Here is a 72,089-nt window from a genome sequence, read left to right on the forward strand (position 1 = left end):
TAATGACTTGGATTGTAGATATTAATATTCCAGAGTATTAATATTTAAATTATCAATGAGACATCCAAGACGATATAAAATATGTTTTTGATTAGTAAGCTCCTAGTGAATATTCAGTACAATTTATTGCTGTTAAATATTGTCTGGTTTGTCTAAAATAAAAATCACAGTTCTAAATAAAAACAATGGATTTATTTTAAACTGGCAAAATTAATAAGTTCAACGTTTCAGAATTGTCATCACTCTATTTTCCAAAAAGAATTGACAAACCGTTTAGTACATTAAAAAGTTCCTTTGGCAAGAAATAAAAATATTAATCAAATATATCAAATTAAAAATCAGAGCTCTATTCTAAAATAAAATAATAAAGTTTTAAAATAAAAATCAAATACCACTTTGAAATAACTAAAATAAAAATGTTCACTTCTAAGTTTACTCAAAATTCAAAATAAAAATTTAAACTTCTCTTTCCACTAGTTGAACCTTAATTTTCAAGTCTCTGCAATTCAGATTACAACTCTCTCAAACAATTATTAAAGTTCAATTAATTAACAATTCACTATAAAACAGTTCCAATTAAATATTAATAAATTACCAAATCTAAATTGAAGTTATTAACAAAGTTAAATTTTAATTCACTTTTCTTGCAAGTATGAACCAAATGTAACTTGTATGATTCTATTATGCTCTATTGTTCTTCGAGAATTAATTATGCAGATTGCTCTGTAGTTTCTATAAATTTAATTTTTTCGTATAAAAAGACAAAAAAATTAATTTAATATCAGATCAGGAAGACTAGTTAAATAAAACGTACAATAAATTTGGTGCTTACCTTAAAATCCCTCGCGGAAAAAAATTAAGAAACACGGCGCACTGTAATCAACTTAACTCACGAAAATGACCAAAAGAAGGGCGAAAATTGTGTGCGGGCGCTTAAATACTTCCCTTTCCAATCAACTTTGCAGGACATCCGCGGTGTTCTCTCATTGGTCCAGCTGTATCAAACAAGGAGAACAATAGTCGCAACAGGACAAGTTCTAATCACTTCAAGGCAGTCAACCTGCCTTCCTAACAATTTAAAACTACCAGTACTAACTTGCCAAAGGATTACATGTTCGTTTTTATCCTGACTTTTCACGATCTAATTTAAAATTAAATCCCAATATTTCGCTCCCAAAATTTTCATTTAATTTAAGTTTTATAAAAAATATAAACCAATGTAGCTTTAAAAACGCTACAATACTATTGTGAGAAAAAAGTAAGAGGACTTTAAAAAAACCATGTTTAAATGTGAGCATTTTAACATTTTGCAGGAAACATGTCCATTAATCATGTCGGTCAAAAACACATTTAATCATCCCCCTTAACATATAAGTTACTACTCATTTAAATAAATAAAGTACTTTGATGCAAAGCTAGATATTTCAAGAATTGTCTGATTTGTTTTTGAAAAAATTTACTTGATGTGAAGTAGTACTTTTATATTCATTAAACATTTCAACGACAGATTTTGAAGCCAAAAATCCACATTTGCTGAGAAGTTCATCAGTTTGGATTTAACATTGTCAGCTTAATGAACATCAAAACGATGTGCTGTTGTACAGTTTATTGTTCACAACATGCGAATCAATAAATTATATTTCTTGTTCGAAATTTATTGTTGGTGGAAGGATTGTGAAACAGGACTTTTCTGGACATTTGCCATCGTTCGGTGCTACAAAATATCAGTAACACTACGTTTCGAGATTTGCGATCTGATCTCTGACTCATTTGAATAATCTGTAACTTTTATAATTTCACTTGTGTTAAAATTTAATTATATTCTTAATCGAACCATGATCATGGTTCAGTTTTACTTTTATTTTTTGCATTTGGTTTATAACTGCTGACAGACAACGTAACACCTTGGGCCTTGTACTTTTTTTGGAATAATGAGTCTATATGCAACCAGTAGGGATTGAGAAATACAGTAAATGCTAGCCTTTCGCACACTTCCCACGCTTTGAGTGAGAGATACGGTAACTAATTGCAATGAACGTCTACCGATCGTCACGTTAAACGGCTAATTTGTAATAGTCTTTACATCATTCTTATCTATCTTGTTGTTGGCGGTAGTTGTGCATGAGTGACTTTTGTTAATAATACGTTCCTACAGTGTTAGTAGTAACGAAAATATATAAGTACAACACATTTATTTTGCCGTCTTTACTATTTTAAAATATTTTATTTCGTTTTCGGTTACTGTAACACTTCTTGGTAAGTTTTTACGTACATTATCTAAGTTTGATATAATATTCTACCAAAAGTCTAAGAGTAAAATATAATTATAAGATATTAGATGTTTAACAACGTTCACCTAACTATTGAAATAAAAATACTGCTAATATGTCAGAATGATACGTTTAATATATTTCAATGATCAAATATTAGCAAAAACCGTATGTATACAATAAAAATAAGAAAATATCGTGTTCTCTTAAATACTATTTCACTTTAGCTTTGTATTTTTAAACTTTTTTATTTTAGAGAAGAAAATACTACGTACTTGTATATAAAAATTAAATGAATAAATTATGTATTCATGTTTTTGTGTCTACTACCATGTTCTGAAGCTGTGGCAACCTCTCGCGAAACACCTGTACGTACTATACAGAGTGTTCAGTAAAAGTGTTCCAATACTTTGGGATTTTGTTCTACACATAAAATTATCAAAAAAGTTCACATGAAGGTTTGTCCAAAAACCTTTAGTTTTCAAACTATCTGTCTTTCATAACACCTTTAGTTTTCCGTCTACCTGTTTGTATGTGTATTTTTTAAATATATATTTTGAACCAGTTAAGATAAATTTATGAAACACACGTCCAAGTTATAGGTCAACCGCTATTAAACAAACCTGCGCAGAAGCAAATTTCTGAGCAGTAGGCCTACCGCGCAGAAGGGGCCCCCTCCGGCGCGGGGAGTTGGGGTGGGGAGTGGAACCAGCACCTTCTTGTATCTGTTTATCAGCTGTGTGGATCGTGTCTCGCTCTCACAGTTTTGTTTGCACTGCAGCTACTTTACCTGTTCTATAACTATATATTTTTTTGTGTAGGCTTATACAAATGTCGAAGTCTAAGCGTATAGTATTAATTGAACAGATTAATGTAGTCATAGATGTATGCAGGAAGCTTGCATTTTTTTAGGTTAGCCGTGCAGTGGCAGTGGCCATTAGAAATATGTCGTTCAATTCGAACGGGTCAGTTAAGTGAATGAGTCAGTTGGGTGTTTCAAAAGACCCGTTCACTTTGAAAGTGTTGTTCAATATTGCATGGCAACTGAATAAATTTGATACTTTTTTCCCAAATCAGGTATATGAAATGAAATGAAAATGGTTTATTTTCCCAAAAATACTAAAATAAAACACATATACATATACACGTATTGCAAAAAACGTATGTACATACATACAATGCCTGAAACCATGTGTCAGAGTGTAACAATACGGTACTTATACGTATGTGATTATTTCTTATTATATAAATCTTGTAGTAATTCTATTTAATTCTATTAAAATTTGAAAAAAGAAGAATAGTATAAGTGGGAAGAGCCTACTTTGGCGTGGTCGTGAATATTGAAACTCAAAACTAATAATAGAACAAACAATATTATAAGTAAAAAAAATATCAGTTATGTAATTTTTGAGATTATTAAATGCTTTTAGAATTTATTTTTATACCGGCTGGATGGCAATGACAACAGTGACCACGCAGGCGAGTCACATTGATAATGATACAAAACCGAGAATAAATCTAGTTTTGCTGCATTTTCGTATGAAGTATTAGTTATGGTAATTATAGTGAAGGACAAACCGAATAACAATAAATAGTAAGGAAGGGTTAGAAGTTCAGCGATAACAAGGGACAACAAGTCTATATACTTCTTCGCCATCTAACGATAGTAACCAATCCTTCACGCGTTTTTAAACCAGTAAAGATTAGGTAATAGAAACACATAAGCGAAGTTGTAACTCAAACACACGTTACGGTACAAAACATGAGAAATATAATACAAACTTGTTACGCTGAATGTTTTTTATTAATATAGAAACTGTAATGCCAACTTGTTGCGAGTATCGCGTGTTATGAGTATAAGTTGTCAACGCAAAAAGTGTATGAAAATTGGTGTATAAGTAAATAAGAATTGTTTTGATAAACAAATGCCTTATAGTCATTAGTTTTGCCTCGAAGAAAAGTAATTCTGAAGAATACGTTGTACTCTTCAAGAACATTATTTTTAGTATTGTTTTCTGTTCAATAATTAATGGCTCAAGAATAGTTTAGAATTAGCAGCACCATAGAATATAATACCAAATGAAAGTTGGGATTGAACAAAAGCAAAATAGGCCACTTTGATTTCCTTATTTGTGAGTACTTCTCGTAATTGTCTGAAGGCAAAAATGTACTTAAGAATTTAATTTTTCAAAAAATTTGTGTGTTTTGACACATTCAAATTATGATGTGAATTTTTTTTAAATATACTTGCAGGTATTGAGTCGTGTCCAGGAGCGGAATTTCCTCTCAAACTGCATACGTAATGTATAACCTTGAAGGTAGAATTAAGCCTATAAGATCGGTCTTCGAAAAACATTGTTATATTTGAGCCATTAGAGCTCGCCAAGTTCTGACCCACATTAGTAAAGAATTCATTAAATCCTTTGGCTACTTCAAGCTTAATTTTGTCATTGAATAATTTGGTATTTGGCAAATATTTATTTCACTGGAAATAAACTTTGTTAACCTCTCTACCACTCAATTTATTTACAACCCCCCTCCCCAAAAAATATTTTTAAATCCCCATTAGTTCAGTCGAATTTATCACACAAAATAATATTTTTTTAGTTGCTTTAAAATTCTGCTTCAAATGTTCCTGTAATTTACATAGCGGGGTTTAAGCTCCACATTAAATGGTTGCTTTTTAACCAATTTACTTAATTTATCTCTTTCTCTTGTAGCTTGGACTAAATCTGAAGTAATCCATGGTTTTAGCTTTTTTGACCTAGTTTTAAATGTATTCGACTGGCTATTGAAATTGTAATAATATTCTGAATTTGTAGTGCAAAGACATTTACATTAGCGCTGTTAAAAATTGATTGCCAATTAGCATTTAAAAGGTTATCATGTGGTAACACAATGGTCGATATAGGTGCGATGTGCAGGATCGATCTGAGAGGAGGCTTTCTTTGTAGTAGTGTGCGTAATATTATGTTAATGAATCGTTAAAACTTATAGTCAACCTGGGTATTATGAAAAGTGGTGGGAACTTAATCGGTTAAATGTATAATATGTGTTATTTATAAAAATAAATAAATTATTTTCAAACGAGCAATGTGTCTGTTTGATGTTTAGTAATTCACTGAAACATTTGTAGTGAAATAACCTTATGATAAATCAAAGGCATATCAATCAACCAAGTCCATTGTTCATAAGTATTAACGTTTAAAATATTTAGTAATGTATATAGTACCTAACATACAGTTAGTTATTTTTTAATCACTTGTAATAATAATATATATTTACATTTATTAGATTCCTGAATACATACTGTTGTGAATACAATACATTTACTGTTATATTCCTATCCATTCACTGTAAGATATGTTGTTTCTTCCTCTATTCGAACACTTTTTTGCAAGCGGATCCTTTCGTTCACTTGGTCATTCCGTTCAGTCGTTCATTTTGTTGAACACGATGACTGATAAAACACGCTCTAGCGGGAAGGCTTAGTAACTCTGACCGGTTCAACTGAACGGGTCGCAGCAGTGAACGATACCGACTGAGCCGGATTAGTCAGCTGATCAAATAGAGCAGTAGTGGGGATACTTGGAGGGGTATTTACCCCACCCTGCGTGAACTCAAATCAATCAAGGTTTTTGACGTGACAACGTCTTAAATTAGGTTGCGGCTCGGAGTCACTCATGAAAAAGTGTAACGCCCGGTAACGTTACGATGCCCGTCCAGTGGGTCCGCCGCACGGGATAAAGCAGATAACTGTGGGACCGCCGCACGGGATAAAGCAGATAACTATGTTTATTCGTGAAAATGTGGAGTGCTTAGATTCGTCATTTACAACAACTACAACAATAAAGGTAAATAATTGTACACTGATATTTCATTATCGTAAACTATGATTGATTGATTAATTGTTAGATTGACACAAAAGTTGAGAAACTGAGTTTATAGGTTATGTCATACTATTGACAAATGTTGATAGTGTTAAGTAAATTATTAGTTTAAATCGCTCTGTAATTAATCGTAATTCAGTCGATTGAGAAGAAACAGCGCGTATTGCTAGTCAAACATTTAAAATAACAAATTATAACCTCTAACCTGTCATAACAGTGCGACCAAACAAACGAACTAAACCGACCAATCACCACGCGCGGAGTTAGAATTTAACTGTGTTTAGCAAGAATTTTAAATTCCAATTTTAGTAAATGTTTTATTCAACTTTACCATTTACAATAACAAATTTTAATTAATTTCAAATTATGTACAATGTTTTAGTAAACAAAATATATTTCTATAGTTAAAATTTGTGCAATTCTTATTTTCATTCAATTCCTTATTCCTATTGTGCAATTTAATAATATTCATATCAATAAATATTCTACCGAGAAAAAGACGTTGTCACGTAAAATATTCGCCCGTAAAACCGACTTTACAGGCAACCATAATTTTTTTTTTGGAAGCGGTTTACCTTATAAGAGGTATCAGTTGTTCGTTGACGGATATCGTTGGAAAAGTACATTTGGAACTGTCATAAAAATTTCAAAATAGTTGGTATGTTGTAAAATTTGTATAACCTACAACAGCTGATGCATATAAAAAGACAAAATCTAAGTTCCTCTCGGCTTGCGCAAGCATACCTATAAATTGATCACGATCGCTTATGTGTTGACGGATTTCTTTGAAAAAGGTACCGTTGAAATTTTTATAAAAATTACTAAATAGTTGATATTTTACGCATTTTTTATAACTATACTCGTTTATTTTGTTATTTGACTTTAAAACATTTAAAAAAACAGACGCCATTTTGAAACAGAAGGATTTTGTTTATATATTATTTTAAACAGATATGTCAAAGGTTAATATACTTCTCAAGTTTCATAACTTTATCTTGACTGGTTCAAAATATATATATTTTTATAAAAAAACACATACAAACAGGTAGACGGAAAACTAAAGGTTTTAGGACATACCTTCATATAACTGTTTTGCTTATTTTAATATACAGAACAAAATCCCAATGTATCGGAACACTTTTACTGAACATCCTGTATATATACTTAGCAGTAAGTTATTTATATTGTGCGTTTATAAATGAATGCCGGGGTATTAAAACAACTTATTTTTTACATATAACTTAAAATTATAATTCATACATCAAATCAAACAGCAACTCAAACAGTTTAGTTTGTTGTCTCCTGTGCGTATGAAGGACGTAATATTTCTTCCGCCATCCCTTGAAAAACGCTAGTTGCAAAAATTGCGAGTCGTGAACAGAAGACATGTTGTGTTTTGCAGTTTGTAAGGAACAAATCTGTAGTAACTGTGCAACATGAGTTCCGGATTAAGTTCGGCTATGATCCTTAAAGCGATAAAAACATCCGTAGATGGTATCATCCAATTGGCCACATTGCCTGAGTTTGCATAGGGAAGAGTTTGGGACGATCAATGGTTAGTGAATAGAGTGTTGAGCCAGTGAGAAGGACTTTCACGCGTCCAACAGAAATCGGTGGGGAAAGCTAGGCGTGAATTAACAATTCCAGCAATGACGACTGCTTGAAAAGTTTTACGTAAAAGTTTACAATTAGGTCCTTATAGTTTGCAGTTGTTACAGGCTCTAAACCCTGCCTACTAAGGTTTATGTGCCAATTTTGCTAACTAAATGTTGTTGCACAATAGTCTAGATTTTCCGGATCGAGTCGTTTTCAGTGATAAATCTACATTTCCCCGCAATTGAAATGTAAACATTCACCATGTGAGTATATAGGACTCAGAAATCCCTCACAAGATTGTAATTGCAGCGAGACTCCACTAAACTGAGTGTTTTGTGTGGCATATCTAGGCGAAAAGTTTATGAGTCTTTCTTTCTTGTAGAAGGGACTGTAACTGATATTAAGTATCTTGGTGATCTAGAACAATGACTATTTCCTCAATTGGAAGAAGCCAAACCATATAACTTCTTTGGCAGCAAGATTGTTCACCGCCTCACTGGCATAACTCATTATGGCAACATGATCTATTTCTAAATAGGCAACACCGACTATGACGATGCATGTCCTCCACATTTGACTGAATTTTACTGACATTTAGTAAAGCCTCACTTTCCGCATAGTATCACGAGAGAAAACTGAGAAATGGACATAGGTCTGATAAGAAGACCAGCATTGTTCATCCTCTGTATGTCTGCATATGAGTCTGTCTGTTTGTCTGTCTATCTCCCACGAGATACTACGAAAACTATGCTATGATCTTACAATTTTACACTTAAATTCATTTCTACTCAAAAATATAAAGTTTCATGATAATGCATGTGTTTCCATGTAATTTTGTGAAACTTCAACAAAGCCTGTGACTCAAAAAAGTATCTTCAAAACAAATTGGGTTGAGGTCATACTTGAAATGGTGTATGTACTTTTTATTAATGACCCAAAGGCCTTCTTAAAATTGGGTAGTTATGAGTCTATCTGTGTTTCTGCCAATGCGATTACTCTTGGTAGAAAAACTTACATTCATTGGTTCTTCCTAATGTTAGATATTTATTTTGGTGTAAAAAATTAATTATTGTTAAATTAAATGGTAGTGCATATATATATATATATATATATATATATATATATATATATATATATATATATATATATATATATATATAGATAGATATATAGATATAGATAGATAGATAGATAGATAGATAGATAGATATTCCTGCACGGGATATGGATGATCGTTAGGAAAGCCTATAATTAAGGTGTTTATATTGAGAATTAATTGAGCTATATAAACTTGATAATTTGTAAAATTTCTATATGTGTACTGTTTCGAAACTTTTCTCTTCTAACCATCTGGCTGTATGTTTCCGTGTTCTCAAATTGTGTAGGGACTTAAAAGTTTCATGTAACTTCATTTGTGCATAGACAGCATTTTGTTTTAAGGTGTGGCATGTCCCTCTATATAATTTGCCAAAAGTTTACGTAGCCCAACTATCCGTTCGATATCTCGAGCATGATTTTATTTGTAGAGTTTAAACATAAAACAATACTGGTATGCACCGTAATTATACAGATGCATGGTTTTTGCAGAGGGAAACAACAGTAGGTACCTATACTGTTAGTTATTATAATTGTTCGGTGTCTGGATTGTTGTACTGAGTTTGACTGCAACGCTTAAGTGATACGAGTTTGAATGTATGGTACTATCTCGAAAGATGTTTTTCTGTATTTTAGCCGAAGGCGTCACCGATTGCCGCACTTTCGATCAAGGACTTCCGTGCTTACAGCACATTAGATGCGGGAATTCGGTATGGAAAATATCGATCATAAATGCTCCTGGTCATAAGTGCGTGATGACAATGAATGTGCTAAAACTAAATTCTTCCCTCGGGGTAATACCTCAATTCAAGCTCAGGTCACGTAAACTTTTGTAAATGTTACATTATTATAATATTAACAACTGGAACTAAAATAAATTGGAATACAGAAATAATTGCAGCAAGTGACCCAACTGCAGCGGAAGTGGTATGGTAATCAGACTACTACTCGTAGCTTTGAGAATTATCGGTGTAATCTGATCTTAACTGGCTCAACCATATCTTCTTGCTTCTGGCGGTGAGCTTGACTAGTCTACTTGACCGCACAGCAACGCAGACACCCAACAATAATCGAAACCTAAAATATGGTTTTTCCCATATAAAAACCATTTTTGTAAATAACTGGCACTTACCAAACTGTATTCCTACGAAGAAAAGAGTGAGTTTAATCGTTGTTCATATCCATCCTTGAGACTAGCTAAGTATCATTGAAACCTATCACTAAGCAGGCAGACAAAATGTTACCTTTTCTTATTGGGGACTGTACCGTTTTTTCCTGACTGATTGTTTGGAAGTTATGTCGAAAATGAAATGAGCTATTGACTTTTCATGGAGTAATATAAGAGAATTAAGCAGCACACCATTGTTATTGTCTATGTTTATACCATATCATATTTATGTTTTCTAAGTATACTACTAAATTTTATTTTATATTGACGAATAAAACTTGAACAAATTTATAAACATACATTCAGACATTTGCTTGTGTTAGTACGTGTCTTTTTTGTGGACTTTAATACATAAACTATATGTTTTTTTCTACAAATATTCTCTGTATTTTCACATACCTATTTATAGGTTTTGATTAAACTTTGTGGTCTATGGTTCAGGTTCCGATTCTTCCTTGCTTTGCTTGGTCTTTGTTTTGTTTTTGTTTTTGAATTTTTACTAGACAGCAAGGTATGGTGTAGGTATTTTTATTATTATATTATATTTTGGAGCCTATTCTGTATTGTTCTACATATTCTGTCCGTAATTAATTTAATTTAACACAATCTTGTGATGGAATCGAGGGACAGTAAATCTTTGGAGCGTTCCATTCCAGTTGATGTTTTAAATGACTTGTGCAGGTAAGATTGTCTAATTGTCACTTGGTGCCTAATAATTCAATCTGTAGTTAATTTTTTATTGGACTGTTTGAAATGTCTTAAACTAGGGATACAGGATATACTTGTAGAGTGGTAAAAATAACTATACAGGCTTCTATTACAAGTGATGTACTAGGCCTAGTTTAACATTATACAAACTAAATCATGCAAAGAAAGGGAAATGTTTACAAGACTCTGCCCATCATTTAAACATTGGTTTGTCAGAAAAAGTGTTTTCATTGGTTTCTGCCTGCTCATTTGATTTAAATCTTATCATTCAATGCATCCCTAAAAATTAGCAGATCTTTCATGGGTGTAATTTTATCTGGGCATAGGTATAGTACCGTAAGCAAATCGGTTATTATAGCACCTAGTATTACTTCACATCTTGATTAGTTAACAAAACGGTAATTATCATATTAACGGCCGGGGCAGAAAAATACGAGTTTTGCGTTATTAACTTATTGGAATCGTCCTATAGGAAAAAAAGTATAAGGTTTGATGGGGTGGAAATGAGAAATAACAAAGTTCTAGAAAATAAAAAATTAAATAACTTTTCAGTAATATCTCCATGTTCTACATCCACGTCTAGCGTCACGTGACCTTTTGTGGCCAATGATTGAACCTCGTGATGACGTCATCGGTTGCGCCGCCATCTTTGCAAACGTAAATGAAAAATAATACAGAAATGAGCAGAATTTTGATCAAAATTAATAATGTTTTTCTTAATTTCGAGAAAAAAATTAATTACGAGTGCCTCTGGCCATCAGCGCGGGGCAGCACCTTCGGCTGATGTCAATAAAAGAAAAACATCCCTCGAGATAGTACCTATCAGTAAAATATAAAATTCTAGAGGGGCTGATCAAAAATATAAATTGAAATGTAATGCAAAGGCAATTATGTAAAGTTAAAAAACTAAATAAATCATGAAAAACTCAAATATATAGATGGATATTAACAGAGAACACTTACCATTAGTGTGTTGGCGGATATAGCTGAGCAGCAGCAACAAAAAAGTGGTCTATCACAACGAAACGACAAAGTCTCCCGGTTTAAAAACACCACTCGACCGCACGACGAACACATACACTCATTTTTTAAAATTCCATGTTCAAGTAAAAAAGAGATAATTTTGTTTCGGTTAAAACGTAAACTCTTTACGTGCCCTACGAAATACTCCGACACACACAATTCACTAGGGTTGGTTGAACTAGTGGATGGTTGATTCATCATTGTAAACGCACTCACTCAATCCGACCTACTGAACACGATATCTTGTGTAGAACTGACCCATGCCCCGGAGAACTCAGATAACAGATATGCTACCAGTTCCAGCCGCAGATAATATTCAAGTAAACAGATTATCCAGACACAGCACACAAACTGAACATTAAAACATTAGGAACTTAACCACTTATCAATATACTCCCTAAAATCATGTTATTTGTCATTTGCACCCCTAGTAGGCTACTATATATATTTTTTGTTCAGGAGGGTGAGCAGAATACGTTGGTAACGTCAAATTCGTGATTTGCCGCCCCGGCCTTTAATCTTACTGGTACGAACAAAACTATAGGCAGCAGTATAATAAGCGTCCAACACTGGAGTCATCGATAATAGTGAATCATCTATATTTTATTATGGGTAGACTTTAATAAGCGGCCTACATTCATCGTTTGGTTTTTTTATCCAAAGTAATAAATCAGTATTACAGTAAATCAGTATCGTATACGGCCATACGCTAGTTTGTTTTGTTGTTTTGTAATGTTAGTGTTAAGTTTATGTTTTTAAAATTGTAAAAAGTTTGTATTGAGGCACATACAATAATGAAACAGTGTTGTTTTCCTCTGTAATAAACTGATGTATATCCACAGCCTATAATCTGAACTTGAGGGTAAAAAAAAACCCAATCTAAAAATTGTATCTAACTTTAGTACATAACCAAGTTTATATTAAAAAGAAAAAACATATACATAAAATAAATTTTGAAAAAATATATTTGTTTTTGTTAATATTGTAGCTTACTATCTATTAGAAATAAATGTGCCTACAATTGACTGTAAAAATATTTCAGTTTTCTACCATGGAATAATGGCTAATATTGTTGTATGGAGTGAAAATCACAAATAGGCCTAACTACTGTATGCTTTTTAATATTGGAAATACAAATTTCATTTTGTTACCATATATTTTTGTGTAGCCTACTGTGCTATTTGATAGTCTACCAATGCTTTTCAGTGTTATCTGTGCCAGATAGTTTACTTGCCTCTGTGGTTAGAACAGTTTAGTACATCATCAACAACAGTCCTGTGTAGTAGTGCCTTTCACTGTACCCTCTGGATAACCATTGTGTCCATTAGCCTACACATATATTGCGGTGCATTAATTCTATTAAGTTACCGTCATTTTGTTTGGAAGATTACTTACGTGTTCAAGTGAGAAGTTAAAATGTTAGGAAATTTATTTTTTATAATGGTCATCTTGTTTTTCAGAGTGAAAAAAGGCTTATACAATTGTGTGTTGTGTTATATTTGTATGTGATCAGAAATTACCTGGTGGTTTGTAAGTAGGGTTATGTTAGTTTTGCTCATTTATTAAACTTATTTGAGTGTTTTTGTTTTTAAATGGTTTATTATACTAGTATTCGTTTACATTATTTTCAAATAAGTATTGATCCAGACCGGTAACAAGATTTTTGTTAATTAGGCTCTACCATTCTACAAATGTCTTCCAGCACAAAGCAGTATAAGATTTAAGAGGGTGCAAATGACAAATAAAGAAGTTTTAGAACATTAGAAGTAAAACTACTATTCTGTGCATGTTCTCACTCCCGCAAATACCTGTGCCACGTTTTGTTTTAGAGCCATCCATAAAACAAGCCGCTTAGCTGGTAGGAAAGCTTTCTTTTCCTCCAACCAAGCCTCCCTAAAAGGTATCACAATTCTGAAGGGTTTGTCGTAAGAAAATCATTGAGACATCTGAACCTTAAGGTTCTTTAATTGTTAATAAGTGTTAAAAAATTAAAAATCTAACAATTTTTTGACATGGTCCCAGGCCAAAGAAATATTCTCTGCAATATTCGCATTTCATAATTTCCCCTCTCACTGGGAATATTCCTGGCCCAAATCATTGTTAATTGTTAAAAATACCTCCTCTAAAAAAGTTTAAATCTGCTTGTTTTAATGCTTTCAATACCTATTTCTATCTCTATCAAAACTAGTGCAGTTGAGGATTGTTTTCTTTCTTATTGAAATCTCTTTATTGCTTTTTTGAAAACACTAGGTTGTGTGACTGACAGTACAATAGAAATTGACCCTCATCTCCAGAAGGGGGGCAATTGATGGGGCAAAAATTAAATATTTATTTTCTCTAATAAAGTCTAGGAATTCACATTTATAAGTTAAGCCATTATAATATTACTAATTTTATTTAGAAAGTTTGGCTATAATGCTGAAGTCCATATGAAGATTCAATGAAATTCCTTTTTTATATACCTTTTGGAGTAAACCCACTAATTTCTTATAAGTGTAAATTTATTCTGGTTTTGTATTGTAGTCGATTTATAATAAACGTTCCCGAAGAAGAAAGGAAAGATTTGATCAGAATACTATTTCAAGTGGAGCTGGCTCACTGGTTTTACCTGGACTTCTACTGCACTGAGGCATACCAGACAAAGCTCAAGTCATGTGGAATGAAGGAATTCACCATTCAAATCTTCCAGGTAATATAAAGTGGTCAGAAAAATGGCTGTAGGCCTAAGAAATATAAAGAATAATTGTGTGTTTAAAAATCAATTTTCTCAAGAACTATATGTCTAAACAAACATCCTAAGGACTTATAAATTTTCCTTTTTAAGCCAAACATTAACATATAATAATCATTTCTATTCACTATGATACTGAAAGGATGATTATTACTTAGACACGTAAATGCATTTTCAACTATTGTCAGTACAGCCATTTCCAGGTTGTGGAATGGAAAACACTACAACTTTTTGTTCTAGACATTACAATATCAGTCTTAAATTGCTTCATTTTCTGGTAATTCATTCTTTGCAATAATTTTTTTCCTGTTTTATTTCTCTTTCCTTGTGGTATTTACGAGGAAAAAATTAAAAATTTGGTTGTTTTCGAAAATGACTTAAAGGGTTGTTATGGACTATAGAATTGGTATACGTTTTGACTTTCCAAACTTGGGTATTACTTCAAGGCCAATCAAAATAACTTTTTTTCCCCTAGATATAATCTTTAAATCAGATTTTTTTACAAATAGTATCCATTTAAATAGTAGCCCACACTTATTTTTAATCTGGAGATGAAATATACTTAAAAGTGAGAAAAAAGTTTTAACCCAGGCTAATAATGTGATATTAGTACGACCAATCAAATTATTTACTTAAGTATGTTGGTGACAGTTAATACATACAGAAAAATTTCAAATCAAGAACTTATTGGTATGGCCTTCAAGACAGTTGTTTTTCATTTTTTCAATATCATGTTTAAAAAAGTTATGAATGTGTTAAGTTGGTATGCAATCTCTTTAAATTAATGTATTCTTTCTCAGAACATATTGGAATTATTAAATAATATTGTCATTGCTTTTTAAGCAAGAATTGAAAATGTCTATTCCGAGTAAAGTATATAATTTATATTATAACTTAAATTTTTTTTCTTAAATGTCCATTACCTCAGTAATAATTTAATATTATGCTAGTAATACCATTATATACTCTTCGTAGATGAACTAATAGACACTGGTTTGTATAACTTCTACACATGTTCCTTTTTTTTATTACCATATACATTTTTTAAATAGCTGACTTATCCTCGAAACAATCTTTATAGAAAACTTGTTATTAGTTATGTTAGACAGATAATACAGTATGATTAAAGTTCAAATGCTTAATTTATTATTAATTTATAATTAATTTTATCTAATTTCTGAGAAGTAAAAGTATGTGTGATGTTCTTTCAAAGCATATCCAAGCACTACAGCAGTACGTGGGCCAGATAGATGAGGTGATTGCGATGTGGAGGGAATACAAGCAGGCGGTCCCGACGTATGGAGCTATCCTGCTGGATCAGGACCTCAGTCACGTTCTCCTGGTGCAGAGCTATTGGGCCAAATCCTCCTGGGGATTCCCTAAGGGCAAGGTCAACCAAGAGGAAGAACCTCACCGCTGTGCTGCCAGAGAGGTTAGTTTGCCACGTGATAGCTAAACTGATAGCACTGATCTGAATGGCTTGAGTGAGAAAAACACTGCTTAGGGTACTCCATCAAAATCATCAAAAGATAAAGAAATGGACTCACTCACCATTAAAAAGTGTTTACATTTTTATCTGTCATACAAAACTAGTAACAAAAGAATGTTTGAAATAATAATTGTATTTTTCAGAAAAGTTTCTGTTTCTATATTCTTAAATAGTAGATCAATAAAATAAAAGCCATATTACATGTCACCTTCCTTTTTTTAGAACAATGCTGACGTATATTTTAAAAAAGTAGGTACTGTACTGTATGTTAGATTTTTTTTAATGAGCAAAATAGTAAAATTTGACATTTAATAACTTTATTTCGATAAAGAGGAAAAAAGAAACTAGCCAGGAACCTTTCTTGTAGAATCGGGAAAATCAAGAAATTCAAGATTTTTTTATGATTAGACTTAAATTTAGATTTAAACCAGATTTAAGACAATGGTTTTTTTACACCATTATATTTTTACTATAAAACTTAAAACTAAACAGTTAGTTGTTGTTTATATATCAAAATCCCAAGTTTAATGTATATTTTAAAGCTGTTGGTGCATCAAATCATTTTTGTTTTGTTGAAAATATGTATCTTAATTGATTTGTTTTGTTTTGTAATATTATTTATACTCCAATAAACTGTAAAAAAATAAAATTGATATATCTTGTAAAGTGTTCACCCTATAAACAGGCTTAGAGTTCGGTTCGGTGAATATTATCATTTGTTTGATAGTTTTTTTAATACACCAGAATGTTAGATTTTTACCAAACCTGATAGACACCTTTTTAAGAAGAAAATAGTGGGTTTGTGACAACAAATAAAGCCGAGAAGGAGACATTTGGTCAGACATAATGTACAGCAATAACAGGATGAGCTGAGAGCTGAGCAACAGGAGAAAATTTGATTGTCTGAAATTTGTGGCAGATCAGCAGCACCTTGCGGTACCACCATGCTGTTCACGTCTGTCGTGGCCAGTGTCAAGCATATTCTATGTATATACATACAAACTTTAAATTTTAAGTCGCTTATCTAACGCTCACACCCCTTACCGCTCGTAATGAGACAGGCCTAGGTTAGTGTATGAACGATTGCTCATCACATTCATGGTCTGATTGGATGTCAGATTACGTAGGTTAGGTCAAAAAAAGTGATTTTATGTTTTGATATCACGGTCATATAGAAACCTTGACTGAAAGTCAGTCTTTACACTGGTAAAAGTTGTGAAAGTTTTGTTTCAGATAATAATTATCACTAGTCTAAACAGTTGCGAAAACTCTCGTGAGCAGTGTCGGTCGTTAAAATATCAATTATAAACATCTCTGAGATATCAATGCCATGTGTTAACAGACTTTGTATTGACGGACTCCTGTAACAACCAATAATACACCCGCAGCATGTACTTGCAACAGTTCTCATGAATGAAATTGCTTAACTTGTTCACATTATGGGACAGTAGTTGCACAAATTCTCTCACAATTTTACTTGCCAGTCTAAACACAGCTTAATTTTGTCACCAGTTGGCATACGGCCAGCCGGTCTGATTTATCACACACATCTGTTTTCTATGCCGCTGTGACGACGGCTGGTTGAAATCCCATCAGTCTTTCGATCAACTATTCATCTGAACAACTTCCCTGCACAAGTTATTATCAGTCAGACAGTATTCAAACTGTTCAAAACAAATAGTCCAACGTATTTGAGGAGCCATATGAGCATATTGTGTCTTGAACCACAGCCTTTCTTCTATTTATTTACTTTTTAGATGTGTTGTGGTGATAGAGTGGTTCTATTCTTGTATTATCTTAAAGGGCAAATACAAAATATTTAAAAGCCAGTATTGATATCATTAATTGTGCTCATATTCTGAGAGTGACTGTGCAAGGTACTGTTCTGTACTGGTGTCTATTTATTCTACAGATTGTGAATTAACTGCATTTTGATCATTTCTGTAGCAAATAACTTTCTGATATATTCTTCATAAATTGGCCGGCAATGGGATATATTTAGAGCAATGTTACTTTCGCAACACTGTAACCAAGGCCGCCACCTACAATTATAATCTGAAAAACGTGAAATAGCATGAATGGCTCTGGGAAAACATGCATGGATATTGAGTGAATTTTTATAATATCCCTGTAGTTTTTACTAGGGATGGATTGATTCTGATATCAACAGATGTGATTAAAATAATATGCTTGGAAAATTACGATTTCACAATATTATAACCAAGCTGAATCTTGAATCCAAATAAGTCTTATTTGCAGACAACTGATCAACAGTACGCAAATTACCGATTGCTAGCACATTTTTTACTTTGTCTATAAAAACAATGTAGATAAATAGCCAAATTACTGTAGTTTAACAAATAATGTTTTCTAAATTAATTTTGGCACACTGTCACGAGTTTGCTGCGTCTACTCTTGGACAACTTATCGGCATGTTTATTTATGGCTAAAACATGATTTGTAGTTCTTAGAAACGTACAGTAACAAAATAACATGATTTATAAACAATATTTTAATTGAAATTTATTTTTTCTATGTGTGTGTTTGTAAATGCCAGTGTGTCTGTTGGTTCTAAGCGCGGAGGTTAACTGCTCAGTGGTAGTCAGATGATTGCTTTATTTATTTTATCTATACATCATACTTTGTGTATTTGTACATAAATAAATTCACTATAAATATATATGCATACATTTTTTTGTAAATTGAGTATATAATGGAAGCTTGTTTTATAAGCTACATTTTAAATATTTGTGTTGTGTTGGTAATTGTTTGTTCTCTTATTTTACCAAATTGAATTCATGTATATTCCAAACGTCACAGAAAGGAAAGTTATTAGGTACATACGATGTTATTTCAACACATTGAGAGACACTGAGATAAAAACTAAGGAGCTTAAAATAGGTGGTATCAATGAATTGCTACAGAATTTCTCGTATATCGCTAGTGACAAAATTCAATAGAGCCCTGCAGCTTCATGGCATTTTGTGCGAATACAAATGGTGACGATAAACCTTCACCTTTCCACTCAGCATAATAGTTAAATACAGTATTACAGTTGTTTATGTAGTTTGAAAATGGACTAGAGAATCGGGAATTTTCGACTGAGGAAACAGGGAAAAAACTGGAATTTTTAGAAGAGGTTTTCAGTGATTTTGCTTCTTGAGCTATCCAACTTTTTGACGTCTCGACCACGTCCCAGGTCACATCACATTCAGTAGTTTCTGGTACTTGCCAACTTTAATGTGACAAAAGGTCAAGTTTGTCTATTGGTTAATTTCCTTACTTAATTTCTAAAAAAGTTACTAAACATTTTTGTAAACCAAGTCTTCCAAATACAGGCCTAACATCAAGGCTCCTGCCCGACCCGTGACTACCAGTTTGAGAGAGTTCAAAAGTTTTGTAACTTTATGGGTTGGCTATCGATTAGCGTAAATTCAAAGTACATTATGTACATAACATATATGGCCATTACATTGTTGTTACTAAGAAAAAATTTGTAAACATAAAAAAATCATTTTATAAAATACAAAACTTGTTATAAATCAGAAATATTTTTAATTGTTAAAGTGGTTATATTTTATATTTATTATGAAATAACAGAACATTTTATTGAAAAATACATTGCCAAGAAATTGTTATAAGTGTGAAGTATAAAACAAGAGTTAAAATAACTCTTGTCAAGGTCATTAGTGATAGCAGCTTTAAAAGTGGTTGTCTTTATTTACTTTAAAACAAAACCAAAACAGTCAAAACAAACTTTAAAAGTCTGTGAATAAATTTTAATATACCTTTTTTCTAAACAACTGATCAATCAGTTGTCTGTTTTAACCCTCAGCAGTCTGATCAATTGGACGTTGGCGTACAACAGGTTAAATATTAAAAAATTCATCCAGTAAGTTTAATTTTTAATTTTTGTAACCTCTAGGTACTGGAGGAGACTGGGTTTGATATCAGCAATCTGATTAACCCAAATGACTTTGTGGAGTCCTTGGTTCAAGAACAACTGGTTAGGCTGTATATCATCAGTGGGATACCACAGGATACGAAGTTTGAGCCAAAGACAAGGAACGAAATTAAGGCAGTGGAGTGGTTTCCAATTGCTGATCTGCCATGCAGCAAGAAAGACCTCACACCTAAAGTGAAGATGGGCGTGAGTGCCAACTCCTTTTTCATGGTGTTACCCTTTATAAGGTATGTCATAAATACAATCTTTTTCCTTTTGTTACAAGGCAACGGCTAAGCTAGATATTGATAAAGGTAGATAGTCTATCATAATGTTTGAGTTGAACGCTTCAGCTGTCTCATCAAGTGACAGGTCTGACACGTTTGGTTATTTTAAGATATAGCTCATGTGTTGATGTGGGGCATTTTCATTAGCTTCCCACATACAAGGGCGAACTGACGGGGATACAAACATCTTGTCCCCCAAGGGCATTTTATTATCAGGTTGAAAAATTGGTCTTAGGTGAAAATGGAATGAAATTGTAAACGTTTTCGTGCAATCATTGTTCATATCTTTTGACGTGGCCTGACACGACAAGAGTGCACAGATCAACTTAATTCCTTATATGGTAATGAAGCACCTTAAAAAACTGGTATAATGAATCTAATTGTGGCCGACGATCACTCCAAGACAAACTCCGTAAAGGTTGTCCAACTTTGGGTGTTGTTAAAGAAAACATAGATGCTGTGCATGAGCTGACAAAGCATGATCGTCATGTGACATATCGTGAGATTCAGGCGTCTTTAGGCATTAGTATGATAAGCATCAATAAGATTTTGCATGGACATTTGCATGTGAAAAAGGTTTGTTCGTGTTGGATACCGCATAACCTGGCGAACACTCAAAAGGAGGCTCGTGTTGATTGGTGCAAGAAAATGTTGAAGAAATTCTCTCAATTTGCATCAAAAGCAGTTTATGATATCGGCACAGTTGACGAATCACGGATATACTCATACGATCCTGAAACAAAACAGCAATCCATCATATGCGTCATTTAAGACGAGCCAAATCCAACCAAAGTTGTTTGTGGAAGAAGCACATCAAAGTAAATGGTTGCCTGTTTTTTTGGCATTACCGGTCATGTGGCGACTGTGTATTAGAGCAATGTAGGACGGTCAATTTGGAATGGTACACACCATTATTTGTTTTGCCAGAAGCTTTTGAGAATCTTCAGGAAATGTAAAAAGAAAAGACGCATCATGACAATGCGATCTCCCACAGGTTGACTGAAACAATGTAGTTTATGACACGGCAAAACTTTGAATTAACGGGTCATCCACCGTACAGCCCTGACTTGGCACCTAAAGACTTTTTGTTCCTGAACAACAAGTGCTTTTTGTGTAGTGTGTCAAGGCAACACCTACCAAGAAATAGTGGTGAGTGCGCCTGTGAGTTTCACCAGTTCATAGTCATAGTCATAATACTTTATTTACATATTCGTCAAGAACATTAATTGCGTCAAGTTACACATAGGTTAAAGTATCTCAATACAAGGTGTAAAATAAAATAATTGGAATTACATAAGTATATAAAATTGTATTTTATTCAGTTTACACTTGAGTTCCTCTCCAATTGAAGAATTCTGCCAGTGTGTAGAACGGTCGGTCCTAAAGTCATGTTTTTACTCGCTGAGCAAACTGTCTCCTGTTAGTCCTTTTCAGGTCTTCTGGCAGGTTGTTCCACATTTTCGCCCCTATGTAGCATGGTCTCTTTTCAGTTGGACTGAGGGTGTGTGCAGGAAGGCAGTAATTAGTTGCATGTTGTGTATTATAGTCATGTATCTGGGCATTCGTTCTGATTTCTTCTGGAGCCATTGTATAGATGTACTTAATGGCTTAGAAAATGTCAAGGTTTACTATTGTTAGGATTTTTAGCTGCCTGAAGGTCTCCCTACAAGATTTTCTGTGCTGGAGGTTTTCTAGGTTTCTTATTGCTTTTTACTGAAGAATAAGGGCTCTTTATTTATTTTATTTATTTATTTCCAACTGTAAAGCATTATAACTCTTTGTATGTTTCCAGCTGTAGTACCTCCCCATACTACAATTCCATAGTGGAGGTGTGACTCAAATAGCACGTAGTAGGCGGTCTTAACTGTTTCCATGTTGCTTATGTTCTACAGTCTCTGTATTACATAAAGTCCTGAGCTGAGATGACGACAAAGGGAATCAATGTGGGGTGTCCATGTAAGACTATCATCAACTGTTACATCAAGGTATTTAGCCGAGGCAGCCTCCTCTAGACCAGGTATTCTTCCTGCGGTGTCTCTTTGTCGTCCTAAAATCAGCTGCTTGGTTTTCTTTTCATTCATAACCAGATCACTGATGTGACAATACTGAATTGCCATGTTCAAAGCTACATATGAGGCAATTTCCAGTTGTTCGGGTTCCTTTCTACTTAGCAACAGTACCGTGTCATCTGCATACATCACCGTTTTGCTGTAATTCTGTATGTATTGTGGAAAGTCATTTGTAAATATAATAAACAGCAAAGGCCCTAGTACAGATCCTTGGGGTACTCCACGGATTTCTGATTTTAATTTCTGATTTAATTTGATTTGTTTTCTGTCTGATTGTGTGCTCTTAGTGTGATGACGTAACAGTCTTTTTTTTTAATTAATTCTTGTAATATGATCGATTGATTTTGATATTTTTAGAGCTATAAGTATTATATGACATTCTTAACTTAGTTTAGCCTGAAAACAATAGTAAATATATTTTATTTCAATTTTTTCCCCAAGATATGTTATTTTGTTAATCACTGTCACTTAACCATTGTGCCCCTGACAACATTTCATGGCATCTCAGGGAGTCTCAGTGCACACTCTGAGAAGCTCTGGTGTAAAATATCTGTATCGTAAAAGTACTAAAAGTGTATGGAATACTTACAATTCCATGATTTGACCAATGCCAAATTTTGTGGACCACCCGGTCAAAAATAAGAGTTAAGATGGTAGTTTAATAATAACTTTATATTTATACTATTCTAAAATTACATACTCAATTACTAGCATATATATTGTCAGCGTATCTTAACAATGTTATCTTGTATGAACATTTGGTCTTATTTAATCACAAGTTTCCGAGTTATGAATTTTCAAATTTGTAAAGTTGTGTGTTAGAAGTTTGTAGTAGAAAAGTGCCAAAAACCAGTATTTTTCTCATTGCCATTGACATAAAAAATGGAAGTTATTGTTAGTAAACAGTTTTATATGTCGAAATTCAGAAATAATCAAGCTACATTTTCATATTATCCCTGTTATTGTAGGTCTATTATTTAGTTGTGATCAACTTTCAGATATCTATATCTACGTTTTGATCCGAGAGTAGGGATTAAAATTTAGCTTTGGTCTTAATTTGTGATTAAACTTGAATATTTTATTGATTATGATTGTTTATTTTATGATTAAATTTTATTTTAGTGTAGTAAACTTCATATAAGAGAAAGCCAAACAAACTTAAGACATGGAAACATCCAGACTGGATAAAGGGGGGGAATGGCAATTAGACCACGTATGCATGGATAAATTCTTCCACAAGGAGATCTACAATGTCAATGTCAAAGTGCTGAGGAGGAACTTGATACAGGTTCGGACCATTACTTAATAAAAATTTAAAATCAAGTTGACTCCACTAAGAAGAAAGAGACAACAAACAGATGTGAAGAAGAAAAAGAACATTTGACCCTCAATCAACTAATTCAAAATGAACAATATAGAAAAGTTACAGAAGGTATAAAGTTGACTGAAAATTTGGAGGAAATAAAACAAATTCTCAAAGAACACGCAACAAATTTGGCACCACTAAATCCAAGGAAAAAACATGCTTGGTGGAACCACGACTGTGACGAAGTGCATGAAAGAAGGCATCAGGCTTGGTTGAAATTTCAATCTCATAAAACCGAGGAAAATGCCAATAACCTCAAGAACACAAGGAAACTATTCTCCAAAATTATTAGAAAATGTAAGAGACAATATGAAACACAGTTAATTAACTCTATAGAGAAAAATTACTATAGAACCAACTCTAGAGACTATTACAAAGCCTTTCATACACAATTACAAAAGTACAGCCCTCCGACATTATTGTTGAAAAACAAAAATGGAAAAACTGCACATAACAAAAGGGAATGCTGAAATAATGGCAGAAGCATTTAAGGAACTCCTGAATTGTAAGGAACCGGAGGAAAATTTTGGAAATCAACACTAATACTCCAATAAAAACCAAACCTGTAAATATTAACCCCCCTACAGTAAAAGAAATGGAAACTGTACTTAAAGAATTGAAGAACTACAAAGCAGGTGGTGAAGACCAAATGTTTGCAGAGGTGTGGAAGTATGCTGGAGTATCTAGTCATACCTCTCTTCATATGATACTACAGAAAATTTGGATTAACTGAGAAATTTCCCGATCAATGGACTATAGCTATAATTCACCCTTTGCACAAGAAAGGTGACAGATGTAATCCAGATAACTATAGAGGTATATCACTCCTCGATTGTACTTATAAGATTTTTTCAAAGATTCTCTACAACAGGATTAAGGACCAACTAGATCAAGAACTTGGAGAATACCAAGGAGGATTCAGGCCTTGGAGAAGTTGTACAGAGCAAATAATTACACTAAAGTTAATTATGGCATATTATAGAAAACAAAATAAACAACTCTCGATAACATTTGTTGATTTCAAGAAAGCCTATGATTCCATTCATAGAATATTCACTATTAAAAATACTGAGACATTTTGGACTTCACCCCAAATTAATTAAATTAATAGAACTAACATTAACTAATACAAAGTCTAAAATAAAGTTTAGAGGAGAACTTTCAGAACCATTTCAGATAAAAGACTGGCTTAAGACAAGGTGATGGATTATCACCGCTTCTTTTTAACTGTGCATTAGAGTACGTCATGAGGGAATGGGAAAGAAATAACCAAAAAAACATAAAGATTGGATATCAAAGGGACAACATTAATCTGAACTGTCTGGGGTTTGCTGATGACTTAGCTCTTTTGGCCAATGACATTCAGGAAACAAAACAGCAAATTAAATCTTTACAAGATATAGCTCAGAAAATTGGTTTAAAGATATCGTTTGAAAAAAACAGAAGTTTTATTAACGCAGCCTCCACTTGCAAATAAAAATAAGGTTGGACAACCACAATATAAAAATTGTGCAGAAATTTTAAATACTTAGGAGAAGTAATCACTTATAACCTGAATGAAAAACCATCTTGGCAAAGTAAAATAGACAAACTAACTAAGATTAAACATGCTACTAAGAATACGTATAATAAAAAATGTCTTTCAATAAATACACAATTAAGACACTACAAAACAGTTGCTCTGCCACAAATTACATATGCAAGTGAAACAATATTTAAAACAACAAATACTATTGCAATAGATAAGGTTCTTAAGATGGAGAGAAGAATAGTCAGAACTTGCTTAAACAAAAACTATCAAGTAGACGGAGTTTGGAGACTAGCTTCCAATGAAACAGTCTACAAAAATATAGAACCCATTACAAGTATAATTAAAAAGAAACGAATATCATTCCTGGGGCATTTGTTAAGAACACCTGAAAATAGAATTAGCAGGAAAATAGTAGAAAAACTGTGGTATAGTAAAAAGTGACATTAAATGGATCACAGAATTAAAAGAAGATATGAGAGAGTTACAAATTACAGTAGAGGATTTAAAACACAAGACAAACACATTGAAGATATTGAATGACAAATACTCTACACTACAGCTGAAAAGAAACAAACAACGAATAGGAAGAGTGGTTTCCGGAGGAGGAAAGGAAATTACGCTCGGGAAAGGATGAAGAAATATTGGGTGGATAAAAGAAGAAAGACTAGAAAATATAAAGTGACTAAAGTGGTCCAATGTAGGCCATACAAATTATAAATAAATAAATAAAAACTTTATATAAACTGTATTTGCTGTTGAAGATTTTAATTATTCCAGTGTATAAGGTTGCTGGTGATTGGTTGTAGAGTGGTTTTAATGCATACTTTATACACTTTATTAATTCAAAAGTACTATAAAATAACCATCTTAGGACCTAATATTTCAAAACTTTACTAGGAGAGTGCTCCTGACTCGTACCCCCCCATTCCCCTACTGATCTGGGTGTGTTTCCATAACCCCGAATCCACAGTGTTCTAGACACATCGCAGGGAAGATTTCTGGGTGGACCACTGCTCACTAATACTACATTTTGATGGAGCTGAATGAAACTTTCTTAACTAAAAGTAGTTTAAATGTAAAAGCATTTTTTTCTTTTTTTAAATTAGTATCAAATAGAATTGAATTTGTATTTCTCAAAAAAAATAGGAACAAGGAATTGAATGAAAATAAGAATTGCACAAATTTTAACTATAGAAATATATTTTGTTTACTAAAACATTGTACATAATTTGAAATTAATTAAAATTTGTTATTGTAAATGGTAAAGTTGAATAAAACATTTACTAAAATTGGAATTTGAAATTCTTGCTAAACACAGTTAAATTCTAACTCCGCGCGTGGTGATTGGTCGGTTTAGTTCGTTTGTTTGGTCGCACTGTTATGACAGGTTAGAGGTTATAATTTGTTATTATAACCTCTATGTTTGACTAGCAATACGCGCTGTTTCTTCTCAATCGACTGAATTACGATTGATTGCAGAGTGATTTAAACTAATAATTTACTTAACACTATCAACATTTGTCAATAGTATGACATAACCTATAAACTCAGTTTCTCAACTTTTGTGTCAATCTAACAATTAATCAATCAATCATAGTTTACGATAATGAAATATCAGTGTACAATTATTTACCTTTATTGTTGTAGTTGTTGTAAATGACGAATCTAAGCACTCCACATTTTCACGAATAAACATAGTTATCTGCTTTATCCCGTGCGGCGGACCCACTGGACGGGCATCGTAACGTTACCGGGCGTTACACTTTTTCATGAGTGACTACGAGCCGCAACCTAATTTAAAACGTTGTCACGTCAAAAACGTAAATACCATACAACTGTAGAAAAACAGTAACATAACAAAATTTACAAATGTAATACAAAGTTATACCTGACTATTATAGAATTAATAACTTGACATCTCTCTTCTTTACACTCTATATTTCTGAGAAATAAATGAGTCATTTATCTCAAAAGCAAATGCCTGATTTGAGATATAAATAACTTACAATACAAAAATAAATGGTTAAATTAGACTGAGTAAATAAAATATCTCTATATAAGACTGCATTCTCCAAAACTGCATTTATGAAACTACATACATAAACATTAAATTTCCCGAATCAAAACAGCCCGATAAAATAATTGATTCTACAGCAAAATATATATATATACGTGTGTGTGTGTGTGTGTGTGTGTGTGTGTGTGTGTGTGTGTGTGTGTGTGTGTGTGTGTGTGTGTGTGTGTGTTTAACTCCAGTTTGACCATAACAATTATTATATAAAGCTATAAATGCATGTATACAAAATTAAAACCAAAATAATTTCTAATTTCCACTTTAATCCATTTTTAACACCATAAATATATGTATACTAGAAGTTGCCTGCGGCTTCGCACGCAATTTCCTGTTGAAAAACAGTACACTATATTCACATATTCTTTTTCTATCACATTCTAATCACTCCTGGGATAATTGATAGTCTTCCTTCGTGAACCTCTTGGGGGCAATATGAAGGTATGTACCAAATTTCCTGCCTCAATCTTTCGTGGTTTTTGCTAGGTTTTCAGTACAATAACATTATATGGATGAATCTCGATAAACTAATTTGGTTATAAAGGATCTGTTCGATCTGTTAAAAGATATTTTCAGTATTATTGTGGAGTTTGCCTTGTGCTCCAATCAACAAAATGTATCAATGAAAACCAATTTCAATCATAAAGCATCTTCTTTCGGCTCTTTTCATTTACCTTCGATCTAACCAAATTCGACTACCTTATGTGCAAACATTCACGGCTTTGTACAGTGAGGTGGTTTTTATACCAGTGTTTAATAGTATTTTCATTGCATTAGATAGTTTATTGATCATTGGTGTAATTTAAATTTAATAACTTAAAGGTAATAACTTCGTCTATGCAATCTGCATTACACTACTGATCAAGCACTGTACAATAATAATTTTCAAAATTTTAAATGTAAACAAATGTTTCTCTGCCTCTTTGATGAACTTCAGTTGAAAGTTTTAACAGCTGTTAGGTATCAGTTCAATCTGTATTATGTGTCGTAGCGCAATCTACCGGATCCAATATAAAACACTCCAACATAACAATTTATAATTAAAAAATTAATTAAATAAACTATTTAAATTGGACCAAATTGTGAATCTAAACCATTCTCAAATCCCCTTCAACACACACAACATTATTTCGTCAAAATCGGTCCAGTCGTTTAGGAGGAATTCAGTCATATACACACGAACACAAGAAATATATATATATATATTTAAAGATATATAACAAAAACAATGGCACAGACCTATGTAAGTATACAAAAAAGATTATTTCTCAATGTCAACTTTTGTGAGTAACCATCTGCGAATATCAAAACAATTAGGTTGACTTCATTTCAAATTTCTAGAAGCAATTTATTAAAACAATTTGTGCTAAGAAATTTAGGGCAATAAATCACCACCAGGGGGAGCATAGTAAAATGAATATGTAATTACTAAGTAAAAAATGTATTTGAAATATATGGTCATGGTAAATATTAAACATTTTACATTCTCCATTCTACATTGCTTTATGTAAAAGCTCTACTCTAAATGACTGTCTGGAGTCCTCAAAATTTTTTTACTCTTGTATAAGATAGATTATGAGTTTAGATGCTCACAGTGTAGAAAATTGAAAATAATGTATCAGTGTATTGATGACAAAAAGTTTAAACTACCTCAGTGACAGTTTAATTAAAGCAGTTGCAAAATGTTTTTATAAATTTGAACGTTCTTCAATTATAAGTAACAAAATTGATACTTATTTCCTTATTTAAAAATGTTAAATCTTTACCATTATAAAAACAATTTTGAGCAGCATACTGTACTTTTAGAAAGAATGAAAACAGAAACCGTCCACAAATGCTATACTAAATATAAATATAAGGAAGACAACAATTTATTTAATTACAGTCCTGTGCTTAACAGCATCAATAACTCTGTATATTTATGTACAAAACACATGTTTTTGTACTTTTATTAAAACTTATTTTACTATATAAAAAGGTCTCACTTCTTTGGAAACACATGTGAGTATAAAATGAATATACCTTTTGCGAATAATGTTTATGCTCTGATGTGTATCACTAACTCAAAAGTTGCACGAATTAGCAATAATTTCTTACAGTACACATTACAGACATATTGTAAGTTAGGGGTATCCTTTTTAGTACTTTGGCTATCAAGGATATTAGCTTTATAAGAATGTATAAATTATTTGTCCAAGACTTCATGTGTAAAGGATCTGCAATATATTTTTAAATTTACTATTAGTAAAGTTGTACATTTAAAATTAATTCATCTTTCAATTGTGGAATATTTGACGTATTATATATATTTAGAAATGTGATATAAATCTTACTTATAAAATGATTGGTGTAAAATATCTTGTTAGTGATGGATGATTGCAAAAATGTACTGAATATTAAAACATAAAATTGGGATTATTTATTTTCATATACGAGATGTATATATCAGGATTTAGAGAAATGTAATCAATGGTGTTAGAGTTTCTTATCATTCTAGATAAGCATTTCAGATATGCAGCTTGTGTTTGATGACTTTGAGTTATTAGGTTTTGTCCACTGATTTCTTGTGTTTTGGCTACTTTGAAAGCCATTAAGAAAACTGTTTTGTCCCTCAAGATCAGAATTAGATTCTTGATTTGTACAAATAAATTATAGTGATGCAGCAGAGTAACAGTAAAAGGTAAAGTCACAATAAGTTAAAAATAATCTTAACCTACAACAATTTGTTACTGCTAAATTATAGTCAATAACTGAAACATGCCATATAAAATAAAATAATTATTACTCCAAACATGTGTCATTTGAAAAGTCGTCTGTACTCTAATAAGCTTTTCTCAATAATAGTTGTTTAATATTTTTCTCAAAGTAAACGGGTGTTTTTGTAATTGTGTGGTAATTATTATAAAACTTAATGCCTAAGTAAATTGGACTATTTTGAAAGATGAATAGTCTATGATGAGGATATTGAAATGTCTCTCTTTCGTCTAGTACTCTAATTATGTGAAAATAAAAGAAATATTATGAAACTCTTTTATATTATTTAAATATATTAGTGTTCCTTAAATCAATAAAGCTGGTAAGGTTACTAAATTAGATTTTTAAAGGGGGTTTGTAAGATGCTCGGAAATAAGATTTTGTTATTATTTTTATACATCTCTGTTGTAATTTAAAAACCTGATTTCACCCTACTGCGTTTCTTACATGATTATTAGTCCATACTGCAAAATTTACTGAATATATGCACTATATACCACAATATACTGTTCTAAAAACTTCTGTTGAAGTACACCGTGATAAAACTGACAGGGAAAAACAGGATGAGGATAGCCTTCTACAAACATAATCTATTTGAAATTTCCAACTTAACTTTTTATCAATGTAAACTTCAAGAAAAAGGGTTACTCAGAAACGTCTATTTCATTGCCATTACATACAATATTTACTAAGCCATTTTTGGGTTGCATTGTACAAAAATGAATTAAGTATATTTTGGAATAATTCAATATTAGATTATTTTGTACAAACCAATGTTTCAAGTCAGATAAAGTGTTTTAACACAACAGTTTTCAATCCACTTGATTTATTTGGTTTGGTGTAACTAGAGCAGTAGTATCATCTGCAAAAGAGTTAATTTTGAATAGTGATGGCTTGGTATATAAATTATATAAATAATTTAAAAATTGGAACCCAAAATGGCACTCCGGAATACCAAATTTTGCTTCGCTTCAGGAAGTAAAGTATTTTACACCATTTAAACTTAATTCATGTTCTATGATATCTGTTTATTAAATATGACTGAAACCATCACAATATATTTACTTTATTACAATTTCATCAGTAACACCTCATGGTTTACGTAGTCACAGGCTTTGGATAGGTCACAGAACACCCCAATAACATTCTGTGACCCATCTAAGGCAGTAAACTATCTTTTTTGTAAAGTTTGCTAGGGCCAATTTTGTACTATGTTTAATTCTAAGACCACATTGAAATTTGTCCAAAACGTGATTTTCTTCCAAATAATATTTAAGTTGATACAATCATTTCAGTTATTTTAGAAAAAGTTGGTATTAAAGATACAGAACAATAATTTTCTATGTCATGAACCCTTCAAATGCCATAAAACCCTTCTTGAATATTGGTATAATTTCTGATATTATTAAATTTTTTGGAAACATTCCGGTTAATAAAGACAAATTGATTATTTTAGCAATATTTAGAGCTATAATATCAATAGATAATTTTACAACCTTTATCAATATCTTGTCATAGCAAGTTGAGTTTGTATATTTAAATTGAAGTACAACTTGAACACCTTCATGGTTTTTGACGTAATATTATGTTTGTAGCAATTTTGGAAAAGTTTGCTACTTACATAATACTACGCATCATAATATTGTTTCTGTTTTATTCTGTTGTCTGTGGTAATATTGTGCAAGAAGCACTTCTATGACAACCGTGCATCATGCAAGTAGTTCTTGCATTTTCTACGAGATGCCAATACTTCCTTGATCCTCTGTGATTGCAATACTCAAGCACTTGATGAGAACATATCCACTAGAGATAAAATTGTATCATACTGGATCCAGAATGTGGAAATGACCATTTTTCAATTAATAAAACAACAAACACTCATAATTGCTTTCAATAAAGAAAGTGTTCCTCTTTTTACACTTATTTTGACTTGGTATTAACTAAACAAGTAATATCTGACTTAGGTAGGAGCAATCCGATTGGTCTACAGTCACAAAGAATTTCGGTGGCATTAAATACGTACTCTTATCTTTAAAACAGTTTGTTTATTCCAGTCATCAAAATTGTATGATCAAAACTTAAAGCATTAGGTATATTGAATGTCATGTCACCAGTTGTGATTTTGTACAAGTGAAATAATTGACAGCCGACAGCATGCCAACTCTCAGATGTCAAGTACAGAAAAATATTTACATTGTAATTATAAATACATTTGTCAGTCTGTAATAGCAAATATATATTTTTTTTCTTTTGATTAGAATGCTTATGTTGCATTTTGAGCAACATTTCACAATGAATGTTGATTTGTGAAATCAATAGCAACCAGATTGCTGTTTGGCCAATCATAAAATCAATATTTGCCTGCAGGATTATTATTTTATATTTAAACTTTTTTACATTTTATATCAAAAGAGAATTGGATCTGTCTTTTTAAACCACCTGTGGAATTAAAATACAATGTTTTTTTACTTTAATATACTATTTTAACATTGTTTTCCAAAACAAAATCTAAAGTCAGAAAAGGTTCAAACTTTAATTGGAAAACTGATGATGTATTAAGGCACAAAATAGAAGTGCTAGAGTTAAGTAAATAGCCAAGGCAAAGGAAAAATATCCATGGGGTAGGGCTTAAGTTAAAATGTAAAAAAGAATCTCTAAAGAAATGTATGTTATGAACTAAAAGGCAGCTGAATGGTAATAGAATATCTACTTCCAAAAATGTCTCTAAAGCAACTTGAGTTATGAATTGAATAAAACAAAAAACACTTTTTTTATATTAAACTTATTGTAAATGGTAAAACAGTTAATGATCTAAACAAAATTAGAATAAATTTTTTGTTAATGCAGTTAATGACATGATACTTCCATGTATTCCAACATTAAATATCAATGCAAGAACCATCCCAGCAGATTTAACTGATAAAAAGTTCAACTTTAGCCAAGTCACAGAGCTAGAAGTAAAAAAGGTTATTTCATAATAAATATTCAGCAGGCTTTGATAAACTCCCAATTACACTTATAAACAATGCAAAAAATTCTTTAAAAAAACCAATAACACATTTAGTAAACTCTTCACTAATTTCTGGAATTTAGCCAAACAAACTAAAAATAGAAAAAATAATTCCAATATTTAAAAACAGCAATTCTTTGGAGACGGTTAATTACCGCCCAATTAATCTTTTGCAAATAATATCAACATTTTTTGAACATGTAGTATACAAACAGCTTTCCAACTACCTTGAACAAACATGCTTTTAGACAAGGAACAGCATGGCTTTCGATACAACTGATTCGTTGCAACTGCTACGAGGGCAAATTGGTACAGTCTGAACGTGTTTGGTACAGTCAAGAGCAAAATTACCGTTTATATTTGATTTGCCCTCGTATCACAGAGTTCTTAGAGTCTGTAATTAGTTCCTTAAATTAAGGTAGAAAAAGCTGCTGGGATCTTAATGGACCTCAGCCGTGCTTTTGATGGTGTCTGTCACAGGAAGCTCCTGGAAGTTCTACAGCGTTTTGGTATTTTTTGAACCGAAGAAAAGTGGTTCCAGTCTTATCTTACTAATAGATGGCCTCAAGGGCCTTTTGTGCACCCCGGAAGCACAACCATGAGGCCTACCAGTCTTTGATATCAGCAGTTCCACAGACTGCCGAAAACAACCTATCAAGTCCTCCTGCAGAAATTCACCACTCTTGTCAAAACTACCAAAGATGGCATACCGCTCCCTTGCTATTGAAGGGCAAACAAAGAGCAAGTGTTCGGCAGTTTCATCCTGCTCATCACACATTCCACAAAGCGGACCCTCCTGAAGGATACCGACTGTGTGAAGACGCTTCCTCAGGTGACCATGTCCCGTGATCAGACCTATAACCCGAGAAGACATTAATCTATTTAGTGAGAGAAGATCAGACGCTACTCTGGAGGAAGGCGACTGTAGTACCATTCAGCTCATTTTCATGCCCGGATGCAACCTGGTTAGAATTTACATGTTAAACATGTTTTGATTTACTTTTATTTGATTCATTCCCACATTACGTTTGGCTTACGTGTATAGGGTGGAACCACTAAAGCAAATCTGCAAAAAATTCTCTTAGCACAAAAAAGCTGTTAGGGAAATATTAAAGCTTAAATGGAGGCACTTCCAGGGCCGGTTTTATTGAGCTGGGTTTTATGACGACAGTGTATTATAGTTTGTATATTCTACAAAGAGTACTTCATTTTAAGAATTGAAATTTATCTCTTAAACCGTTAACAGTAATGGTTACAATACTTGAAATCAGAATTTAATTGTTTTGGAAAAGCCAAATTTAGAAATCTATAAAAGAACCCTAAGCTAAGCAGGTCAACATTTTTTCAAAACCTCTTTACATTAAAACACAAAATAACACAACAAAATTTACGAAGGAACCTAAACTGTTTTAAATTAAGAATCCATTTTACTCTTTTGATGAATATTTTTCTTTAAATTGTATTTAGAGATGTATGAGTTTTGTGTTTGTTTTAATATAAGGCCTACATTGTTATATCTAGTTTAATGTAGCCTAATTGATGCAATTCATGTACTAAAGTATTTCTGTATTAAAATATTGTATAAAGAGATATTGATTGATTGATTGATAGCAGAATTACCATTGGTGAGATTATTAATTAACTTGTCTGCAAATTATGTGGCAGGTTCATGGTTGGTTTTAATAATGCTGTGTACGATACAACCAACACAGGCAGGCAGAGTATTCGGAAAACAGCTGATGAGAGTGAAAACCTTGAATTGATTATATCCTTTGTTGAATACTGTTCATTTACATCTTATTGAAAAAGGTGTTCAACAAAGTTTATAATTGTACAGTTTTGTTGGTTTGATTACAGAAGGATTAAAAAGTGGATTTTCGACAAGCAACAGAAAGGCAACACCCATACAAACCGGAGACAGAGGTACAAGTCCATGGGAGATCTGGAGGTGCCCAGATATAAGTTTTCTGGAGATATCGAACCTGGAGCTGCAGCCAGCCCTAACAACAATGGAGCTGCTAAGGGGAAAAAACACTCTTTTTCAACTACATTACAGGTATTGTGTTATTGACAGTTTTTTCGTAAATAATTTTTTAATAGCCTTAGTTGTATTATACACTTATCATACCCAGTTTGTCCTCTACTATTCCTTGCGCCAATACCGTAGCGTTCCAAATGTTAAGAAAACTTGTAATGCACTTTATCTTGCTGAAGCTTGGGACATCAGATCACTCCATAAAGAGTATTCAATTGAGTTTGAGTCTTCTGTGTTTGATCTTATTTGTCTGTGGGTTCATGGTCATTAATATTCTTCAAGGTGGCCACCCTACCGGGAATAAGCTGGGAATTTAACGCACCTGGAATGAGTTGGGAATCTCCCTGTAAATCTGGGAAAATCTCAAAAACAAATGTTCTGTCTCTATGAACTTATGAAATCAAGTAATAATTTAACAGTCCCTTGAATTAGGACGTTATTAATCTCAAAACATTGTATTTTACGTGACTTGGTCCATGAAACTGTGAATGAGGATCCATGTATGTTCGTGAGCTCCATCTTGATCCAAGGTTACCTCCACCAATGTAGTGGAGTTTATTTTGCTTAGTTTTACTCCTCTGTTTTGGCAAGCTCCCCAAACACGTAACAATCCATTGGACAGTAACAGTCAGTCGACCGATTACCTCAGGCCTCAGCTACTAAATTAGTGGTATGCTGTAAGCGATAAAGCGGCAGAACAATAGTGGCTACAATTGAAGTGGTATTTCTGTGTTTAAGCTTTATTCAGTCACCGAAATGGGATCTCCGGACGAAGTTGTCCAACTGTTGTTCTTGAGTGAAGATAGTAGTTTGAAGAGACATGTGTTAGATAGATTACAGAGGCTTAAAATGTACAGTCTTCACCCTATAAACAAGTTAGAGTTAAGTTGGGTGAATGAATATTTATTCCAGCAACTAGAGTTAAGTTGGGTGAATGAATATTTATTCCAGCAACTGTATATGAAATACATTTAAAAAATTATAACATTAATAGACTAAATAGAATTATTATGAAAACAGTAATTTTATTAATTATCTAGCTAAGATATAAATTGTACAACTGATAAGGAATAAAGCCTGCATGGGCACTCAACCTGTGAGCAGGCTTCAGTTAATCGTGCGCCACAATAACTTAAAATGAACAAATTTGATATCCTGAATAGTATTAAAAAGAATGTGCTGAAAGTTTTAAAATGAAAATAAAAGAAAGGAAAACATGGTTTGATAACAAGAACTGGCTTTGTTACGATTAATAATTAATTAACAAACACGATTAATTAAGTAACTACGACTTAGTGTTAGCTTATCTGTAATAATGCAACGGCATCACATCATTGTGCTTGGCTCAGGGGAGATCAAGTCAGCATGGTTCTATGTAATGAAAGTGTGTAGTAATGTAGCATCTAGTCTGAGTAGTAGTGTGGTGTATTAGTAGTAGTAGTAGTAGTAGTATAGCGGTCTAGTGGTCGGGTATAATATTAGAAAGTGCGTGAGGATGGCTGGTGCAGGTCAGGCCACTCAGTAATCTGCAGATATAATATCTCTGCCGCTCGGTAATCTGCAGATATAATAGCTCTGCTTGTGTTATACCTAATTGGAGTAACCATTGTTTCACTCTATTTTTAATACATGCTAACAGGTTGATTTAAAGGTAGTGCAGCTATTATGACAAACACAAATATTTCCGTATAGAATGTTGGAGATATAAAAGGGACTTGTTGTATAACACTCTTTACGTAACTGTAAAGTACGTTATATGCTTATCTAGTATCATGATGGATAATTTCTGAATTTAGGAAATTTCATGTCAGGAGAATCTTTAAAAAAGTTTGTGAATAGTAAGAATAGCAGATTCTCTAAATAAAGTGTCAGTAGAATAATGTTGATTTTTGTTAAACCCTATTTTTTGTATGCGTTTTTGAGAAACCAAGAGGGGATATAGAATAGATGGTCTTGCCCTCTTCAAGCAATGTTTCTGAAGGAAAGAAGTGATTGAATGTAAAGGTAGTAAGCTGATTTAGTTTTTTTTTTCTATCAAAATTTCACAACTTTGCCTGAAAGCAAAAACATATTTTTGACTATTTTGTACTAACATATCTCTACAAAATATGTATAGGGTCCAGGTCAGTCGAAAATCTAAAATTACTCCAAGATATTCATAGGAATCCATCTTCTCTACTTCCTCGCAAGTACACTTGTTAATAAGATAGTTGTTACCGCAACTATGAGCAACCAAGTTTTGTAACATACATAGAGCAATGGTGGGAAGGGTTTATTCAATAAGAATGTTAAGTTCAGCTCCAGTTCACCTTCCACAATTTGTGGGGTATTAGCAGACCTGTGGGATAATTAGTTGGTAGTGCTAAATCTTTTGCTAAAAATAGTAATCTACTTGTAAACAAGTTCTTATAAAGATTTCATTTTGATGAATTACATTTAAATATTGAGTATTTTTGTCATTCCATAGTTTAAACAATATAATATGGTTTATACTTTTATATGATATATAATTCCTTTTCCTACGCTAAGTACCATGCAACTTAAACGTTTCAAATGGCAACAAATCTTAGCATTTTTATGAGATATCTTCCTCAATTTCTAATTGCATTAATCAGGTAAATTGAGGTCATCAGTCGTGGTAGTGGGGGGTGGGGGGAGGGGGTACTATAGCATTAGCCCTTGGGCAGGAGATTTTCAAATCCATCTCTGCATAAGATGATAGATCAAATGCAAGACATCATCTTCCTGAGTCAGCATGCTAATGTTACAATTTATACCGCTGCAGCCCAAGTCAGATCAAAATCCATTTCATAAAGAATTTTTTTAAATGTACATAACACAGTCACATGTGACGTGTCTTTTCTCAACACAACCATTTACTGTTAAGAATGACACTATCGCATACCCTAGATGAGCCCAATCAAGCGGGGATTCGATCCAGGGGTCTAAATTTTATTCTTATGGCTTATGTATGTCAGTTGGGTTCAGATATATTGCTATCACCTAAGGTGGTGGTAACGTTCAAGCATTTAGTAAATCATCATTACCCAACTGGTCTTGAAAAAAATTAAGAATTTGAAATAAAATGATGTTGATAAATAAAATATTTACTATCATCAATTAAAGAAAACACAAAAGCGTAACTACCTAGATCTCTATCTAAATCAAAGCTACCTCAGATCGCAACACACTGTATGTTATGTAAAATAGTATGAGCAAAAGTAATATCAACACTAAGAACAATATATAATGTTTGGTCAGAATCGTATTAACAAAGATTAAGTAAGAAAAGTGTAAGAGAAATAATAATAGATCCAGAGCAATAATCTATTTGTTAGGTCCGTATTGCACGAACATAGGTTAAGTAAGATAGTAAGTAAGGTGAACCAATAACCAATTTAAAGGTTAGGTCCGTATTGCACGAACATAGATTAAGTAAGATAGTAAGTAAAGTAAAGAACCAAAAACCAATTTAAAGGTTAGGTCCGTATCGCACGAACATAGATTAAGTAAGATAGCAAGTAAAGTAAAGAACCACTAATCCTAAATTTAAAGGTTGGGTCCGTATTACACGAACATAGATTAAGTAAGATAGTAAGTAAAGTAAAGAACCAATAATACCAATAAACAATTTAAAGGTTAGGTCCGTATTACACGAACATAGATTAAATAAGATAGTAAGTAAAGTAAAGAGCCAATAATACCAATAACCAATTTAAATGTTAGGTCCGTATTGCACGAACATAGATTAAGTAAGATAGTAAGTAAAGTAAAGAACCACTAATCTTAAATTTAAAGGTTAGGTCCGTATTTCACGAACATAGATTAAGTAAGAAAGTAAGTAAAGGAAAAGAATACCAAGAATAATACGTTATAAGTAAATTTCGTGTGGCACAACATATAAAAACGATACAGAATATTAATGAAAGGTTAATTATGTATAGTATAGTAATTGAAGTAATATATTACCAATAGCAAGAAGAAATCGATACGTCCGTATCTCACGAACAAGTCGGCAGGAGTGAGGTTAAGATCGCAGCGCAGTGTACGTCTTATCGTCGTGATAGGATGGTGTAGAATGACCTCTCGCTCCTCTGCTGGCCGGTCCGTCTGACGAGTTTGCGTTGGAGCGCATGCGCGACTCATGCCGCAACCCGTCAAGCGGCGAACATGTCGTGGCACGATAGCTGAGGCGAACTTGTTTTATCGATCCCGTTAAGCATTGTTGACGGGAAAACTAATCCCACAATAAATCTTGAATGGACGACCCAAGATAATAAAAAAAAAATACACTGTACATTGTAGTACCTCACACCCCCCTCTTTCTTTCGGGAAGAGAACAAAGCGAACAAAATTAAACATCTTCTTAGTTCAATCCAACAATTTTCTATTTTTAAATGTAAAACTATATTAGTAAGATTTAGAAACTAAAGTAAGCAAAGGAATTATTTACTTAAAAATATAAACAAATTAACATTCCTTTCTTCTGAACACAACAAAATTGTGTACTAAATTATGATAAACATGATATAAAATAATAAAAAGAACACTCAAAAGAACACCATGTGTTGATAAATGTATATAAATGTAGTAATAAATTTGAAATGAAAACATGAAAACGAAACTTAAAATGGCTAACCTTTTATAATAATCTTGTTAAAACTAGAAAAAAAAAATATAAACTGTTTTCAAATTGATAAAGAAACACACTTCACTGCAGAAAGTTCAGTTGCCTTGAACGAAATAAAACAAAATATTAATCTTCGGTTATAAAAAATAAAAACATTTCCTTCTTGGTGGCTAAAATATACTAATGGAATAACCAATTCAGCGTAATTACTACTAGCAGGTACAGGTATAGGGTACTATAGCATTAGCCTTGGGCAGGAGATTTTCAAATCCATCTCTGCATAAGATGATAGATCAAATGCAAGACATCATCTTCCTGAGTCAGCATGCTAATGTTACAATTTATACCGCTGCAGCCCAAGTCAGATCAAAATCCATTTCATAAAGAATTTTTTTAAATGTACATAACACAGTCACATGTGACGTGTCTTTTCTCAACACAACCATTTACTGTTAAGAATGACACGTATCGCATACCCTAGATGAGCCCAATCAAGCGGGGATTCGATCCAGGGGTCTAAATTTTATTCTTATGGCTTATGTATGTCAGTTGGGTTCAGATATATTGCTATCACCTAAGGTGGTGGTAACGTTCAAGCATTTAGTAAATCATCATTACCCAACTGGTCTTGAAAAAAATTAAGAATTTGAAATAAAATGATGTTGATAAATAAAATATTTACTATCATCAATTAAAGAAAACACAAAAGCGTAACTACCTAGATCTCTATCTAAATCAACAAAGCTACCTCAGATCGCAACACACTGTATGTTATGTAAAATAGTATGAGCAAAAGTAATATCAACACTAAGAACAATATATAATGTTTGGTCAGAATCGTATTAACAAAGATTAAGTAAGAAAAGTGTAAGAGAAATAATAATAGATCCAGAGCAATAATCTATTTGTTAGGTCCGTATTGCACGAACATAGGTTAAGTAAGATAGTAAGTAAGGTGAACCAATAACCAATTTAAAGGTTAGGTCCGTATTGCACGAACATAGATTAAGTAAGATAGTAAGTAAAGTAAAGAACCAAAAACCAATTTAAAGGTTAGGTCCGTATCGCACGAACATAGATTAAGTAAGATAGCAAGTAAAGTAAAGAACCACTAATCCTAAATTTAAAGGTTGGGTCCGTATTACACGAACATAGATTAAGTAAGATAGTAAGTAAAGTAAAGAACCAATAATACCAATAAACAATTTAAAGGTTAGGTCCGTATTACACGAACATAGATTAAATAAGATAGTAAGTAAAGTAAAGAGCCAATAATACCAATAACCAATTTAAATGTTAGGTCCGTATTGCACGAACATAGATTAAGTAAGATAGTAAGTAAAGTAAAGAACCACTAATCTTAAATTTAAAGGTTAGGTCCGTATTTCACGAACATAGATTAAGTAAGAAAGTAAGTAAAGGAAAAGAATACCAAGAATAATACGTTATAAGTAAATTTCGTGTGGCACAACATATAAAAACGATACAGAATATTAATGAAAGGTTAATTATGTATAGTATAGTAATTGAAGTAATATATTACCAATAGCAAGAAGAAATCGATACGTCCGTATCTCACGAACAAGTCGGCAGGAGTGAGGTTAAGATCGCAGCGCAGTGTACGTCTTATCGTCGTGATAGGATGGTGTAGAATGACCTCTCGCTCCTCTGCTGGCCGGTCCGTCTGACGAGTTTGCGTTGGAGCGCATGCGCGACTCATGCCGCAACCCGTCAAGCGGCGAACATGTCGTGGCACGATAGCTGAGGCGAACTTGTTTTATCGATCCCGTTAAGCATTGTTGACGGGAAAACTAATCCCACAATAAATCTTGAATGGACGACCCAAGATAATAAAAAAAAAATACACTGTACATTGTAGTACCTCACACCCCCCTCTTTCTTTCGGGAAGAAAACAAAGCGAACAAAATTAAACATCTTCTTAGTTCAATCCAACAATTTTCTATTTTTAAATGTAAAACTATATTAGTAAGATTTAGAAACTAAAGTAAGCAAAGGAATTATTTACTTAAAAATATAAACAAATTAACATTCCTTTCTTCTGAACACAACAAAATTGTGTACTAAATTATAATAAACATGATATAAAATAATAAAAAGAACACTCAAAAGAACACCATGTGTTGATAAATGTATATAAATGTAGTAATAAATTTGAAATGAAAACATGAAAACGAAACTTAAAATGGCTAACCTTTTATAATAATCTTGTTAAAACTAGAAAAAAAAATATAAACTGTTTTCAAATTGATAAAGAAACACACTTCACTGCAGAAAGTTCAGTTGCCTTGAACGAAATAAAACAAAATATTAATCTTCGGTTATAAAAAATAAAAACATTTCCTTCTTGGTGGCTAAAATATACTAATGGAATAACCAATTCAGCGTAATTCAGGTGGCAACTTTCGCACATCTATTCGGACAAAAGTGCCGTCCGGATTGAATATCCGAATCCTTTTTGGACGATATCTTTTTTGTTTGTTTGAAGCAGCCTGCACGTTTCTGACGTTCAACGAGCAATCCAGGACGTGCTTTATTTCTTCTGGGGCTTCAGTTTTCTCCGGTGGTGGTGGTTGGATTGGTTGTGGAGTGTCTCGTATTGTGGTAATGCAATTGGTGCTGGAATTTAAGTTTGTCTTAGGTGACGTTTCTTGGAAATCCATTCCGAGTTCGTTGTCTACCCATTTTGAATCTTCCATGATCGAAAGGCATGGAGAAGATGCTCTCGACAACGTCACATCGCATTCATTAACCATCTCAAAGTCATCCTCGGCGGCGGCTTCTTTTTGGATGTTAACATCTTGATGCGATGTGTCTGGCGTTGGACCACTCTCCTTCCTCAGTTCATCCATTTCATGGCCTGAAAGACACTCGGTTCTATTGCAGGTAGATATTGCGTTTTTAACTTCCCTATCAGGCGGATTTGAAAAGGTAATCGAGGATTCGTTTCCCTCATAATTATTGTCGATGGCTTCCTTGAGGGCTTCCAGCATCGGGTCCCATGCCGTCACTACAGTCTGACGACCTTCGGGGAAACATACTGTGAGTTCTGACGTTTCAGGCTGAGCAGAGGGAAGTCTACAATCTCTTGGGTTTGTAATTACAGCAGAGAAATCCTTGTCTGATTCCTTACCTGTAAAATCAGTTTTCCCTAATAGGCTAGATTTTCTTAAAGTCGAAGCCACGGATCGACGGTAGAGATAGGGGTCAAAAGATACCCCTAGCACTGCCTGGTTCTGGGAAATTTGATCTGCAAACATGCAAACATATACACCACAATCTGTGTTATTATTCTGCTGGGCACAAGGGGCATTATTTTGAAACAACCAAATGTCTTCCTCGATGGGAAAATTCATATTTTTAGCAAACTCTTTGATGTAGCTGAAGACAACTTCAACCAATTTTGGTCGGGGTTTATTCAGTGAGTCAAATACTTGAATTACATTAAGTTTTGGTCTGGCCACAACCAAAACCCAATGTTGTTCCTCGGGGATGTGAACTGGAAAGAAAACAATGTCTCTTTGGAGAATATTAATTCCCTTTGTCCAGCGTTTAACTCGGGGGTATCCACCTTGGATCCATGCTACAAAAAAGAATGTATCGAAAGACCAAACCTTGGGCAGATTTGGTTGTAAGAGGCTTCTCCACTCTATTAACCTTAAGAATCCCGACACGATCAAATCGTTTACCATAGCACCCTTCCTAAGCAATGAAGCATACGCACTTTCCGGAACATTAAGTGGACCTCTTATTACATCCATGATTCAAGCACAGTTTCATGCACAAGCGCAAAGCAACAATGTCTATCTACAAGTCTAGAAGACCAGCACATGCAACCAAGCAGCAAGCAGAAGACTACTTGAATTTTCACCCTGTAAAACACACACCTTATTAGTATGAAGAAAACCACAGTAAGCAAATTAATACTATTTTACTACTAAGCATAAAATGATTTTAAATCTTTAGCGTGTACTGTTCCAGATGATTTTCCTCTATCATCCCTTATTTCGTACATGTTAGCACCAATTTTCTTTGAAATGACAAATGGCCCATCAAACTTTGCTGACAACTTGCTGGTTATTGCATTCGCTGCTGAAGATAAAGTGTGTTGCCGTTTCAACACCGCTTGACCTATTTCAAACTTACTCTCCCGCCTGCGAAGGTTGTAATACTTTGCTTGTTGTTTGAATGCTAACGACAGATTTCTCTTCACCCTTTCGATTAGATCAGACCTCGTTTGGGTCCGTTGCGAATAAACATCCTCCAGTGGTCTGTCCTGCGGATGATGCTTGGTGGTGATTAAACTTCCATGGATGGCATTTGGCATTTTAATTTCGCGTCCAAGAGTAAGCATTGCTGGTGAGAACTTGGTGGTGTCATGAACCGCTGAATTCATTGCAAAGCGAAATTCAGATAAATGCTCATCCCAAGTTCGATGATCATAATTCGCAAATTGTGCAATCATAATTTTCAACACACGATTATAACGCTCAGTTGAATTCGATTGAGGACTATACGGAGCAGTGAATTCCTGTTTAATGTTCCACTCAAGAGCCAAATCCCTAAAGAGTTTCGACACGAATTGGGTCCCATTATCACACCTGATAGTTTCCGGAGCACCATATCTCAATAACACCAGGTCCTTGATGTTCTGTGTGACTTGTTTGGCCGTCGCCATTTTCAATGGTGCAATTTCAACCCATTTTGAAAAGTAGTCCTGAATGACTAAGGCAAAACGATTTCCTCTTTTAGAACGAGGAAGTGGTCCTATTATGTCGACTGTGATCATTACCCAAGGACCTTCAGGTTTTTTAAAATACATTTTTCCGTATGGTTTATTCTGTTCGACTTTAAATTTTTGACATACAGGACATTTTCTTACATATTTCTTAACGTAATTTTGCCATCCAGGCCAGTAGTATCTACTAGAGAGCCTGAGCATAGTTTTACGTATTCCAAAGTGGCCCGCTTCTGGTCTATCATGATTTTCTTGTAGGACTTTAAGTCGAAGTTCTGGGGGTACACATAGTTTCCACTCAGTTGTGAAATCTCCTTTTATACTTCCTTTAATATTTATTTTCTTTAAAAGTCGACCGTCTTCTGAAATTGTATAGTTGTTGTATTTATTAGGGTGTTTACTGACTTCGGCTAACATTCTCTGATACCATCTCCGATGCCGATCGTTTCCTTGAAGTACGGGTTCACTCAACTGTTCTTCTATTAACATGTTATCAACAATATTTACAGCTACTTCAGGAAGTTTGTTTTCCTCCAAAGTTGTATTTCTAATTGGAACATTTGGTACTGGGTAACGAGACAGGGCATCGGCTACTTTATTGAAAGCACCCTTTCTATAACGAATCTCAAAATCATGTTGTTGCAGTTCTAATACCCACCGTCCGAGGCGACCAGAAGGTTCGGGGAGTTTCATGAGCCATTTTAATGCTTGATGGTCGGTCACCGCTATGAAGTGATAGCCTTCTAAATACGGTCTGAATTTTTGTACTGCCCATACCAATGCTAAACATTCCTTCTCAGTTATCGAAAATTTTCTTTCACTATCTGAAAGAAGTCGACTGGCGTACTTCACTCCAATATAAGATGATATGCAAAAAACTTTGATGAATTAGCTATATTTATAGAATCGTTGAGATGTCGGTTGGATGCGATAGTTTTGACAGAGTGTTGGCTGGTGGGTGGGGGAGGGACGGAGGCTCGACTGGAGGGGTTTGACTGTCACAGAACTGACAGACAACGGAACAAGAACGATGGAATGGTCGTATATGTAGGAAAACACTTATCTTCAATTGTAAAACAAGTGGCTTTAGGGGACGTTTACGGTATTGCCTTAGATTTTATATTTTTTAACAAACATTTTAATGTACTAGCTTTATACAGGACTTTTGACAGTGACATGGATATGTTCTTGGAAGGATTACACAATTATTATAAATTTATGGGTAGAAACAAAATGTGCATATTACTAGGAGACATAAACTTGGACTTACTAAAAAATGACGTACACATTGACGAATATAAAAACTGCTGTGTTGAAGCGGGACTTGTACAATGTATTGATAAACCTACCAGAGTAACTGAAAAGAGTCAGTCCAGCATCGACCATATTTTTGTACGATACAGTGACATAACCAAGGTGAAAGCCGCCATTTTCCAGACGGCTTTCACGGACCATTACAGTACTGCCCTTACGATAACAGAAACTGCTACGGACACTGACACTCAACTCCCCCCTCGCACTTACGTAGACCATGCCCTACTCACTGACAACCTCGCCAAGTCCGACTGGGAGGCAGTGCTGAACTGTCTGGAAGTCGATAGTTGTGCTAATACCTTATGCGAAAATATCAAAAACTCAATAGAAAGTTCTAAAAAAGTAGTAAAAAACGAACAGACGAGAAGAAAAAAATTGAAACCATGGATCACATATGAGCTAATCCGAGCAATACGTGAGCAGGATAAATGAAGTAAAATGGTAAAAAAACAACCATTTAACCCAATTGTCAGAGAAATCTTTCGAGCACATCGCGCAAATGTCAGTAACTTGATCAAGCAAACAAAAAGGAATTATTATAGATCAAAGATTGATCAATCCGGAAAAGATCCAAAAATTCTCTGGGGAATTATTAAAGAATTGGCAGGGAGGGATGTACAAAAAGACGTTTTTAAAATCCAAAAATATTGTCCACATATTAATGTAAACAACGATTTGTTTAAAAATGTAGCAGACGAATTTAATAACTTCTTTGTGAATGTAGGCGAAATATTAGCAAACAACATTAACCCTAGCGGCGACCCAGTTGTGACTGATGAGGACTACCGACAGAACAGTTGTTTCACACTGCATACTGTCACAGAGGAACACATCTTACGTCATGTATCCGGTCTGCGGGGAGGGTCTGCCCCCGGTTGCGATGGCATTTCGGCTGAACTTCTTAAATTTAATTTAAATATTCTTTGCAAACCTTTACTACACTTAATTAATTTGAGCATTAGTTCTGGTACTTTCCCAAATATTTTTAAAATAGCTAAAGTTATACCGATTCATAAAGCCGACGAATATACCGATAAAAGTAATTTCCGACCGATATCTCTGCTAAGTGTTTTGTCTAAAATATTGGAAAAAATAATAAAAGAACAGCTGGTCGAATATCTCTTTACTCATGATATTATGTCGAAGAATCAGTATGGATTCCGGTCAGATAAAAACATTTCAAATGCTCTATTCGATGTCTGCAGAGAAATAAATCAAGCAATAGCAAGTCAAGAGCGTCTAATGTTAATTTTCTTAGATCTAAAAAAGGCATTTGATTCTGTAAACAGGAATAAGCTCTTAGATAAGCTCAAGGCTGTGGGTGTTCGGGGCGGCGCTCTTTCCTGGTTCCAGTCCTACCTTACAGATAGGCGACAGATAACAACGATCTGTGGTGTCAACAGCGATCAAATGCCCATTAATTACGGAGTGATCCAAGGAAGCACACTTGGGCCCATTTTATTTCTATTATATATCAATAATATATCTAAGTTGAATATAACAAGTAAATTAGTTCTTTTTGCCGATGACACTCTTATTTTAACGCGGGGAAAGACCTGGAATGAAGTACGCTTAAATGCTCTAAGTGATTTGGCAATAGTGAAAACATGGCTCAATCAAAATATTTTAACACTAAACATTTCAAAAACTAAATTTATGCCAATTTCGTTGTCTACACAATCAGATTATGTACTCTCTGACTTGACCATTCACTCTTGTGGAAATTACACAAACACTAATTGTAACTGTGGAAATATACAGCGTGTTAGCAGTTACAAATATCTGGGAATTATATTTGATAATCGTATGAAATGGACGGAACATGTTGAGTATTTGAAAAACAGATTAAGGAAATATATTTTTGCTTTTAAAGAGTTAACAAATATTCTGAACGTAAACGAAATTAGAGTAGCTTATTTTGCATTTGTACAGTCGATTCTGTCTTTTGGTATTATTGCGTGGGGTGGAGCAAATAAAACTTTAATTCATAACCTTAGTATAATTCAAAAATCAATATTAAAAGCTGCTTTTAGGAAGAGTAAGCGTTGCCCGACCAGTACCCTATTCCAAGAGACTAGAGTTTTTACGGTCAGACAAATTTTCATTAAAACTGTATTAAGGGGAGGCGGTACCCCTATCTTTGTAATGTTAACATAGGTACCATTATCTCAGAAACTAATGGACCAATCAACCTAAATTTTTTTATACAACATATATAGGTATTTAAGCAACTACTGAGTTTTTTTTGGTGCTTGTTATCTTAAAAAATAAATTTTTTTTTGATTTTTTTTTCAAACCCATATTGAAATATCAAACTTGGAATTTAGAATATTTTTTTTAGGTACCTAAATTATAATAGGAGGCATCTCAAAAAAAACTCAGTAGGTGCCAAAATACCTATATAAATGTGTGTAAAAGTTTCAAGTTGATTGTCCAAGTAGTTTCTAGAGAAACGTGTACCTTTGTGTGCAAAAACTGTAAAAAGTAAATTTGCGGGAAATCGCAAAAAACGAATATAATGACCTATTTAGCTATGTTATATAATATTTTTACCTATATATGATATGTAATTGGTTTTTATAATTAAATGTGATCTTTATATTAATAGAATAGGCTATATATGCTTTTAATATTTAGAATTATCTATATTGGAAAATTTGTATATCAAAAGTAACGCGATGCGGGTTAGGCCTATAGTCATAACGGAGTGAAAGATAATACAAAAAAAAATTAATTAGGCTATATTATTTCAAACATTTTTGAGTTTAGAATACATTTATAAGAGAAATAACAGAGAAAATTATGAAATAGAACTTATACCCAGCCACAAATAGAGTAAACAATAACAAAATTATAGAAAAAAAAACATGCAATTTATTTACCGTAGCATTAGTGCATTCCTGGATCATATGCAGGCTCCTCTTCAAAATCCTCCTCAATCCTTCTTTTTAAATTCCTGGTTTGTCTCCTTGCTTGTCTTTGAAAGTCACTTATCGCACAATTTGCTCGTCGCACTCGCTCGTAGTCAAAACTTTTCATTGCGTCAATTGTCCTCTTGCAAGGTTCAATGCCTACTGCTCTAAGCATTTTTGCATTTTGCTATGTTGCCATCATTAAAAGTAGAAATAGCATCATAAGCACCAAACTCAAGTGTGTTCAATGTCACAAAAATCTTTTTTTGGCACTCTAGACCAGATGACATTATTGATGCTTTCATTGACATTCTGCGTCTTACCGTGTAAACATTTTCGAAGAAGGTCAGGATTTTGCTAAAGCCTGAAAGATTGGTTTTCAAGGCTAACATTATAGCTGAAGGAATGCTGTTCTTATTGAGAATATGGCTCTTTAGTGTGCTTTGCCTTGTTGTATTTACACCATGTATTTTCTCCTGACGGGCAAAGGCCATGCTGAGGATTGTCGTCCGTCGAAAGTTTATGAAAATATATGGCCCAAAACCGCTGCCTTCATGTTCTGTAGGTTATCAGTATTTTTCCTAATAGCATTTCCATAATAGGTTTGCAATTGATCAATTATTATGCCATCTGTTAGTCTATTCTTTCCACCTAGTTTGCCGCCATCAGAAAGTGTTACGCCTTTTGAGTCTCTTTTTAGTTTCCTTAGCCTAGACCCCATTCTCTTTTGAATATGGCCTATACACTCCAGTTTCTGTATTTCCACTTCACCATAAGGTTTACTGTCTGCAATAGTTTTGAAACTATTTGTATCTCCATCACCTAAATACTCTAAGTACCTAACATTATACTTATTTACTGATCGGTGAAAAATAGCTAAGGCTCCAGCTGACTCCATACACCTCCGCTCGAGCCTTGATAATTTGCCGAACAAATAGCCTCATGTTGTTGTTTGTCCAAACAATTACAAAATTTAGATAACACTTCTATGTCCATAACTTTTCCTGTGTCAACACTTGTACAAGTAACAATTCCGTTTAGAGAGCTAAAGCCACGCCGTTGCCAAGTGCCATCAATACCTACTTTTAAGTCGCGTATCGTTCTTACCTAAGGTTTTATTTTCCTCAACAGCCTCATCCACAGCAGTTTTCATGGATTCATCCATTACCTGTTTAGCCTTGTCTTTTAAAAATTTATTATATCGAAACGGTTTTTGTTGGAGGTTGCGGAAGATTCATTACGCCACATAACATTTTGCCTGCAGCCATACCTTTCCCGATAGACCTCAGTCCATACACTAGTCTAATATTTACATCAAATAGAGTCTTTTTTTTCTAAATTAATATGCCTAGAACTATTAAATTTATGTACATATTTACAATGGCAACAATAAATCTCCATCTCAAAAGCCAGGCCAAAATGTTGAGCAGCACGCACTTGTAAACCACTTTTCTTGCAATTTTTTACAAAGTGATGAACTAAAAAGTTGATCTGATAAAATTTGCATGTTAATAATTTCATTGTCATAGTTTTCATCACAATTAAACATCTCATACTTATCTATGTTTATTTTTCTTTGAAGAGCTTGACTGAGATTGTGTTGACATTTCAGGCCTAGGGGTAGACTCATCTTTTGACATCTCATTAGGGTTAGGACTGGCTGGTTTTCTTTTCCTACCACCACCAACTCCTTTACGGGGTTTAGCATAACTACTTTTAACACGAGGCATATTTATACATAAACAATCTTGTTAGCAATAATAAATATAAATTACTAACTAACACTCACTATATCACTTCACAAAGCACCAAAACACTAAGCAAAACAATAAACAAACAGTATAAAGTCAGAAGCAGAACTCAAAGCTGATTGAAATAGAAGTTAGTTCAGGCCTGCCAACACAACAAAAGCAAATTATAGCACACAAAAAATAAAAGGTCATATGTATAATAGTACATGTGTGAATAAACGCAAGCGCTGTCACAAATTTCTTCCTGAAACATGATGTAAGCATATTTTAAAAACTTTTTTTCTGTAGGTTTACAATTTTCAAATATACATGTATTATATATCATTGTGTGCAGAAAAAGCCGCTTAAACATTTTTAAAAAAAATAAAAAAAAAATGTGAAAAAAATATTTTTCTGGGGTACCAACCGCCTCCCCTTAATACACACGTTCAATAATTTTACTGAAATATTTATTCCAATTACTCATAATTACAGCACTAGATACTCTAGAAACATAGGAATTACTACCTCCAATCTTATTAAATCTTTTTCAACTACTAATTGTTATTACATTTCTCAACTACTCTACCGAAATTTGTGCTTAAAATATGAAGGCGTAGAACTTTTTCAAACAACTGCATTATCGACTTTTAAAAGGAAAGTGTCGGAACTGCTTATCAGTCTCAGTGACGAGGAAGTCGAGGCCCTCATTGTGACCGGGTACAACAGGCGGACCTGACCTTGACCCCCCTCACCTACCCCTCAGTCATTGCGTCGGCTGCCCCTGGAAGGAAATAGTTGTATCCGACAGATATTAGATTGTTATGGTTTGATATATTTTTATTTATTTATTTATTTATTTTTTTATATTTTTTATTTTTAGCTTAAAGAGGTGGGTTTGTTGTCATCGTTAACTGATTGCTCCAAAACTATAAACATTAATGTATTGTATTTCTTTTATTGTTTTACTATTTAATTTTTTCTTAATTACAAAATATTCTATCACATATAACTAATTTTTTTTTTTTTTTTTCTAAAAATCCGTTCCTATATCGTTGCCATAATGGCTCGGGTCTACGCACAGGCTACTTGCCCATGTAGACCCTATTTTTCCCTGATGGAATAGTATTATTGAATATTTTGCAGCCGTTTTTTTACCATATTTAGATGATTATCTATTATGTTAATAATGGATGTAGGATTTATAGTAATATAGATACATTGTACGTGTTATTAATTTGTATTTGGGAAATAAATATTATTCATTATTCATTCATCATTATTATTCATTACATAACATAATCGGAAATTATTTATGTATTTAGCCATACTGTTTTTACTTATCAAACTGACCAGTGGTTGTTCATAAAAATTCTTCGTTTTAACATAATTAAACAATTTTGATGAATTTTGTACATCTGAGTTTACCTGACATTGTTTGTTCCTTTATTACTTAGTCAGAAGAATTACCTGAAATACAAGAAGGCAATGAAGATTAATTATGGTTTGCAGTTCACTACCCTTGCTTGACATATCTATAAATAATTAGAGCGACATTTGTATTTTCCTCATTGGTGATAAATCAGACTGCGTGGTGTTGTTTGCAAAAGTTCCTCTCTATTAGTTTGGTTTTTAACAATGTAGTTCCACTTAAATAATCAGGAACAGATAAATACACATATTTATTAAAAATTGAGAAATAGATTGATGTTTTGATATGATTTATATTTTATAATATTTGCACGCTTGTGTTACTACACGGTAAAATATAAATCTATGAGTTTTTTATCAGTAACTAGCGGGCCCGGCGCGCTTTGCTGCGCATTTCAATAATTTTTTGCAAAAGTTGCCCGCGGCTTCGCACGCAATTTCCCGTTGAAAACAGTACACTATATTCACTTATTCTTTTTCTATCACATTCTAAACATTGCTGAGATAATTGATAGTCGTTCCATCGTGAGCCTCTTGGGCGTATTATGAAGGTATGTACCATATTCCTGCCTCTATCTAGCTGTTACCCACGGCTTCGCACGCAAATCTTAAGAACCGAAGTCCTTATATTACTTAGTAAATTTTTTTTTTTACTATAATAAATTTTAGATTAAATTAGTTATATCTCCGATGCCACGATTGAGCTTGCTTCGTTGTCTCGATCGAGAGAATATGTACACACGGAGTTTTGAGAACCATACTTCTGTCAAAAAAAAACAACTAAGGTTGATTTTATAACATTCTTTATATTTGTAGCCAACGTAAGATAGTAATTATGATATCTGCATTACTCTTCTGATCAAGCATGAGCATGGTTTATATTAAATAAATATTGCAGTTAAAGGTGAATTTTTTACGTCAAATTTGAATTGTATTATCTGGATAGTAAAGTCTATGTTTAACAGTGATTGCAAAAACAGTTTAAACAAAATTTGTCGTTTCTCTTAAGCTTACTCTATGCTTTAAAACTATAAGTGTAATATATGTTTACAAAGAACAGCTGATTAAAAATTTGAAAAGACGTTAACATATGTTTGCTGCAATGCATTTCTTATGGGTATTTCTGTAACCAGTGGGGCGGAATCCTGAATCGGGAAAGGGATGGGCATAGCTTATAAACCTTCTCCGTGGAAAAATACATATACGTACAAATTTTCATCATGATCGGTCCAATAGTTCACGATTCCATAAAGGACAAACATACAAACATTCATTTTTATATATATAGATTAGATGTTTAAAGCTTGAATCTGATTATAGTTGAAGTTTGCCCATGCACAAGTAAACTCCACATTACTGTCTTTGAATAAAGAGCATTTTTCATGCTCTTTCGAAGTAGATCTCACACTTAACCTCTAATTAATTTTCACGCACTTGAAAAATTAAGTTGTCCTTCACAAGGTCTAAGAATTGCTGGTGGATTATGCAAATCAATTAACATCTGAACACCTGATAGAAAAGGTGAGCAAGGTATTATCCATGATCATAAATGGATTAGAATATTTCAAGTTTAACTCTGAATTAACAAGGAATATCGATTGATCATCGAATGTTCATCACTGTCAACTTGGAAACAAAAGCCATACTATTGCTATATGCTATACGATAATGATACTGTGCTCCACTAAGTAACAAAGACACAGAACAACTTGAAATATCTGTACGCATAAATATGGCAATTCAGTACTGCCAAGGAAACAATCTTGTAGTTAAGGAAAATTAAACTAAACAACTGACTAGGGAGACACGAAGAAATGATAAGGCAGATTGCTCAATCTAGAGGAAGCAACCCCAGTCAAAGAACTGATAACTGTCTTGCCTGGATTGACCACATAAACCCTCTTTGTGATAAATTAAGCACAGAAAATTATTTTATATTCAGGTTAAAAAAATATTAATGATACAGTAACAGCAAGGAAAGTCTACTATGCCCTCTGATCTCCGATCTGGGATTGTAGTCTGAGGAGGTACAACAGGAGTTAACAGGGAGCGGCTCCTTATCCACCAGAAAAGAGCAATTGAATTTTCATGAACCTCCAATCAAGAGAATTCTGTAGGCACGTATTTGCAGAATTAAAAATTTTCACTGTGATGAACCTCTATATTCTGGAAACATTTGTCTCCTTACTCCATCTATGTAGTCACCTGAGGCAGCAAGAACTGACACACATCACAGTTTAATACCACAAGGTACACCACCAGTTACTAACTTTTCAACTGTATAGACTGACAGTTATTGAAAAAAACAACACGTGCTAGATCAAAATTATGAAAAACCCTTCCAAAGGACTTAAAGATTATTGACAAATTCAGTTTGGAACAAAACTTAAATGCTGACTAATGGGACATCCTTTTTACCAATTTAATAAATTTCATGAACGGACTTACAATATGTAATTGTTAAATTTTAACATTATTTTGTATGATCCTTTTTCTTATCTCTGTGATAATGTACAAAAGAACGCAAATAAAAATCATTAATAAATTAGAGAGATATGCAAATTTAGGAATGGTTTTGATTATTCTACTTATCTGAAAAATTGGAATGCTTGTGTCAAACTATATCAAGCAATCCAAAAGTCTCAAAAGAATAAAAATCCCAAGAAATGAATTCCAAGTTCAATGTAAAACCAATATACCCAAAATAAAAACACTGGTGTTAATGTATGTTGAGTAACCCAGCGGTCTAGGAAAGAGCCAAAACTAAAAAAAGAGTGAAAGGGGAATAAAAACAACTGAGCAGTAAGCCAAACATCATTGTGAGCAGACAGGTGTTTACTTATAACCTAACAACAATCATTTCAATTTAGCAAAAGGTTTGTTCCATTTACAACAAACCTTTTTTGTTTTTAAGATTGCTATATTTAATACTTATATATAGGTAAGTCCATTTCTTCTAATGGGTTTTTTAATTATTAAAAGACATGCTTCATTGTAACACATATTTTACATTTTTACTTTTAACAAAGAATGTAGGAGAAAATCTTTTGCTCTACAGTACAAAAATAAATAAACTACTGTTTGCTAGCAGATTGTTTTTTGAAAAAGTTTAAATGTTAAGTTTTGATTGTTTTTTTAATTTTTTTTTGGAAAAAATGAGAATGCAAAAGATTTAAAATTAAAATTCAATAAGAAAATATAATACATTGTGTAAAAACATAATTGTAAATATTAAACAAAATTTTTTTTAGAATAAAGAAAAACCTATTGGATATTTTACAGTTAAATGTATATTTATTAGTGTCAATATAAAGAAAGTTTATTGTGAAACTGTAAAAATATAGAAATTTAGTTAAATGTGTTAAGCAATATTAACAAAATTTCCGAAACGTCAAATTTTATCATTTTTTCACGAATATAAGCCACTCATTTATATACAAAAGAGTGTTTATTCTTAACTGAATAAAGATTATCTTAACTCATAATACAGTAAAACAATAGCAATAAAATAAATAATCTTCTAAATATTTTAGTGTAGCATATATGTCAAATATCAGTAGTATAGTATCTAAATATGCTGAGACAAACAGTTATTTTGTAGAGAAATATACATAAGAATGATCAGGCCCGTTCTTTGTTGTTGCAAGACAGTGTACCAGTGGTATATGTTATGTATAATGTTATTCATGTTATAAGTTATAATGTTGCTAAGTGAATTATCGTGTTTCAGGCAGAGATAGACGATTTAAGGCAAGTTCAGGTGGGAGCCAAAGCATCCTGTGAGTCTCCTCCTCGTAATTCGCGTAAAGATCGTAAACTGAACTCCAAAACAAGGAAACTGGCTAATAATACCAATCCAGGTACCACTATATGTCATTGAAAATGCTCCTTTTTATCCATTAAGAGAGTATAGGTTATTAATTAGTAGATACAAAATAATCTTTAACAGCCATTGGTGTTGAAAAATAGTTGATTTAATTTTTTCCAACTAAAAAGTATTTCACTATTACAGTTAAATATAAGTAGAAATAATGTCTATATATATATATATATATATATATATATATATATATATATATATATATATATTATATATACACGAGGTATGTTAAAAAATATTGTGTTGAGACTTTCATATCCATGGATTAATTTTTTTTTTTTTGTCATTATGTTGGTACTCATTTCTCTGACGTATTTCAACAAGTTCAACAAAAAAATGTATTAATTTAAATAATATTGGTTTTATGGAAATGACACTGCTCTCTTTACCTTGTACATAATGTGGAATAAAGAAGTTTTATTTTGACTATGGTTATATTTTATGTAATTGAAAGTGAATAAATAGTTTTATTACAAAGTGAAAAGATAAATATACTTTTAGGCCTAGTCATACCTTTGTTTTTAAAACGAAATTTATGTGTTAATTTTGTCACTGCAATGTATTTTTTTGCATTAATAAATGTACCATGTGAGGATAAAACATTAGACACTAATATTTGTTACAGATGGAGAAAAACCAAAGCCAGGAAAGAATGGAGCTAGAAAATTGTCACCAGCATTGACAAGTGAATCTCCATCATTTGATTTTCTTGCTCCTTCTTGGATCAATTTCAAATTCAACCGACAAGATATCTTAGATGCCTTGGTGTACTAAAAATCATTCTTAATCGGTACGGTACGGAACTTAAGTCTTGATTATAAACCACAGTTTTTGTATTTTTTTATTAAAACTGTGTTCTGTTACTATTGTGAACAGAATATTCTACCAATTGTAGTTTAGGCTACTATAATGCTTAATCCTACGAAATGAACAAAAACCATTTTCTATAATGGTTTATCAATGTAAACCATATGAAATTATTACTATTTTTATGATTGTATATGAACTATTTGTTTAGTGTTTTTACTTGTTATCAATGAAGACTATTCTAAGTATTTGTTGGTTGGTATAAAAATTATTGTATTTTATATTTTAATTTTCTAAATAAAGTTTAGATTTGTTTCATGTGATATTAATTTTAAGGTTGGATTAGCTTTATTTTCCATATTTTCTTGCTTTCGTTTGACAAGCAATAAGAATACTGCAAGATGAATCAAACTAGCTGTTACCCACAGTGTTATGTGCCTAAAAACACATCAGAGGGTATGAAAACAAAAATTATTCACCCCATCATTTTGTGGTATTGAAAACAGGGGGTTCCAAAATAATTATCCTCATGGTAATTGTACACATAATTAGATTTTCAATGTGTGAGCTGTGTTGACCCATCCAGTGCTGACAAAGTTACTCCGTTTTAGGATGTTTTCAAAATGTGAATTTTTTCTTTCACATTGCAATGTTTGTACTGGTAAGCGTCATAAGCATGGTATATGACCTTGTTTTGTCATTGGACTATGACAGAAAGGACAAATTCCAGGGAAGCCAACTGTTCCTTTCACTGATTAAGTGTAAACGTTTTGAAACTAAAACCCTATGAATGGCAGGTGCTATTGTTACATATATATATACTGTATATTACAGTTCAATTACTCAAAAAGAGATTGTGGTTCGAATGTAACGTACAAGTGTTTAAAAGTTTAAGGTTAACAGTTACTGAACAAAACAACGGTTGATCCAACACTACCCGAACTTAGTGACCAAATTTGGCAGGAAACCTTAAATGCAGTAAAAACAACACAGCCCCCCCCCCCCCCCCCACTGACAGTGGCAACCTACATCCACTGGATGTGTTGAATGGCTGTGTTTTATTATATTTGGTTAAGGAATTATCTTAAATAATTATAATCTGTGCCATGCTAGTCCATGGTAACAAATTGTCATTGATAATTGTATTAACTTATAGAAATTGTTGTAAAACTCAATAAATGCTAAATTAAGAATATAAACCTGACTTATTTAATAACCTACCTTTCAACCTAAGTTTGATGTTGTATTTACTTAAATTTATGCCACTAAGAAAACATCGAAGAAGATGAATCGCAAGACCAGGAAGTGCCATATACAACTAACAGCACAACTTTGTCATCTTAAAAACAAACGAGATCTCAACGATTGTCATGTTTACACACTGTAAATGGATTTACTGTCACAATATACTTTACTTCAAACACCAGATGTAAATATGTGACGACCCCCAGCATATAGTTCTGAGACCAGACCGGTAACATCGTATGCGGTCTTAATCAGCCAATTTAAAATATTAAATTATCGGTAATATATTTTATTTTTATTCAGCATAACATCTAATTGTAGTAACGAGTAATGAATATATGGAGTCAGACTTATTAGGTTAAGCAGTGCAGGTGGAGAAGATACATAGTTTAATTCAGCACATGAATTGTAAGTCCAGGTCTGTCAGCAGTAAGCCTGGTAACTTTCCATACCCAGAGCAGCTGCGCAGTTACTGGGTGGTAAACAAGCAGGAATTTGCTGAGGTAGCGTCTGGAACAACGCTGCTCCCTGGAGTTCGTTGTTCTGAGTCGCAGTCGTGCCGGGGTTTTGAACGCGTCAAGCTCACGTGAAATCGCTCTCTCTCCCGTTCTAAATTTGTAATTGTTGAACTGATTTTAAATTATGTAATAAAATTCAAATTGTTTTCGCAATAAATTAAATTGTTTTATTTGGCCAACCGAGGAGAGCGTTTTTATTACAGCAACCTGGGCTAGTTTCCATCACCGTGTCCGAGTTAGAACCCGAGAACTTTTAAAATTAAATTACGTGTGGTCGTCACGCCACAAATATATCCAAAGTTACATAGAAATAGACCAGTAAGTAGTTTGGTACTCCACAAAGCCAGCCTACATTATGAAGCCGATTTGATGAGTGGAGATCTTTCCTCTCACAACACAGTTAACTAAGCATGCCAAAATCAACTGATCTACCATCTGCTATAGACATTTATTCCGCCTTTTTCATAGTACACCCACTATGTATCAAATAAATTTATAACTTCTATACATAAGATTAAATATTGTTATTACTGTATTAAACAAAAATGGACATTTTTTTATAACATTCAATATAACACGTTAGCTTGAGCTGTAAACAACAATAGACAATAGACAAAAAATCTTTATTAGCATGTTCATTGAGAACAATATCAGCATCATAGTAAGCAATACAAGTGTGTTTCACAAAATACAATGTTTTGTAATGACAAAAAGTTACATTGCAAAAGTCAAATGCTCTTTGGAAAAATTCTATGAAGTAAAAAGGGTGGCCAGCAAGTCATTTTTGTAGTAGTGCTGGATTGAGTTCCTTCTCTCCTTTCTCTCTCAACTCTGATGACAGGTTGTGAAGCTTCCTCCATATGTATATGGGCTCTTTTCGAATTGTGGCAGTCCATGTGCTGGAACGTCATACAAAGTAGTATCTCTGATGTTGTACTGATGAAATTCACCCCGCTTTGGTAGGCCCTCTCTTACTGTGCGCATTACAGTTTCTTCTATATATAGTGATACGATAGTGTGGATCTTATGGGGTTTAAAAGGCTTCTCTACAGCTGTCAAATGGTTGCAGTCCTGCAAGTGTTCTGAATATGGGTATCAAAAAAGCAGCTCTTGTAGTCGTTTCTTCAGTAGTAGCTTTTAATTTTTTGTATAGCAAAAAAGATGGAACTCAACTTTATACAGAGTATGTCTTCATGAGCAGTCCAAGATAGGTTTTTATCGAGTTGTGCCGAAAAACTTGACCTCATCATTCATTACAAGCTCTGGTATACTTGGCACACATTCGGATCTCCTTCCAAGAGCTATTTGGGCAGTTTTGGTGGTGTTTACTGCTAAGTCGTGATGCCATGTGTGAAGTGTTTACTGGTAGGCCATGTTGAGGGATATGTAGGATGTGATTGCCAGATTTTCAGTTGAGGTTTCATTAAATATCAGGGTTGTGTTGTCAGCGTACATAAAGGTTAAGCATACATCTCCAATGTATTGAGGCAAGTCATTAGTAAAGAGGATGAAGAGTACTGGTCCAAGAATGGTTCCTTGCTGGACGCCTCGGCTTACAGGTAGTAAAGTGGATGAATGGTAAATGACACAGTAAAAGTCCAGTGTAAATGAGTGTGTAATAGAAGTAGAAGAATGTAGTGTAGATAATATTGTCCAACTTAATCATTCAAGTATGTCTCTGCCATTAACCATAGGTAAGCAGGGTATTTATATCCAATCAAAAGTAGTAAGCCTGCATACAGGGACTTGCCATCGGCAAATACGACTGAGGACATGACACTATATTTTTTATTTTTAAACATCCAAGGGCTTAACAACAAAAATTTAATCTTAGAATCTTTTTTAACAACAACTAACAATATAAACGTAATTGGTTTATCTGAGCACTGGCTTAAAGAAGAAGAAATTTTCTCAGTTCTGCCTGATGGTTATCTTTGTAAAAGCGCATACTGTAGAGCTGACCATATTAGAGGCGGTTCTCTAATTTTTTACACATGCAAAATTTTAATGTAAGAAATGTGACGTAAAGCAATTTTGTTCTGAGTTGGATTTGGGAGGTGGCTGCCTATCTTTATCGATAATCTGAAATTGATTGTTGTAAATGTTTATCACTCTCCATCAGGTAACCCACATATCTTTTCTTGATTCTTTTGAGGAATTACTGCAATTCTTTATAAAATGGGTCTAATTACAACTGTGGATTGGGGGTGATTTTAATTGTAATTTTGATGTAACTAAGGTAGTAATTTTTCTAAGCAATTTCTTAATCATTTGCGACAGTATAACTTTTATCACCTAAATTAGTCAGCCTAACCCGAGGAAATAACTGTTTAGACAATATTCTTGTAAATTCCCATAAAAATAATAATCTTAGTTGTAGTATTTTTAATTTTCCGTTTTCAGACCACTGTGGTCTTACACTTAAAATGAATATCAATCTAACGTATCGTGTAGTATGGCCTCTTTTTAAAATTATCTTGCCAAAACAAAAAATATGCGAGTTAGTAGACAGATTGGGGTGCTATGATTGGAATAATATTATGAGCCCTAATGTTTTTGACGCTCAGAATGGTCTGTTCCATAATTTTTAAATATATTAACAAATAACATTAACTATCTCTCTAAACCAGTAAAAGTAAATACCAATAATTATAAAAAAAGTAATAACCTTTGGTTCAATAATGAATTAGCTGTCATGAAAAATAGATTAATTTTCTTACACAGTTTAGTAAAAAATAACATCAGGAATTCCCATGCAATCAAACAGACATACAATGACTTAAAGCACCATTACAGAAAAAGCATTAAAGAAGCCAAAATTAAATATAACACAAGTGTCATAGAAGGGAGTAGTAACAAGTGTAGAACAGCATGGGAATATTATTCCTACTACTATTAAGCTATTATAACTATTACTACTACTATTATAACTACTTCGTATTAAGCTGGAGAATTCATTTGAAGAAATAGACAGAGAAAAAGAAGAAACTTTAAAACAATATGAACAGGTTAAAAACCGGCAACTCAAACAAGAAATAAAAGACCTGAAACAAAACCTGTACGCTAGATTTGACAACAAAGGAGAACACTTCTCCGAGGGAAAAGAGGATGCAGAAACGCAGACGCATCGAGACTGGAAAACAACCCCTTTCTTGTGGCTGAAATTGCTCAGATTCAAATAAAACAAGAAAAGATAGAACTACTCATCAAGACTATACAAGAACAGATGAACATAAAGAGTGATAGCATCCCAAAACCTCCAATTTCAATTGTGTCAAATAACCACTACCCGCTAACCCCAACAACACGACCGATAAAGAATTTTAGGACTCAAATAAATGGGGAAAAGAAAAATATTTTTAGTGTATCCTGCAAAATGCAAAATACAGAGCGCAAAGACAAACAAACAACACTGACTATACAGAGGAAACCAAACAGAACCCTCACAAACATAATGGAGGGAAGAAGACAAATCCAGATGAATAAGCCGGACTACAATTCAACTGGGAGAAGCAGACAAAACTCCGACAGAAAAACTGGAGGTCTACAACCAAAACTGGAAGGGACATGCAAACTCCACCCGTAAAACCGTCACTAAGGAGATCAAAAGGAAAATTACTGGCCCCAACTACTCGTAAAATCCAGCCAAGCCCACCATGACAGCCATACCACGTGCTTGCAGATGAAACAATAGAAGAGTTCTATAACAACCACATTGAGCTCTATAAAAAACTAAGGAATGATAATCCCTCAATACAACCAATAACCAACCAATTTTACCCTGCCAAACATTTTTTAGAGGCATGCCGTTTAATAAAGTTCAGGGAAAAAAACAGGACAAGAGCTTCAAAAGGAGCCGCAAATCCAGAGCCACTAAAAGACAAAACACCTCCAGTTCTCCATCAAAATGTTGCAGTAAACACAGAAAAAACCAACAGCCACCTCAAGTTTAACAAATCCTTTTAATAAACTCTCCATCCTGCACCAAAAACATGCAAGAAATGAGCAACAAAACGAATAGGCTAAACCACCTACTTGATGAAAATAAACCCAGACATTATCATTCTTAGTGAACACGGGCTAAAAAAGGACCAAATAGAAAACACCAGAGTGCCAAACTACTGCTTAACAACACACTTCAGTCGCAAGACTCACAAAAAAGGAGGCATTGCCATTTTTGTTAAAGATGAACTGGAAACATCAGTACAGGCTATAAATATCAATAGCCATAGCCAAGAACTGACACTTGAAATGGCAATGATCAAAACTAAACCATGGGGGAAAAGGCAACAGTACATTCTTGGCGTGTTATAGAACTCCAGCAGGAACGGCTGGAAGAAGCACTGAGTCTACTTTCGGCAGCAATTTGAGGAGACAAAAGCAGAAAATCACCCACTTCTAGTAATGGGGGACATTAATGTTGATGGTTTGACAACAAACAGGGACAACCAAATGCTAAATAACACTTTAAGCAGCCACAACATTCAAAGACTTGCCACTCCCCCCAACCCGGGTCACCCCCACGTCTAGCACATCAATTAGACTTTATCTGCACGAACCTACACAAGGAACAAACAACCTCAACTGTAATTCATGCCGGAGTCTCAGACCACACTGCTCAACTCTGCGAAATAAATCACGCAACATCAGTACCAACCCAAAAGAAGACAATCTGCAGAATACTAAATCAAGAAAACCTAAATCTTCTGAAGGTTCAGCTGGAGCAAGAAGACTGGGAAAATGTACTTAACTCGGACTCAGCGGAAATAGCCTACAACAACTTTTCTATCAACCATTATCGGAACCATGAACATGATATGCCCTAGGAAGACGTGAGACAAAAGAAAAAGGAAGGCACCAATATATATGGATGAGGAAACCAATCGTCTTAAAGCAACATATCTGACATGGCTCCGAAAACGTACGAGCTCACAGGTGCAGAAAAAGATAAAAATGAAATGAGCAAAGGCCAAAAAAGAATATGATATCAGGCTAAAATTAAATAAACGGCAAGCAGCAGCAAATCACATAGCTAACTCTGAAAACAAATCAAAAGCCTTATGGCAGGTTATAAATAGTGAGAGAGGAATCAAATGTTCTAAACTATCCCAACCACGACTTAACATTGGAGGAGACGTCATCACCAACCCTCTTCAAATAGCTAACCACCTTAATGAATACTTTGCAAATATAGCAGATCACACCCTAAGTCACCAGCCAAGAATAGGAAAACAGACTGCAAGCCAACCCCAAACCACAAAACCACGATTTAAAACCCAGTTGCCTCTCACTAATGAACATGAAGTCGAGGCCATAATAAAGAGTCTTAAACCTAAAACCTCAGCAGGGGATTGATGAAATTTCAGCAAGAATGCTAAAACACTGCAGTAAACCACTGATACAACCTCTAGTTAAAATAATAAACCTATCCCTTGCTCATGGCCATTTTCCATCAGCTCTTAAACAAAGTAAAGTATACCCAAAGCTCAAAGGTGGAAGCCACACAGAAGCCACTAACTACAGGCCCATTTCTCTGATCCCAACATGCTCTAACTTGATCGAGAAAGTAGTTCTGAAAAGACTAATGGGACCACTGTGAGCTACACCACCTCTTAACAGACAATTCAACACGGCTTTATTAAAGGAAGGTCCACAACATCGGCCATTATTAAACTTGCGGAATTTATCATCGACAACCTAGAAGAGAAAAACATAGTCACAAGTATCATGCTGGACTTCAGCAAGGCATTTGACTGCCTGGGGCACGAGCTGATCCTTACAAACTCGAACAACTTGGAATTAAAGGACATGCTAAAGAGTGGGTTCAAGTGCTACCTGGAGGGGAGAAGCCAGACAGTTGAGATTCAATGCAGACACAAAAAATCTCTCACAAACACTGAGATCAATCCCCTGCCTGTCAAGAGAGGCGTGCCTCAGGGCTCAGTGCTCAGACCAGTCCTATTCATCCTCATGACTAATGACATGCCGCAGTACTTAGGCACACACTGTGCGCCACTGATGTACGCCGACGACACAACACTTTTAATGTCTGAGTCAAACACCTAACAATATGGCAGTCAACTCCTATACTGCGCTAAACTTAGCATACCAATACTGCCACGAAAACGATCTGGTTGTCAACACTGAAAAGACCAAACAACTGGCTTTTGGAAGGAGACGAGAGGACGTTCCCGCACTGCCTGATGTATCAATGGAAAGCCAAACCAAATTCCTCGGGATGACCATTGATAACAACCTATCATGGAACAATCACGTTGACACACTCTCAAAAAAAACTGAAACACATGTTTATACATCTTAAAAAGAGTAAAAAGTGCCAGTGATTTCGCAACTACAAGGATCGCCTACTATGCTCTGATCGAGTTACACCTGAGATACGGTCTCGTGGTCTGGGGAGGCACAACAGCAGGAAACGTAAAAAGAATCCTACTGTTACAGAAAAGAGCAGTCAGAATTATGTCAGGTCTCGGTCCAAGGGAAAGCTGCAGAGACGCCTTCATTCATGAAGGTGTCTTAACGATCATTAGCCTTTACATTAGAGAGGTCATAATGCATGCTGTCAAAGAGGAGTTTACAATGAGGCCACAACCTTCATAACTATAACACGCGCCAAGCTTTAAAACTTCCACCTGCCACAACACCGCACTGCTCTGTTTACGAGGAAACCATCCTACATTGGCAGGAGACTATTCAACCACCTTCCGGAGGACATAAAAATGCTACAAGGAAATACATTGAAGACCAAACTAACCGATGGCTGGCCGGCCGACCATTCTATCTACTCCATGGATGAGTTCATGAACTGGAAAGGAGAAGAACAGGATGGCAGATAAAGAACCAACTTTGTAAAACTTGACGCCATTGCAATTCTTGATGTTTTGTTAATAAAGAGTTTGTCTATTGTCTATTTAAAAAACAGATAATAGTGATAGCAATGTAAGTCTTAAAAATTCATTAATATGCCCCGATACTTTTAATAATTGTTTTCCTTAATTCGGTTGAGACCAATTAAATAACAGCATAGGCTTTCCTCTACAAGCTCTGAGCAGTTGCTTGCATCCACTGGTATATACCATGTCCCGAATGTACAATTTCACATGGAATACTATAACACCACTCGATGTAATTGAAGCAACTAAGCGTTTAAAAAACTCTGATTGTAATGATGTATACCTAATGTCTAATAATTTGTTAAAGAAAATCATTTATATAACCTATCTATACCGTTATCCTGCTGCTTTAACCTTTGTCTCTCAGAAGGAATATTTCCTAATGAATTAAAAATTTCAAGGATTAGTCCAGTGTTTAAAAAAGGATCAAAGGATAAACCTGAGAGCTACAGGCCCAATTTCAGTTATTCCTGTAATATCCAAAGTATTTGAACTTTTAGTTTTTGATCAGTTAAGTAGTTATTTTGAAAAAAACAATCTTTTAAGTCTTTCTCAGTTTGGTTTTAGAAAAGGTAAGTCCACAGTAGGTGCACATAGATAAGCTGGTGCATGAAGTGCTACTAGCGTTTGAAAGTAAGGGTTTTGCTCGGGCTACTCTTTGTGACTTGAGCAAAGCCTTTGGACTGTGTGAATCACTCAGAATTATTGTTCAAATTGAAATACAATGGAGTTCTTAATTTGCAGATGGAATTTTTTAGATCATACCTTTTTTGAGCGTAAGCAGAAGGTTTTAGTAAATGGCGATTGGCCAAAGGAGGTTTCAGTTAAATATGGTGTCCCTCAGGGATCGGTTTTAGGTCCTTTGCTCTTTTTTAATTTCTATTAATGACCTACCAGCTTTTATAAATTGTAAAACAATCCTGTATGCAGACGATACAACATTTGTTAACATCAATTCAAATATCGATACTCTTAATGTCTTGGCACAAAGTGCTTTAGATAGGGCATCGGGTTGGTTTAAGGCAAACGGTTTTCTTTTGAATGAAGAAAAAACCCAAAACATAATTTTTACTTTAAGACCTTTTGATATTAATATTAATACCAATTTTGATCAATTTTCTAATCAAGTAAAGTTTTTGGGAGTACAAATTGATAAAAATCTATCTTGGGGACCTCACATTGATTATATTAGCTCCAAAATTGTCTAGGGTTATCTTCTTAATGAAAAGGCTTACTAGCCGTATTGAACAAAATTATATTTAGATCCGCGTATTTTTCTTACTTTCAGTCAATTCTTAGGTACGGTTTAATATTTTACGGAAACTGCAGCAGGATAAATGAAATATTAATTTTGCAAAAAAAAAGTTATCAGAATCATTTGTGGTGCCAACTTTTTAGAACATTGTAGACATTATTTATTAAGTCAAAAAATTCAAACTATTAATTAATTTGTTTGTGTATGACTTGGTTTTGTATACCTTTCGCAACCCTAGTACTATAAAGTATGCCAGTCACAATTATAATACGAGGAGTAAGGCAAGTAGGCTTACTACAATTAATTTCTGTAGGCTAGATAAATCAGTTAATAGTCACCAGGTCTTATCATTGAAAAATTTATAATAAGTTGTCTCAGTTAGTAAATAAATATTCAAGAAATGTTTTTTGTAATAGGCTCTATAGTTGGCTTCTAGCCAATCCTTTTTATTCAATTGAAGAATTTTTTGCTGTACCTTGAATTGGTTTTTTAACCAAAAATACTGTAATTTTTTTATTTTGTAATAGTTTATGGTAAATTAGTTTATATACACTAACATTTTGATTAGTAAACTAAATTTGACTTGGCTACTGGCTGTACTTTGACTTTGTCGATGAATGTAAAGATTTTTGTATGGCAATAAAAATATTATTATTATTATTATTATTATTATTATTAATGAATTGAATGAATGTTTATTGTCATACTACATCTTACAAGATCCAGCTATGCTGGTAAGACAGATGACATAGTCAGAAATTTCCCTTTTTTCGGTCTCCCATCGTTAGTAGTAATAAATTTAACAAGAACAAGATTCTAGCTAAAATGATTTTCTAACAAATAAATAAGCTCTAATATAAATAACAGTATTAACATTTTCAGCTATGAATAAATTAACTATAAACTAATTAACAGTATTAAAACCTATGTCAAACATTTATTTTGTAAAGCATTCCTGAGTCAGATAACATTAAAATATTGTAGTACACCATAATGTAATAACAATCATTCATTAAACTAATCAACAAATAAAACAATAAAATTAGTTAAACAATTAACAAATAAAACAATAAATTAGTAAAACAATTAACAAATAAAACAATAAAATTAGTAAAACAATAAAATTAATAAAACCATTAACAAATCAAACAATAAAATTTGTAACAATATAACATATTTAAATAACAAAATGGAGATCAATTATTGAATTTTTATTATATTAAATTACGTTTCTTAGGAGAAAACACTTAATCTTCATAACTAGATTATTATGTTTTTGTCATTTAGAAATTCGGAAATCTTGTAGTAAGCCTTTTCGACAAACATACTTTTTATTCTATCTAAGAATTCAACTTGTGGCATTTGTTTGAAATTGTTAGGCAATTTATTGTAAAGTTTAATACCCATATAATAAAAACTTTTTTCAAATATGGCTGTGGTGTGTACAGGATATATTAACAAATTGGTATTTATAGTATTGTGTTGATGAATAGTTTTTTCTTTAGAAAACCAGTTCAAATTTTGATGAACTTGACTCAGTACTTCATACATGTACACACAAAGGACAGTAAGAATCTTCAGTTTCTTAAATTTTTCTTTACAAGAACTTCTTCTGGATGAGAATGTCATTATTCTTATAATCTTTTTTTGGATTTTTAACACTTTTTCTGCTATTTCTACTGAGCCCCACAATGTAATTCCAAACTTCATAAATGAGTAAAAATAGCCATAGTATAGGGTCATCTTTGTTTTTAAACTTGTGATGTATGTAACCCAGCTCATATTGAAACAAATAGAATTGAGTTTTTTATATATAAGTTTTGTATTTGTCCTGTCCATGTCATATGCTCATCAAAACAAACTCCCAATAGTTTTACATTTTTGCAGCTATTTATTTGTTCTTTATCTATTGTGACTGTAAACATTTCTTCTCTTTGCTGTCTGTTTTTGAAGTGAATAATATTTGTTTTTGTAGTATTCAGAATCATTCCATTAACTTTAAACCACTCTTCTAATTTAACTATAGTTTGTTCTACTAATAATTTCATTACATTTAAGTTTTTCTCCTTGATTATAGCTGTGATGTCATCAGCATATAAGACTAATTTCGTGTCTATGTCTTGTGGTAGATCATTTGTATACAATGTAAATAGTAATGGTCCTAAGATCGATCCTTGCGGAACTCCTGACACTACATTTTCATACTCTGAATGATACTTTTTATAGTCTGATACTATAACAAGTTGTTTTTTTGTTTTCTCCCTGTAATATATGACTTAAACCAATTTAAAGATGTGCCCTCCACTCTATATAATTCTAATTTCTTCATTAAGATATCATGATCTACACAATCAAATGCCTTTGATAAATCACAGCACACTGCCACTGTAGACTGTGATCCATCCAAAGCATTGTAAACTTCCTCTGCAAGGTTGGTAAGTGCCGTGTCAGTTGAGTATTTTTTTTTCTAAAGCCATGTTGACATCCAGTAATCAGACTATTTTTTTCTAGGTATTTGTATAATTGATGGTTTACTACTTTCTCATATAGCTTGGAAAACAATGGTAACAATGAAACCGGACGATAGTTTTGACTTGAGTTTTCTCACCTTTTTTGTAAATGGGTTTCACTACTGAATATTTTAAGCTTGTCTGGAAAAACACCTGTTCCTAATGATTGATTAACCAAATTTGTTTATTGGCTTCACAAGATATTCCTTACAGTCTTTAACAATTATTGAGGGAATTTCGTCCCAGCCAGTAGACCACTTGTTAGGCAACGTTGATATTAATTTATGAATTTCTTTCGCTTGAATAGGTTTAAAACAAAAAGACGTACTGTTAACTTTTTGTAATTTTCCCCACTGCTTTTACCGGAGAGCTTTTTATATTCAATTGTTCTAACAGTCTTTAAATAAGATTCATTAAAATGATTAACCATCTCACTATGTTCTCTAATTACTTTTCCCATTAACCACTATTTTCTCTTACTACATCGTGATTTTTTGTGTTTATAATACCAATTTCCTGTTTTATAACTTGCCAGGCTGCTTTAACCCTTGCACTTAGATTGTTCTATGTATAAATCATTAGCTCTAACGCTTAGCTCTTCTCTAACAACCTTTTTTAAAAAATTTTATTATATATTTTATAATGGTTTTAATTTCTTCATCATTTGAAACTTGTGCTTGTTTGTGGAGTTTTCTCTTATTTTCTACTTGAAATTTGTAACCCTTTTTGTTATCCACTTTGCTCTAATCTTACCTCTAATTTTGACGGATTTAAGTGGAAAAGAATAATTAAACATGAATAGGAATTCTCTTAAGAAACTATCAAAGTTTTCATTCACTTTTTTGGCATTGCTGAATTCCCATTCAGTATTTTTTAAACGTTGATCATAAAGTCATGTCTAGCTTCTTTAGTGTATCTTCTCTGAATAACATATTTATCCCTACTTCTATTTTCAAATATGGGCAAATTTGTTATAATAGTATCAGAGAGGCCAACATTTGTAACTAAAAAATTGTCAATCTTAAACCTATTGTTTGTTATTATGTTATCTAGACATGTTCCACTTGCTGGTTTTGTTACCTCAACAACATTTATTTTAAAGCCATTATAATTAAGTATTTCATATAATGTTTTTGGTTCCTTTTTATTTAATACGAGGATTAAAGCATCGTACATTGATGTTGCAGTCTGTAGCTATTAAAATATTGACATTTTTTTATTTCTGAATTTATTCAATAAACCACCAAGTTTTTCAAGAAAAATATTAAGGGTGCAATTATCCGGAGTTCTGTATAAAGATATTATAATTATTGGGGTTTTTAAATCCAAAAGTTCTATTATGGAGCATTCAAAGTAATAGTTATCATTGTACATTTTTAAATCATTTTTGGACCTTAAAGTTTATTCCGGAGTTTTCTCTGACCAAGATTGCCGAAACCTCCTCTAATACAGTTTTTCTCTAACATAAAAGTCAGCTAATTTGAAAAATGCAATATTATTCGATAATAAAATTTACATTTTCTTTTGAAAGCCAGTGTTTCAATTCAAGCATATTATACAGATTTTTTTCTCCCAAATCTGCAAGCAATAAGTTAAATTCATCAAGTTTGCTTTTAATTCCCTGAATATTTAAGTGTATTAACAAACAACTAGAGTTTACCAATTAAATTGCTATCACTAAAACTAAAACTAAAATCTTTCCTGGCAGTGCAGGTGTTGTCCTCTATGGGCTGGTTCCTGGTGGGGGTGGTTGACCGTTTCCCTCCTGGGTCGTCAGGTCTCTCAATCTCGGACTGAGTTGTCTGCCTTCCGCTGATGCTATGGGTTGCTCCAGGTTGAACTCTTGTATCGCTGTAATGAATCTGCTCAGCCCAACCATTGTTTTCCTTTGGCGTTGAAAATGCATGCCCTGCCGGGTATGCATCTCCCTCTCAGCTCTGCTCGCTTCAACAATTTTGAGATTTTTTATGTGTTGACATGAGATCCTTTAAGGCACTGTTGGTCCTTCTTGTTTCTTCATTGACACATGACCAGTTTGCAAGATCATATCTATTAGGTAAATCTACCAGAACTACATTTTTCTCCTTGCAACTGCTGTAGAGTGTCTGAAATGCAGTTTAAGGCTTCTCGTGATTCATTTCGCGCTACATCGTTTGTCCCACATATCATTACTAAAATGTCTTTAGGTCCCTGAATCTCGGACTCAATATTTTCCATATTTAGTACTTGCTTGGAACGACCACCAGGGCGTACAAAACCAATAGCGCTAGAAGAATGATGCAATTTGTTTAAATGCCAGGCTACATCCTTACCATGACTATCAGCGCACAAAAGTATTTTGTTTATTTTTTTATTACAAACCTGTTTTCAATTTTGACTATTTGTGTCATTTTCTTCATTATTTGTTGCAAGAGGTTGAAATCTGTTAGCTGACACCAAGCTAAAGTCCATTTCAGTGGTGGAAGCTGTAAGTTTAATTTCCCTTTTATTTTTTTAGGTAGAATAAAATCTCCCATTGTTAATGGTAAACTTGCTCTTCGCTCTACATAATTTGTTTTGTTACAATTTTTTTGGTAATTGATTCTTTCAGTTTTATAAAATCTTCTTCTTTTTGTAAAACTAGATTTTGGAGTATTGTCTTTTCTTCTCTCAGCTGGATAATCTTCTTTTGGGCTTCATCAAGATCTGCACTCAATGATTTTATCATTAAATTCATATTTTTTAGTTCTTCTGTTAGAGCCAGATTACAATCAACCTCATCGACATCCTCACATTCACTGTCAATAGCATTTAATGCTGCAATACATTTTGAGCAATTCCATCTGATATTAGAGTTTTTTTATTTCTTTGAAATCATTTTCAGTTAAATCAGTGCATTCAAGATGATGCCATTGTAAGCAGGAGTTTCTACAAAGTACTGCTTTGCAAGATTTACTAATATTTTTTTAACATTTTCCACATGGACATTTAATTTTTTTGCCCATTCTAAATTATCTTAATCAAATAATGTGTTCTTTATACTTTAATAAAATGTTCCAAATGTTATTTACTTTGAAATCTGTATATGGTAAGAATACTAAAATAATTAGTTAAAGTTTCAGCTTTATTAAATTAACAAGCTGCAAAAAGGTAAGTAGCAAAAAGTAACTGTCA

General features: G+C 33.3%; 1 protein-coding gene across 1 annotated transcript; it reads left to right on the forward strand.

Moving 5' to 3' along the window:
- The first annotated feature begins 10,460 nt into the window (after positions 1-10,460).
- LOC124366016 (m7GpppN-mRNA hydrolase) lies at positions 10,461-56,832 on the forward strand. The gene is made up of 7 exons (XM_046822209.1): positions 10,461-10,700; positions 14,274-14,439; positions 15,695-15,913; positions 19,896-20,161; positions 34,859-35,057; positions 55,541-55,670; positions 56,316-56,832. Exons 1-7 carry the CDS (start codon positions 10,633-10,635, stop codon positions 56,462-56,464), a joined length of 1,197 nt encoding a protein of 398 aa, XP_046678165.1. The 5' UTR covers positions 10,461-10,632; the 3' UTR covers positions 56,465-56,832.
- Positions 56,833-72,089: the final 15,257 nt, after the last annotated feature.

The sequence above is a fragment of the Homalodisca vitripennis genome, chromosome 7, assembly GCF_021130785.1.
Source record: "Homalodisca vitripennis isolate AUS2020 chromosome 7, UT_GWSS_2.1, whole genome shotgun sequence".
Classification (NCBI taxonomy): domain Eukaryota; kingdom Metazoa; phylum Arthropoda; class Insecta; order Hemiptera; family Cicadellidae; genus Homalodisca; species Homalodisca vitripennis.

What these genes read in the sequence shown, in the direction of transcription:
- LOC124366016 (XM_046822209.1), top strand. Translation starts at nt 10,633, where the DNA reads ATGGAATCGAGGGACAGTAAATCTTTGGAGCGTTCCATTCCAGTTGAT. An exon ending in ACCGCTGTGCTGCCAGAGAG is followed by an intron (nt 15,914 to 19,895) that starts GTTAGTTTGCCA and finishes TGTAACCTCTAG; the next exon opens with GTACTGGAGGAGACTGGGTT. An exon ending in GGCTAATAATACCAATCCAG is followed by an intron (nt 55,671 to 56,315) that starts GTACCACTATAT and finishes TATTTGTTACAG; the next exon opens with ATGGAGAAAAACCAAAGCCA.